Source organism: Sorex fumeus, unplaced genomic scaffold (genome assembly GCF_029834395.1).
Source record: "Sorex fumeus unplaced genomic scaffold, SorFum_2.1 ptg000092l, whole genome shotgun sequence".
NCBI classification, from domain to species: domain Eukaryota; kingdom Metazoa; phylum Chordata; class Mammalia; order Eulipotyphla; family Soricidae; genus Sorex; species Sorex fumeus.
The window spans coordinates 9,323,096-9,392,656 of NW_026606149.1; the positions used below are offsets into that span (position 1 = coordinate 9,323,096).

Sequence of the window (69,561 nt, forward strand, 5' to 3'; positions counted from 1 at the left end):
CTCCAGCTGCTACAGGCTGGCAGGCCGGGGCACGCCTTAGTGCCCGAACTGGAGTGCCTTGGATGGGGGATTCGCTGAGTGGGCCTGGCCCCTCCCTCCGGCGGATCAAGCCTGCGAAGCGGGACGACCTGCTGGATGGGGTTTCAGGGTAAACAGGGGCGGCCCTGCTGGCGCCTTTGGCCGGGGCTGAATGGGCATTTGTCTTGCCCGCGTTCAGGGTCTCTGCCTCCATGCCGATGCCAACCCACCGGAGACTGCCCTTTTGCCCCCTGCTGGGACTGGATTCCGCCCCCCCCCCCCGCCCCCGCCCCAGGTCACATCTCCCTGCTCTGCTTCACTGCATGCTCGTTGCACACCTCCACATGTGAGGCAGCAGAACCCCTTGGGCCCCCAGACAAGCTGGGTGTGTGTGTGTGTGTGTGTGTGTGGGAGGTGCGCCCCAGGGGGCTGCCAGGGTCACAGGCGGGGCTTCAGGTGAGTGTTGTCCGAGGGGCCGCCCACCTGCTCGAGGGATCACAGACCAACTGCGTCCCTGTGGGGAAGTCCCCGCCCCACTGGGTGTGGTCATCGGCCTCCTCCTGCTTCAGTCACTGGCCCCTGGACAAACTCCTCAGGACGGTCACCACTTCCTGGAGCCATCTGCCCCCTGGTCACTTCCTGGAGTCCTCTGGCCGTTGGGCGGGGCGTGCTGGGCAGGGCTGCCTTTACGATCCCCGCTGCCGCCCGGGCCCTTCACTCAGTGCTCGGCCTCCCCTGACTCTGCCTCCTTCCAGGAATCAGTCTCCTGCTGCACCAACTCCGCTCCTCCTGCGGGAAAGATGTCAGCCCTCACCGCCCTCTTCAAGTATGTGGATGACAACCAGGACCGCTACATTAAGGTAGGGGGCACCGGGCCTGTAACTGTGACGCAGGAGAGTGCAGGGCCTGCCGTCGGGCGCCAAGCTCTGGGGAAGGGGTCGGGGGCCCCGGGGGCTGGGCTCTGTGTGTGGGGGGTGAGGGGGGGAGTTGCTGAGGTACTGTGTTGAGATGGTGGTTAGCAGTTCTGTGCTGCGGGTTGGAAGTCGCCCCGCGTGGGGCTGAAGGGCCCTTCGGGGAGAAGGAACAGTCGTTTTACAGAGAGGGAGCGCAGAGGAGGTGCTGGGCGGCCGCTGAGCTCTGTCTGGGCTCTGGGCAGGAAGTGTGGGGATCGAGCATGCTCCACCTCACTCTAGAGTGCAGTTCTCTGTGTGCAGTTCCTGCGGTGCTGGGGAAGCACTGGTGTCAGGCTCAGCACCGCTCGTGCCCCCTAGACAGGTTTCGGGTGGAACCGTCGGAGTTTCTGATTCTGAAAATGATGATCTGGGAGGCCCGGTTGTTGTGGTGGTGACCACCAGGCCCCCTGAGCTCAGCTCAGAGGCTGAGTGTGTCCTGGTCTTCCTGCCGTGATCCGTGGCTCCAGACACACTCCTTGCGGGCGTCGTCTCGTGCTGGCGTCTGCTTGGATCTTCCCGCGCAGCTGTGGCTGGCAGTGGGCTCCCTCAGGCAGCGCCTTTTCAGACCCGGCCCTGCTCACTGTCCACAGAAACTGGCCGACTGGGTGGCCATCCAGAGCGTGTCTGCATGGCCCGAGAAGAGGGGTGAGATCAAGAAGATGATGGAGGTGGCGGCGGCCGACATCCAGCAGCTGGGCGGCTCCGTGGAACTGGTGGATATTGGAAGGCAGACGGTAGGGGCTGCCACGTGTCTGCCCTGGCCCCTGGGGCCCTGGGCGCTGACCCCTGCGGGCCCTGGGCGCTGATCCCTGTGGGCCCTGGATGCTGACCCCTGCGGGCCCTGGGCGCTGACCCCTGCGGGTGTTGGACCCTGACCCTTGCTCATTCTCTGGTTGGGTGGGCGGGTCATGACACTCCATCTTTCCCCCACCTCCCCACCAAGGGCTGAGTGCTGCCCAAGAAGCCCCCGTGACAGCTGACCCCAGTCATCCAGACCAGGAAGTCCCCCTGTCCCCTGGCAGAATTATGACAGGTGCCCGCAGAATTATGACTGGCGTCAGGCTCAGCACCGCTCGTGCCCCCTAGACAGGTTTCGGGTGGAACCGTTCGGTCTCGGGGTGCTCTGGGCTGAGGAGCGCAGCGGGCCTCCCTCGGGCAGGAGCCTGGTTCCCCCCAGGCCTGCGCTGTCGCCCTTCTCCGCACTGAGGGGGTCGGGCCGGGCCGGGTGGGTTCAAAGCTGCCCCCTTTCAGTCTCGTCCTGGTCTCTTCCCAGCCCCGGGACAGTGACTCTCCCCAGCCCCAGTGACCTCGCGGGTCCCCATGAGAGGGCAGCCCTGTCCGTGGGGAGCCCGGCACGCCGACGGTGTTAGTGCCGTGGGTGGACGTGGCTTGAGCGCTGAGGGCCTGTGCCCCGATGCGGGCACATCTGGTCTTACGCAACGCCCGCTGCAGGGAGTGGTCGCTGGCCTGGAGTCCTGCCGAGCCCTCACGGGACTTCCCACTGTGGATTTGCTGACCGTGGCGGGCAGTGACGGCCGGGCGGGGTGTCACATGCACTCTGCTGGCTGTCCCTAGGCGTGTCTCGAGGGAAGATGACCTTAGGGTCCTGGGCCTCCTCTGGCCACAGGTGCAGGCAACCTGGTCACGCATGGCTTCTGGGCCCCATAGGTGACCTTAGGGAGCAGTGGGCCCGGGGGCTAGTTGCTGGAGAGCGGAGAGAGGCGGCTGAGGACGCAGCGACTGTGGCCCGTGTCTTCTTAGAGAGCAGCTCTGGGGCTCTGAGGGCCCAGGGGTTGAAGGGCCCTCGCAGCAGGACCCACGGACGCCCAATCAGCAGAGTACAGCCAGGCCCTCCTGGGCAGCTCTCGGCCTCTGCCACGGCCATCCTGCAAGGGGTTGCGGGGACAGAGGCACACGGGCCATGCAGAGTCTTCATGGCCTCCGTTGTGACCTTCGACCCACCTGGTCCCTGCAGATCCTGTGGCCCTGGAAGCTGCCCACCCCCAGCCCCCAGCTGCATCCCGGCCTGCCCGTGGCTCTATGCAGAGCTGGGGTGGGGGTTCTCTCCCCCCTCCCCCCGAGAAAGATGCCAGGACAGGGACCCAGGGGAGGCTGCAATGAGGATTCCCCCCCCCAGCTCAGGGGACCTTCTCCCCAGGTCAGAGGACCCTCCCCTCCCCCCAGCTCAGGGGACCCTGCCCTTGGGGAGAAGTGCAGTTCGGGGAACCTTAGCATTCATTCACACAGGAAACCGTTTTGGGTATTCCCAGAGCCCCGACGAAACCAAGTCCAGGCAGGTTTCTATGGGGCGGGGGGGGGGCCGAGTGCGGAGCTCATGGGGCCCCAGATGGGCCCAAGGCCCCCGCGCCTTTGCCCCTTCGCAGGCTGTCTCTGTGGGAGCTGCCCAGTGGGCACTGTGGAGTCCGGGGCCGTCTCACCGTGCCGGTGGTCCCGGCCCGGCGAGGCTGTCTGGACACGGGGTCAGCGCGGGGGTCCCCTCTCCCTGCAGCTCCCCGACGGCTCCGAGATCCCCCTGCCCCCCATCCTGCTGGGCAAGCTGGGCTCAGACCCGAAGAAGAAGACCGTCTGCATCTATGGGCACCTGGACGTGCAGCCGGCCGCGCTGGAGGACGGCTGGGACAGCGAGCCCTTCACGCTGGTGGAACGCGACGGTAGGCCCGGCGGTCCTGGGAAAAGGGTGTGGCCCCGGCCCGCGGCAGCCCTGCTGTCACGGAGCCCTGCTGTCACGGGGCGTGGTGGCATCCTGCAGTGGCGGCCCGAGGGCCTGTGGGTCCAAAGGCTCCGCTTCATTCGCTCCCCGTGCATGGCTGGTGCCAACCTGCCTGCGGGACCTTGTCCCCGGGCCGGGTCCACGCCCTGAGGAGCTGCTGTGCTCAGGCCTGTCCAAGTCCTGTCTCCTGGCCCCGGAGTCCCCCCCTTGCCCAGCGGGCCCCGCCTGGCCCCCGCCCTTGTAGCGCTGTCACCTCTGTGTGTGGCCTCTCCTGTGCCCCCAACACAGCGATGCCCCCCGGGGCCGTGGGGGAGCTGCAGTGACCGTCCCCTCGCCCTGCCACTGCGTCCTGTCACGGTTGTGGGGGGCAGCTCTGGTCATCACGTCTCCTCCCAGCAGCCCTGGTCGCCCCCGGCCTGTGTGGGAACAGGGTGGGAACAGGCCATCGGAGGGGCTTGGGCAGGGCAGGAAGTGGGTGCCCTTCCGCCAAGGAGACCACAGCCCTGGATGGGCGGGCTGGACCCCCTGATGGGAAGCTGCCCAGAGCAGGGTGTAAAGAGGGACGGGGCGGGCGTGGCCCCCAGGACAGGGCAGGGAGGGGGTGGACTGGCCTGAGAGAGGTGGCACCCCCAGGAGTTCAGTGCCCGCCTGGAGGACACCCTGAGGGTCTGCTTCCTGCTCTCTCGCCCTGGGCGGGGGGCTCGGTGGCCCTCGGGGACAGCCCGTCATGGCCCCTGCCCACTGGGTGGGAGTCAGCCTGAGCACCTGCACTCTGGGGGGGCCCCGTGGGATGCAGAGTGTTGGGGGTTCCGGAGCCCGGGGCCACGGTGTCAGAGAGACAGCCCCCTCCCGCGCACCAGGCCACTTGGCGCTTGGCTCTTGCAGGCAAGCTGTACGGCAGGGGGTCCACGGACGACAAGGGCCCGGTGGCCGGCTGGCTGAACGCCCTGGAAGCCTTCCAGAAGACAAACCAGGTACGCACCCTGCGGAACCTCCCCGGGGTCCATCGGGAGAGCTGGCAAGGACAGAGGCCACGGGCGTGGCGGGCGCTGCCCCGTACCTGTCTCAGCACATTGCGGCTGCCAGCGCTGCGGGAACGTGTGGGTGTGACCGATCGAGGGCTTCAAAGTCCCGTCCCGGCGGCTCTCGTGCCTGGCTGCGTTAGCGGCTGGAAGTGAAAGTGATTTGAAAAATTTCTCTCCTGGGGCTGACCCGGGTTTGACCCTGGTGAGCTGAGAACCCCACATTTCCTGAGCACTGCTTGGGAGAAGTTAAGACTTACTTTCTGATGTTGCCGGAGGTTTGTGAGAGGCCAAGAGCAGGCAGGTGCCTGAGGCCTCCTCACCCCCCCCCCCCCCAGCACACACACGTGCACACACATGCACACAAGCACACACATGCACGTGTGCATTTGACTCTTACTCATTTCTCCGTGATCCCAGCCGGTGGCCATCCGGGCGTCGGCAGTTGTGTGTCTTCTGTCCTGTGCCGTGCTTTTGTCTCTGGTCTGGGTCAAGCCCTGGGTCCGCCCCATGCGGGTCCCCGAGAGGCCCCCTGGGAGGGGGAGGCTGAGGTCGGGCTCCCTGCAGGCCTGCGTCCATCCTTGGTGTCTGGGGACAGGGAGCGCGGGTCAGGGCGATGGAGAGGGAGGGACAGCTGCTCTCAGACGCAGCTCCCGGGGCCTCATGGCTTCTGGAGTGTGTGGATCGTGGGGCCTGGGGGACAGTGGGGTCCTCACGCGGCGGCACTGCCCTCACACAGGAGATCCCCGTCAACATCCGCTTCTGCCTGGAGGGCATGGAGGAGTCGGGCTCCGAGGGCCTGGACGAGCTCATCTTTGCGCAGAAGGACACGTTCTTCAAAGACGTGGACTACGTGTGCATCTCCGACAACTACTGGCTGGGGAAGAAGAAGCCGTGCATCACCTACGGCCTGCGGGGCATCTGCTACTTCTTCATCGAGGTAGCGTGCCTGCGTGTCTGTGCGTGTGAGTGCACGTACGTGTGCGTGCGTGTGTGCCTGAGTACAGGCAAGTGCGTCGTGTGTGCATGCGTGCAGGTCACGCCTGGCAGAGGCCTGGAAAGGCCTACTCACTGCCTGCCCCAGGAGCACGGAGCTCCTCATGCCCGAGAGCACCAGGGCTTGTGTTTGGTCCTTCTGCTCATCCCCTGACCTGTGTCCCTGGAGAGACTGAGTTGGCTCCTGTCCAGGAAGGGCAGAAGGTGCCGGAATCTGGCTGTGGCCCCAGCCCTGCCTGCCCCACCCTGCTCACAGCTGTGCCCAGGGGTCAGCCCAGGCTGCTGACTGCAGGCCTTGCCGATGACAGGTCCCCATGGTAGGGGTTCCCTACAACTTCCTCCGGGATGGGGTTGGCGGCCCTCCTGCGTGTGCGTTCTGCATTCGCCTGTATTGGGGTATTTAGTTCAACTCCAGCAGCATGTCCTCTCCGTGTGGCCGTCCGGTTCAGTTCAGTTCAGTTCAGTTCACCGGCTTCTAACAGACTCAGCTCACCTATGCTCAGATGCTCAGTTAATCGGGGTTAGCATGTCCACATCCCCTCGGTCAGCATGTCCGGTTCCCCTGGGTTAGCGTGTGCAAATCCTCCGGGGTCAGCATGTCCAGTGGCCTTGCGGTCAGCATGTCGGGTCCCCTGCAGTCTGCATGTGTTGCCCTGCAGTTTTCATGTCCGGCTGCCCCGCGGTCAGCACATCTGGCCCCGTCCCGAGTGTGTCCTCCATGCACTGAGGAGATCAGGTTTTCTGGCCTTTCGTAGTTCTAGTGTTGGGAGAACTACGTTAGGAGAACATCTGGTTAGGATGGGGTTACATCCTAACCCCAGGGGATTTGCACATGCTAACCCGGGGGAACTGGACATGCTAACCCCCGGGGATTTGCACGGCCAGAGTCCTGTCGCCCGCAGATGCCTGGCTCACTCTGCAGCGCGTTTCCGAGACGTCTGTGCAACTGCCTTGTTGAATCGTCACCTGAGACGGTTCAGCAGCGGTGCACGTGGCTCTGTCCCCCCAGGTGGAGTGCAGCGACAAAGACCTCCACTCCGGGGTGTACGGTGGCTCGGTGCACGAGGCCATGACTGACCTCATCGCTCTCATGGGTGAGTGGGGGCCGGGGCGGGGGGTTGGGGACTCCCGGGGCACCGTCGGCTCAGGAACCCGCCCCTCGCCCCGTTCCCAGAACAGCCCCCTCGTCTCTTTGCTTCTGCCTCGCCCATACCCCATTCCCCCGTGTCCCCACCCTGCGTCCAAGGCTCGCCCGTCTCTCCTGGACCGTGGCCATCCTGCCTGGGGACGCTGGCCCCGGCAGGTCCCTGCTGGCTGGGCTCTCACGGTCCCTGTTCCTGCTCTGCCCCTGCGGGGACTCGGCCATCACTGGGGCTCCAGGGGCTGCTCTGCCCACCTGCTGCTGCTCCTCATGGTGCCGTGCAGAAGGAGGGGCGAGGGTGAGGGGGACAGAGGTGGGAAGGGCAGGTGAGAGGGGCGCAGGTGCACGGTGCTCCCAGCAGAGGCCTCTGCACCCCACTTTTCTGTCGGATCCCCTGTCTCAGAGGACCCCAGTGGGGTCGGGGCTTCTTGGGCTACATGCGGAAAGCTCGGGAGCCCGGCCAGCTCAGGGCCAGAGCCCAGACTCGCCCTGCAGTGCTCACCGGGCCGTGTGCTCTCAGGCTGCCTGGTGGACAAGAAGGGGAAGGTGCTCATCCCCGGCATCAACGAGGCGGTGGCCCCGGTGACGGACGAGGAGCTGCAGCTGTACGAGCAGATCGACTTCGACCTGCAGGAGTACGCCCAGGATGTGGGCGCCGACACCCTCCTGCACGGCTCCAAGGTGGGCGCCCGGGACTTCCGGGGGTCGGGCTCCCGGGCCCTACTGACCAGTCAGCCACGGGAGGACGCCAGGCTCCCTAGATTCCTCCTGCCCTCCCATGCTGGGCAGGGCTGCCGGCCCCACACGGTCCCTGCACAGGGGGCCGCTGTGGCCTATCAGCCCCCAGGCCATGCCCCTGAGCTCACTCCACCCCCCCCCCACACACACACACACACCTGTCCTCTGCTGGGCCGTCCCAGGACACTGGTATGCTGGGGAGGGACGGGGGCTTCTCTGTCCTTTGGGAGCGGTTGCAGGCGGCCTGTGTCCCACCTGTGTCCTCCTGGCAGCCCTGGCCTGGGTCTCGGGCCCTTCTCTGTGTGACCCAGAGCTGTAGGGAACCCCCCCAACACACACACACACACATACAGATGCATACACACACACACACGCACGCATGCGCGCAAAGACACATACATACACATGCGTGCGCATACACTCACGCACACACAGACACACGCACACACGCACAAATGTACACACAGGCACACACACATGCACGCAGGCACAGACACACACACACATGCACGCACACTCCGGTTTCCTGGTGGCGGGCGCGGAGGGTGGGACTCGCCTGCTGCCTGGCCGGGGCCCCCAGCGATGGCCGGGTCGCGCCTGACCTGGCTCACCCGGCTCTCCACAGACGGACATCCTGATGCACCGCTGGCGCTACCCGTCCCTGTCTCTACACGGCATCGAGGGCGCCTTCTCGGGCTCAGGCGCCAAGACTGTGATCCCGCGCAAGGTGGTCGGCAAGTTCTCCATCAGGCTGGTGCCCAACATGACCCCCGAGGTGGTCAGCGAGCAGGCAAGTGAACGGGGCGCAGGGGCGGGCGGGGCGGGGCTGCCCTGACGGGCGCTGAGCCCTGGCACAGTCATGAGGGGGGAAACGAGGCCTAGTCCTAACCACAGTTCTGAGGCAGAGAGAAAGGATGCCTTGGAACCCGCCCTCTCGGCGCGCTGACAGGCTGGAATCTGACCCTGGCCTGGCCTGAGGCGGCTGAGACAGTGCCTTGGACCACATGGGCTGAGTCCAGAGGGCAAATTCCAGAAGATCCAGAGGGGCAAATTCCAGGAGCAGAGAGTCAGCCGTGCCTGCAGAGCACAGGGCGGGGGGTGGCATCGGGACCCCCAGTGGGGAGGACCCACCTGCTGGGTGTGAAGTAACTTACGGTGCAGGAAAAGCTTCAGAAAGGAGGAATTCTTTCCCGTTTCCAAGTCTCCCTGCACGTGGCGTAACCGGGTTGTGTTAGCCACTGGTCTTGTCTGTCACCCCCTCCACAGTCGTGGCTTTGGAGCTGTGGGCAGTCAGTCCCCGCAGGGAACCGTCGGCCCCTGTGGCCCTTGGCACAGTCCTGATCCCGGGAGCCACTGCAGAGCCATGTGACTGGGCCCAGGGTCCTGGGACTCCGTGTCCACTGGGCACTGGGTGGGCGCTGAGGGGCGAGCACCTCCCTGCTCACGGGCATGCACCCCCTTGCTCAGGTCACGAGCTACCTGACTAAGAAGTTTGCCGAGCTGGGCAGCCCCAACAAGTTCAAGGTGTACATGGGCCACGGCGGGAAGCCCTGGGTGTCCGACTTCAACCACCCCCACTACATGGCCGGGAGGAGGGCCCTGAAGACAGGTCAGCCGGGGTCAGCCCCTGGGGGCCGTGGGGGTGGGCGGTCAGCCCCGAGGGGAGCCCTGGGGGTGGGTGGTCAGCTGACCAACATCTCTCAGGGTGGGGGGCGTGGGCGGTCAGCCTGCTGGGCACCTGTGGGGATGGTGGGCACACGGGCCGGGTGCCCTGCCCCAGCTCAGCTCTGCCCCGCTTCCAGTGTTCGGTGTGGAGCCTGACCTGACCCGGGAGGGCGGCAGCATCCCCGTGACGCTGACCTTCCAGGAGGCCACGGGCAAGAACGTCATGCTGCTGCCCGTGGGCTCGGCCGACGACGGTGCCCACTCCCAGAACGAGAAGCTCAACAGGTGAGGCGGCGGGCAGCTCGCTGGGAGCTCCCTTACGCCAGGGCCGGGCCGGCGGGCAGGGGAGCAGGACCTGGGGGTCCCCGGTCGCCTCACCGCGCCCCACCCCCGCGACTCTCTCCCCCAGGCACAACTACATCGAGGGCACCAAGATGCTGGCCGCCTACCTGCACGAGGTGTCCCTGCTGAAGAACTGAGGCCGGCTGGGGCCGGAAGCTTCTGGCTGTCGCCGCGGGCTTGTCCACCCGCCCTCTCGGCCTGTCTGACCCCGCAGTGGGGGGTCAGCCCGCAGCAGGTGCCCGTGGCCCCGCGGCCCTCCCTGCCCCCTCGCCCCCCAACACTGAGCCCACCCGGAAGGACCTTGTCTCTGTCACTGCTCAATAAAACAGGACCGACAGTGCGGGCTGGCTGGCTGTGGCTCTGGGCCCTCCGTCCCCAGCCCCGGCCCCAACCGCATGTCCCCGAGTCCCACGGTCCAGGTGGGCAGTGAGGATGTGCAGGCGCGGCCGGGCACACCTGCCTGAGCTGGGTCTTCCTCCGCCCCACGGTCACCCCGCTCCCCAGAGACTGGCTTGGCGTGCCCCATCCTGCCCTCCTCTCTGGGCCAGGCTGGACCCGAGACACTCTTGCCCCTCGGTGCTCAGGCCGCTGTCCGAGGCATCCCTGTGTCCTGTGAATGACCCACTGTCCCACCGGGTGGGGCTGCCCCTCCCTTGGGAGCCGGCTGGGGGTGACGCCGCTGATCTGCCGGGGTCTTGGGCCTCACCGGGTCCTGGGCGGGGAGCACAGCAACGGGGGCCGGCGGCAGCCTTGGGGCCAAACCCTGGATCTTCTATCTCAGCTGGTTGCGATCTCGGGAACACGGGCTGTGTCCGCATGGCCCTGTTGGCCATGTGCTGGTGCCCACCATCCAGCTGGGGCCAGGAGCCAGGTCCCCACGAGAGCACCCTGCAGCCCCCCATGCTGCTGAGACCTGCAAGCTCTGGGCAGCCCCAAAGGGCCTGTTCCTGGGGTCCACTAGGCGGGAGTGGGAGGGGGCGTCCAGGTGGTGTGAGTCAGTGTCCTGGTGCTGGGCTCTGGGGGGCTGAGGGGGACACACAGGGAGGCCCCAGCCCCTGCAGGGCCCAACACTCTGGGTTCCTGCCCTAGAGACGTGTTCAGAGGTTCCGAGGCCACTTCCAGGCCTGTGCCTCAGGGCCAGGGCCTGGGGAGTGTTTGTTCTCAGAAACAGTTCAAGAAAAATCTCCTACAACAACCTAAGGAATTTCTGTCCGTCCAACAGAAAAACTCTTACGTTCTGGCTGGCATATGAAACTCTTAAAAGAATGTGCCCAGTTCCAACCCACTTTGCCATAAAGCAGAGACGTTCTCTCTCTCTCCCCTTCTCACCAGCTTTTCTTTGGAACTTCTTTAAACAACCGTTGTCATCTCTAAACTGTCAAAACTTCCTTCCTGGGTGAGCTGTGTCCTCGTAGCCCCTGGCTTCCTCCCAGAGGCCTCTCTTGTCCCCTGCTTGTTCAGAGATTCTTCTGCCCTGTGGGATGGATCCTTCCTGGCAGTCGCACCCGTTTGGGATGAGGACCCCAGCCCCTAGCCCGCTCTCGGGCTGCACCGTGGGAGAGGGAAGCAGCGCCATCATGACCCGCAAGGTCCTGCCCACAACCCCACTGCCCCTGAACGCAGCAAAGACGGACCGTGGGCCGGGCAAACACTTGCATCTCTTCAGAGAAAGCAAAGCAGAAGGGCCCGTGGAGCAGTGTGGGTCGGGCCACGTCTCCGAGCAGAGCCCGGTAACACACTGCACTGTCTGCCGCAGGCTCCACGCCACCACGCGGGTTCTGGACGCCGTTTCCAGGCAGATGGTTTTTGCTCTGTCATTGCGGGGTGCTGTGGCAGCCCGGTGGGTGCCCGTCTGCAGAGGGGCTCGGTGTGACCTAGACGGCCGGAGTCCCGCCGGCAGGGACACGGTGCAGGGTTGGCGCCAGGAGAAAAGCTGCGGCAGGGGACTGGACGGGGACAGTGGCGGTGGGATGTGGGTGTCTGTCCCCAAGCCCTTCCTGTGGCCACCGCCCCACGGCTCTCTCCGGAACACAGGACCCCATTCGGACGCGCTCTGACTGGGACAGACGCACATCCCAGGCCATGGCAACACTGAACAGGTGTCCGGCCGCCAGAAGTTGGGCATGCTGGTCACTAGCAGTCCCTGACCTCGCAGGGCCAGGACTCAGTAACCTGGAGGGACAGGGATGTTGTGAAGGAGCGAGGGTCTGTGGGGAGATGCACATAGCCCCCTCTCCCCCCACCTGGGGAGCAAGGGGGTGCTGCCGAGAGAGGACCTGAGGGGTGGGGGAGGGGTGTGGCCAGGCTGCAGCCTTTCTCTGCCATGCACCTGGGACCCACCCGCACTTGGTACTAACCATGCACCTGTAACCTACCCACACTCCTGGTACCTACCTGCGCACCTGGAACTAACGACACACCTAGAACCTACCCGCACACCTGGTACTATCTGCACACCTGGTACCTACCTGCACACCTGGAACTAACGACACACCTAGAACCTACCCGCACACCTGGTACTATCTGCACACCTGGTACCTACCCACACACCTGTACCTACCTGCGCACCTGGAACTAACGACACACCTGGGACCTACCCACACCTAGAACCTACCCGCACACCTGGTACTATCTGCACACCTGGAACTAACGACACATCTGGGACCTACCCGCACACCTGGTACTAACCACGCACCTGGAACCTACCACACACCTGTACCTACCTGCACGCCTGGAACTAACGACACACCTGGTACCTACCCGCACACCTGTACCTACCTGCACACCTGGAACTAACGACACACCTGGTACCTACCCGCACACCTGGTACTATCTGCACACCTGGTACCTACCCACACACCTGTTCCCTCTCTGCGTCCTGCTCCTTGGGCCAGTGGTCTGGCCGCGCTGGCCCAGAGGTCGTGGAGCCGTGGCCCTGCCACGAGCGGCCTCTCCTGGGCATGGACCCTGAGCTCAGCTCCCCAGTTCTGGCCCTGGGCTTCAGGCCTCTGAACATTCACCTCTGGTGCCCTCCGCTCGCCTCGGCTGGTCCTGTCCCCGCCGCACCCTCACCTGCCCTGGGCTGCCAAGTTTGCTCAGAGGGGTCCGAGCGGAGGCCGGCGTGGGCTGGTGGACTTTGGCTTCCAGGGTGGCGGTGGGGACTGGGAACTACATTCCCGCTCCTCAGCTTCAGATGAGCCTCAGCCGACCTGAGCACTCAGGCAGAGACACAGCCGCTGCGGGCTGAGATCCAGGGAGCGGACCTGGCAGGGGTGAGGCCACAGCCGACCCCAGCACTGTCCCTGTGGCCGGGGGCGGGGCTCCCTCCTGCCCCTCGGGAGCCAGAGCAGCCCCCGGGGTCTCCCTCAAGCGGCCAGACCACTGCCTCCCGCACCCTGGGGTCCGCGTCCAGCGCCAACGGGCCTGTCTGCTGTGAGGCCCCCAGGAGCAGGAAGGGCAGCGAGGGACAAGCCCCTCAGCCCCGGGCTCCTTGCCATGCTCCAGGAGGTCCGCCCTGTCCCCCACCGTCCTCAGTCCAGCGTCCCCTGTCCTGGCTCTTACAGTTCTCCCCAACCCCTGTCACTCCTGTGGGAGTGGTTGGCACTGGAGGGGCTGAGCAGACCCCCGACAGGGCTGGGCTCTGGGCTGAGGGAGCACCTTGTGAGTGCAGCGGTCATGCTCAGGTCACGCCCTGAGAGGGGCTGTGCTGTGGATAGGCCGCTGTGTGGGACCCTCTCTTTCGGGCTCTGTCCTGACGGGGGCTGCCCAAAGGTTCCAGGTCATGGAAGGTTCTGGAAGGGTGCGACGCTGGGCTGTCCATTTCTCCCGAGACGCCTGCAGAGGCCAGACTCGTCAGACCGGAGGGACGGGAGGGTCATGAGAGTCTCAGGGACACCCAGGCAGACAATCCAGCTTTCTTTTGCCCAAGCCCGAGTGGGCGGCCCCTCTGCTGTGGGCGCCGAGCCTCTGGCCAGGCGTCAGATGAGACGTCTGCTCCTGGGGGGGTCAGCTTCGCCTGCAGCCCACCCTTACCCCCTGTGAGGGCCCCAGGGACACCCAGAGGGCACACACTCACACAGGTCCATTCACACACACACAGTCACACAAAATCACACACATAGACTCTCCACAGTACACTCACACACACACTCACACAGTAAACACAAACACATTTACTCACACTCACACAACCATACAATCATACATGCATCCACCTGCACTCACCGTCACACACATTCACATATATACACGCGTACACAATCACACACTCATTTACAGCACATTCACACATACATAGAATCACACACATCCACACACATTCAGAGATGCACATTCACCATTCACACAATGCAGTCATACACTCACACAAGCACACATACATACACAATGACACATTCACACACACGGTTACACACCGACGCCCACACAGAATGCATACTCACCCTTGCACACATTCACACACACACTTGCGCACACACACGCACATGCAAACACACACACACACACACACACACACACACAGACACTCACAGCTCCTGGTTCCCCACAGCTCTGCAGGGGCCCCTTTGGTCTGCCAGGGCTCTGCTGTGGGTGGGAGCTGGTGGGCGAGGCCAGCAGTCCAGACCTGACTAGAAGATTCTGGAGAAAAAGCAGTTCTGGAATTGACCCTGGCCTGTGCCCTGCGGACCGCCACACCCGCCGGCCCGCCCCGTCCACCCGAGCGCGCAGGAAGTCCAGTCCGGGCTCGGGGAGTGTGTGCAGCCGTCAGGGCAGGGAGCTGTCAGCGGGACCCGGCGAGCTCAGCTCAGCAGACTCACCGCTGTCTTCCCTCCTGCAGCCAGTAAGTGGGCTTCTCCGCAGGGGCAGGGGGACGGGCACTCTCCCGTGTGCGAGCGCGGAGCCGCAGAGGGCGCCCCATCCCAGCCCACAGAGGCTCCCCGCAGGACGGGGCGCCGGGCTGAGTGCAGCACACAGGCGCTCTGAGGCGTTGGCCCTGGCCCAGGGCCGCATGCTCTGGGAGGACAGCCTGGAGGAAGAGGAGGGAGCGCAGGGGGCCAGGCCCTGGGAGGGGTTTGACTCACAGACCCCCGCAGAGCTCAGGCGTCAAATAGCAAAGCCTGAGCACCTGGAACTTCTCCAAATCTCAGCGTGGGAGCAACTGGGGGCGGGGCCTCCCCCAAGAGCCACCGTGTGGGTGCCCTGCCGGGACAGGACCCCCAGCCCTGCCTGCCCCTCGGGTGTGTGGGTGCATGGGTGCCCTGTCACAACCCACAGCCCCGCCCACCCCATGCTCGGCTTGCTCCAGCATGAACGGCAGTGCCTCTCCTCTCCTCCACAGAGACAGGGCCGGGACGTTGGACCCTGGGGAGAAGGGCCCAAGGTCCGGCTTGACCCAACACAAGGAAGCGACAGAGAAGGAAGGGATGTGGGCATGGGGGGGCAGGGGCGCAGGAGCACAGCGCCCCTCTCGGGGGCCAAGGGTGGGCGGCAGCGACCTGTACCCGCCCGAGTGGACGCGAAGCTGGTCTCGCCACTCTCCAGGCCAGTTGCCCCAGGGCATGCTTAGGAAGGCAGGGAAAGCCCACTGGCAACCAGCGGCTTCCAGGGGGCTCCGGCGCGGGCCCTGCCCTCTGGGACGCCCACTAGGGCCGGGGGACTCGGTGCCCTGCGGACAGGCTTCTGTCCTGGGCTCTGCAGGGCGGGAAGTCGGGAGCGCAGTGACCATGATGAACCCACCACACAGTCTCGCCCCTTGGGGTCTCCTCCCAGGCCCCGCTGGACTCGCCCCCAACCACCGCCCGGGGGGGCTCTGCACCCTCGTCCAGCCAGATTTTCATGTCTTAAACCATTTGCATTGAAATAACCTTGTGCTACATTGTATTTCACGTGTGTCCTTATAGCTCAACCAGGGGACTTTTCGGTGATTTTCGGTGTCTCTGGCCGGAGAGCTCAGCGGGGGAGGGAAAGGCGGGTGTCCTGGACCACAGCTGCTCAGAGCCAGATGCTGCCGACACTAGCGCCCCCTGGTGTCCAGTTCCCCTGTGGGTGGCAGGTGGGGGCAGCTCTTCCCAGCTCCTGGGTGGGGGCCTTAGGGAGAGGTGGGGTGGGGAGAGACAGGCCGGCGTGGAAAGGAAGAGGTGGAGATGGAGATGATGAGGGAGAGAGGGGAGGTGATGAAGGAGAGGGAGGAGGTGGGGGAGAGGGGACGGGAGAGATGGTCGGTGGGGAAAAGGGGAGGGATGGGGAGGGGAGGGTGGGGGAGGGGGTGGGAGGTGGGGGGGTGGGGGAGGAAACTGGAAATGGGTTTCGGGATGGGCAGGTCAGGGCTGGAGGCCCCACGTGTGGGGGGGGGGAACAGCAGCGTCCGGGAGACCGTGGACCTCTGGAAGGCTTTATCCCAGCTCCATTGACTGTCTTCTTTCCTCTGTTTAAAGTGCTCGGACCCCTGGGGCCAAGGGAAAGACATCCCAGAGGGGGAATCAGACGGTGCCCCCCGTCCCAGTCAGGGGTCCGTCCTGTGGATATCTGTTCTTTATAAACGTGGCCACCCTGGGGGCAGGGCACCTCACCTGCGGAGAACGAGCCAGAGGAGTCGCTCCCACGGGCCAAGCCGGCTAAGCTGGAGGGGACCCCGACCGTTCTCTGGCTCTAGATGCCACACGAGGAGCCAGAGATGGCTCGGGACTGGCCCTGCATGGCCCCCCAGCACCTCCAGACGGACCCCCAAGCTCGGACAGTCCAGGCACCCAAACTGAAACAAAACCCAAATGCCTAAAACGCAGAGTTTGTGGGAGAAAGACTGGATGTGCGACTTCCCCTCAGAGGGGAGCTCACATCCCCAGGCCCCGCCCCAGGCTCAGGGGCCTCTCGCTGTCACCCCCATAGGCATCCCCCCTCCCCCAGGGCTCTTGGAGAATGGACGGTCACACGCTGCCCCCAACCGCGGGGCTATTGGAGCAGGTCACCCAGTACCTCGACCGGCAGCAGGAGGAGCTCGTGCAGGTAGGCAGGGCTGCCGCCTCTCGCTGTGCAGGCGCGGGTCCCCTCTAGCACCGTCGGGTCCCCCACCCCAGCACGGCCGGCCACGTGGCCCTGATGAGCGATGAGCAGAGAGCCGGGGCTCCCGTGGGCGCACGCGTGGCCTCAGCCTGCCGCCCTGGCTCTCGCGCAGACCCTGAGGGAGTGGGTGGCCGTGGAGAGCGACTCGGTGCAACCAGTGCCCCGGCTGCGGCGGGAGGTGACTCGGATGATGGAGCTGGCAGCGGAGCACCTGCGGCGCCTGGGGGCCAGCGTGGAACTGGTGGACATGGGCACTCAGCAGGTGTGGTCACCCAGGCCGCGGGAGGGGCACCCGCGGGACCCCCACTGCCACCCCTGGCCCAGCAGTGGATTGAGTCCCTGGGGCTGCATCCTGCTGGGGGATCTGCAGGACAGTGGGGGGATGGGGCGTGCAGACAGGACCCCCCCCCGCCCCCCGCCACTCAGCGTCTGGGCTTCCTGCAAGGACTCAGCCCTCTTGTACACGTGACTGCAGCTGCCCGGTGGCCAGAGCCTCCCGCTGCCCCCCATCATCCTGGCAGGGCTGGGGACAGACCCCGGGAAGGCCACCGTCTGCTTCTACGGACACCTGGATGTGCAGCCAGCCAGCCTGGAGGACGGGTGGCTCACAGCCCCCTACGTGCTCACCGAGGTGGATGGTGAGTGATGCGGCTCGGCCTGTTGTGCCCGAGGGCCTCAGACATAGAGCCCGGGTGGGAGGGGGTTGATTCTCATCTCCCTCCCCCCCCCAAGCCGGGACCCTGCACGCCCCCCACGAATCTCATTCCCAGCTCAGGAGGAAAGATGATGATTAGCTGAGTGACCGGTTTCCTCCTTCAATACCGAGTAGAACCGTGTCTCATGGGGGAAGAGGGAGGCTCGTGCAGATACACCCGGACAGTGAAACCTCGGACCTGGGGCTCACTCCGTGGCGTGGAGCCTCCGGCCCTGGGGAGAGCCTGGGTGGTGAGCGACACACGCGCAGGCCAGTGGGGGTCTGGCAGCTGTCAGGGGGCGTCTCCACGGCCAGCTGGCTCTGTGTCCCCCAGGAGGCACTGGCAGAGGTTCCCTCTCTCTGAGCCCCCTGTCTCTAAAGGCAAGCTGTACGGGCGCGGGACGACCGATAACAAAGGCCCGGTGCTGGCGTGGCTGAACGCGGTGGGTGCCTTCGGAGCCCTGGGGCAGGTGAGTGAGCTGCCACGGGAGAGGTGATACTGACCGCTGACGGGGCATTGATGGGGAGACGGCTGACCGGGCATCAATGGGGTAACGGCGGCACCTGTGATGGTGACCATGACTGTGTTTTGGAGACGGGGTGCCCGGCCGTAAGCTGCCTGTGCCTGTGCCCTCTCGTCTTCGAGACCTGGAGACGGGCATCACAGCTGTTTACTGAAGAGGACGGTGAGGCTCGGGAAGGTTCAGGAATTTACCAAAGATGCCCACCCACTCCCCACCCCCAGTCTGTTGACTGTGGTAAGAAAGGAATTGCAGGGCAGGCGTGGGGCAGAGCGGCAGGGTGCTTGCAGGGGGCTGTGCGCCAGGCCAGGCCGCTGCCCCCTGGAATATCTCTTCATCCTTGGACTCTTTTTTTTTTTAAATGTTATTTATTTGTTTTAATTGAATCACCATGAGACACACAGTTACAAAGTTGTTCATGATTGGGTTTCAGTCATACAATGTTCCAGTTCCCTTCAGAAGTGTGCAGTTCCCCCCAGAACCAATGGCCCGAGTTTCCCTCCCTAACCCCTGCCTCTGTAGCAGGTGCTTCTCTCTCTCTCCCTCTCTCTCCTCTCTCTCTCCCCCTCTGTCTCTCCCTTTCTCTCCCCTCTCTCTCCCTCTCTCTCTCTATCTCTCTCTTCCTTTCTCCTTTCTCTATATCTCCTTCCCTCCCTCCCTATCTCTCTCTCCGCCTCTCCATCTCTCTCTCCATCTCTCTCTCTCTCTCTCTCTCTCTCTCTCTCTCTCTCTCTCTCTCTCTTCCTACTCTCAACATTCAGTTCTTGTCCAAAGTGATGGTTTCCAACCATTAATGTCCTACCGGTCCCTTCTCCCTCCGAACTTCTGCCTTGCCTCCCCCCCCGCCATATCTTGTGACAAGCTTCCAACCAGTCATCTTTTTTTTTATCTCTATTTTTTACCTTGTATTCTTCATCATCCTATCACAAAGGATACAGACACTTTACAACAACACTTTAAAAATTACTTGCTACTGTTTGCAAGCTACCGAGAGTATCGCGCCCGCACGGCAGAGCCTGGCAAGCTCCCCGTGATGTGACGTATTCGATATGCCAAACACAGTAACAACAAGTCTCACAATTTGTTGTGAGATGTTACTGGTGCCCACTTGAGCAAATCAATGAACAATGGGAGGACAGTGCTACTGTTTGCAAGTCACCAAGTGTGGCACGGCGGGTACTTGATGGTCTGTGTGAGTCTCCCGGCCCCTTTCTGCCTGTGGAAAGTGGTCTTTATCACGGTCCATGTTAGGGTTTTTGGAGCAGTGAGGGTGTAGCTTCTGCCCGCCTTACTCACTACTGGCTTATCTGTTTCTAATCACAGTTTTGTTTTTTTTTTTATAAATCCTCAGTTTACAGCCTCATGTGAGCCAGGTCAGTGTTTAGAAAGTTTCCCAGTATGAAGCTCTCAGAACTTGAGTTCAGCTTCCGGAGACTTCTGGGGCATCCGACGGGCCCCTCGCCCACCCGTCTCAGCCCTGGCCCATGCAGCCTCTGTCTGTGTGACTCCCTCCGTTTGGAGGAGCGTGTCACAGCTCCTGGATGTTCCTGCTGTCCCTTGTCACCTGCCTCTTACAGACCCCAACTTACAAATTACAAAGACCCAGAAATCAAAACCAAATGCGGGGAACAGGCAGATTGCAAAGAGTTTAAAGGGGCTGTTCTGTGCCCTGACATGAGAGAGAAACTCCAGTCCCACCGGCTGTGAGATCAAAGCCGTTCGCTGAGTGAAAAGACAGACTCGACTCATAGCTGAGGAATAACAGACGCAGGAAATAGGAACCATCCCGGGGTCGGCACGAGCTGGCCTCGCAGAGGAGAGCGTCTCCTCCTCATACTGTGCTCAGTGACCTCACTGGGGAACTCCTTTGTGGGAGGAGGAAGGTGCCACCCTCTGGGCGGATGTTTTCTCCGGTTTGTCCCCAGCCTCGCGTGGGTGGGGAGGCGCAGACACGGCTGGGGATGCCCGTGGCCCCTGGTCCCAGGGGACTTCCGGGCTGGATCGGGGCCAGGGGAAGCGGCCGGGAGCTGGTCCTGACAGCTGGCTCTGCCGCTGACTTGCTCTTCCAGGACCTCCCGGTGAACATCAGGGTCATCCTGGAAGGGATGGAGGAGGCGGGTTCCGTGGGGCTGGAGGACGTGGTGCGGCGGGAGCGGTGCGGCTTCTTCTCCGGCGTGGACCACATCGTGATCTCCGACAACCTCTGGCTCAGCCGCACCAAGCCGGCACTCACCTACGGGACGCGGGGGAACAGCTACTTCACCGTGGAGGTGCCGTGTGCAGTGCAAGGCGTTCTCCACCCCACCCTGAGCCTGGCATCCTTGGAGGGAGGGTCGGGCAGGGGGTGCCCCGTGGGCAGGAAAGGGGGGAAGGCCCAGAGGTGATGTGACGCCTCGGAGAGATGGGAAGCTGAGTTCCCCTGAAGGAGCAGCTCTCTGGGTGGGGGGCAGGCGGGACTTGCGGGGGGTGCTCTGGGCTCTGCTGCCCAGTGGGCGAATTTCAACAATGAGAGGGCAGTGGTGTCTGGAGACACCAGGGCCGGCGTCTGGAGGCCGCAGGGTAAGAGGGACTCTGGACAGAGGAGGAAATGTCCAGGGAGATACGGGGTCAGTGTCCAGGGAGGCTTGAGGTCGTGTCCAAGGACAGGAGAAGGACAGACAATGAGACCGGATAGTTCAGCTCAGCCAAGCCCAGTTGAAGTCCTGGTATCACAGTTCCCAGCATCGCCAGGTGCGGCCCAAACCCTTGGCCTGCAAACCCTTGAGAACATGTGCCAGAAAGCCAGGGAGGAGACTTTGGGGTGGGGGGCTGGGCAGAGACCCCAAAGCCCAGGAAGGCCGCACCTCACTGGATGAGAGGCCTGAGAGCCAGACCCAAGTGTCTTGAGGGACAGTTGGGTTGAGTCCATCTTGGGGCGTGAGGGGGAAGGCAGGGGTAACCTTGGGCGGGGGGCTGGCAGCACACGGGGTGGCCAGGCTGAAGCAGCCCCGGGGAACCGCCGACTGCCCTCCAGGTGAAGTGCCGAGAGCAGGACTTCCACTCGGGAACCTTCGGCGGCATCCTGCATGAGCCCATGGCCGACCTGGTGGCCCTCCTGGGTAAGGCCTTCCCTCGGAGCCTCTCGACGCCAGCTCTGGCTTGGGGGTCTGCCCTGGGGCCGCCCACCTGGCATCGATAGGGAGGGAGCAGGAGAGGGTCCCCTTCCCACCTGCCTGCCCCTCGCAGGCTGCACGCTGAGCCCGCCCAGTTCCTCATTCTTCCTCCTGTCACCCATGGTTCAGTACACACGCACACATGTGCATGCTCGCGCACATACACGCACACGCACACACTCGCACATATACACACATGCACACATGCACATACACACATACTCACGCATATGCATGCACACATATATACACACATACACACACATGCACACACATACACACATGTACGTACACATACACACATGTACATATACACACATACACAGGCACACACATACACACTCACACACACGCAGACACACACACAGACACATATACACACATACATACATGCGCATACACACATACTAATGCACATGCATGCACACATGCACACACACTTATACACACATGCATATACACACATACACAGGTACACACATACACAGACACATACACATACACACACTCTCACAGGCACACACACGCACATACACACATGCACACGTGCACATATGCACATACACAGGCACACACATACACACACGCACACACCCATACTATTCAGAAAGGCGGTTCCTCCTCTTGTGGGCAGCTCCCCACGGGAGTGCAGGCTGCAGAGACCCTCACACCTCCCGGACCCCACATCCCGGGCGCAAGAGAAGGGGCGGACCCAGACGCCTGTGTTCCCACTCACTCAGCACAGGATGGACAGACTCGGGAGGCGTCTGACAGCCTCAGCCCAACACTGTGTCTGTGGGTACCGGGGGGTCGCGGCCAGCATGTCCCTGTGCTGCCCCTTCCCAGCTGCGCCCCCAAAGTCCCTTCCCGGCTGCCCCCGCACACACCACACTGGTGCCGCCTGGCGCCAGGCTGCAGTGGCCAGAGAGGTGTCACAGGCGCAAGTATGACTTTGGAGGGACTGGGCGGGAGGTCACAGAGCCCACCGACTGGCCTGTGTCCGCTCATGACTGCGGGGGGCGCTGGCCTGGGGCCCACATTCTGTGCGACCCGCCTCCTAGGGAGCCTGACGGACCCCTCGGGCCGCATCCTCGTCCCCGGGATCTACAGCCACGTGGCGACGCCTACGGAGGAGGAGAAGCGACTGGACGCAGCCGTGGAGCTGGACATAGCCGAGTACTGCCACAGCTGTGGGGTGCCACGCTTCCGGTTCGAAGCCAAGGTGCCCACGCTCACCTTCCAGCGGGGCGGAGTCAGGGACACTCTAGGTTTCGGGGTCCTCGCCCCCGAGGGCAGGACACAGGCTGATGGCCGGGCGCTGGGCTTGTCCCATCCCCAGGGGAGGGCTCGTGCCTCTCCAGAGGACCAGGCGCCAGCGTTGCTTCAGGGCCAGGCCAGGGCGGGCACAGCTGCGTCCCATCGGGAGCCTGTCCCTCAGTGGGGAGCGGGCACCAGCGCCCTGGGGAGTGGCTGAGATCCGCCTCGCCGCATGGCTGTTGCTCCCGGATGCAGAGGGGCGCCCTGTCGCCCTGTCAGCTCAGAGCAGGGCCCCGGGGCCACAAAGGGGCCGGTGGGCAGCTGGGGGAGCCGGGAGCCAGTTGAGGAGGCCGAGGGCTCAGGAACCTGCCCATCCAGGAGGACATCCTGTTGCACCTGTGGAGGCGCCCTGCCCTCTCCATCCACGGCATCCTGGGCGCCTTCCACGAGCCGGGCGCCAAGACCGTCATCCCCGGCCGGGTCACCGGCAAGTTCTCCATCCGGCTCGTCCCCAACATGGACGCGGCCGTGGTGGAGAAGCAGGTACGTTCCCGTGCCGCCCCCAGCCTGGGTCCCCTGTCCCGCATCAAGTGCCTCTCGCTCCACTCCCAAAGATGCGTCCCAGGGCCTGGGGGCTAGGCCCAGGGGACCCCCACGCAACCCCTGGCTGGGACCCCCTGGGGACCATCCCAGTGTCTCTGTTCCCAGCACAGCTGCAGAGGGGGCAGCTGAGGAAGCACCTGGTCACCCCAATCCTGTCTCGCGGTTCAGTCCAGGGACAGCAGGGGGCACCGTCCCCACTGTGCCACATCTGAGACCACCCCAGTGAGCTGCTGGGGGTCACATGGGGGAGCCGTTCCGCAGGGCCTGGACCCCCAGGCGCCTCACTCAGCCTGCAGAGGCTCCCACTTTCCAGAACTTTCCAAACGCTGGGCGTTCCCAAATACTCATGAAGGGCCTGATTCCAGAGGGCGTGACGCTGGCAGAGGGGACCGTGCTGGGTTTTCAAAAGTGACCCTCACGCACCCGGTCAGCCAACACTCAGGCCATGGGGCCAGTTAACTAGTGTGGAAACGCAAACGGTTGCAGCCAGGGAAGAAGGAAGGCAGGACGTCTGTCCTCTGCTCACTGCCCCATCCCCTCTGCTCACTGTCCGTCCTCCCTCCCTGTCCTCCCTGTCCTCTCTGTCCCTGTCCTCGGCTCTCTGTCCTCCCTGCTCTGAGCACGCACCCCCTGCGAGGTGGCCGTGCGCCGTGGCCTCTGTCCTCACCGCCATGCCCTGCCCAGGTGAAGCAGTACCTGGAGTTCGTCTTCTCCCAAAGGAACAGCCCCAACCAGCTGACCGTCTCCATGGTGCTGGGCCTGCAGCCGTGGGTCGCTGACGTCCAGGACGGCCAGTACCTCGCAGCGAGAAGAGCCATTCGCAAAGGTGGGTTTGCGGTGTGGGTGGGGTGGGGCGGCCGTCTGGGTTTGAGCGTTCGGGAATGCCCGGGGCTGGGCCGACTGGGGCTGGGCTGACTCTGGTTCGGGGCTGGCCCCGGGGCTGGCTGCCTAGTAGCCCCGTGCTCTGGGGACACCCCTCCATCCCCAGCTGCCCCAACTCTGGGCATGGGCTGGCCCTTTGGCTTCTGCGTCTCCCCCTGCCCCCACCACACACACACACACACACACATGTGCATGCATACACACATGCACACATACATGCACACACACGCATACACAATGCACATACACAAGCACACATACACACACATACGCACATGCACACTCACACACACACAGCTACTGTCCTTTGGCTAAGGGGGCGTTGGGCACATCTCTTTCTAGACCCCAGGGTAACCATCCAAATAAAAATCCTGAATGAAAAGCAACGAATCTTGTCTTGGGGGCAAAGGAAGTGTAATTTGGGGTCCCCAGCCTCAGGTGAGAGCCCAGGTGTGCCCTGAGAAAGGGGGTTCATGAGGAAAGAGGGGGTGTGAGGTGAGAGAAAGCAGGAGCGGCCTTTCCGTCAGCGCCGCCTCGGCCCTGCCTGGCTCCTGGGGGTGCTGTCTGTGGGGTCTCAGATGCGCTTCTGTGGGCCCCTGAGGACCCTCAGTTTCTCCTCGCCAGGACGCTGGCGTCCCTGTTACTGAGAGGAGCAGACCAAATTCTGGGTCTGGCGTCAAATCCAGGCGCTCACCCCAGCTCCTGTGGCCTTGGGTGTGCTCGGGTGGCTGCAAGGGCTTCACAGGGTGCCAGCCTGGGGAGAGAGCCCTGTGTCCAACCCGCTGTGCCTTCTGGGGATGGGAACAGCAACTCTGGAGCAAACACCGCTCACTTCAGGCCACAACACGGTGATGGGTTTGCAAGCAACCACCAAGAACCCGAAGGTGGCCCCCTGGTTCTCGCCACTCACGGGCATCCAGAAAGAGGGGCCTCTTCCCCAGGACCCTGCCAGGTGCTGGGAACAGCAGAAGGACCCCAGAGGGCGGGGACTCCCTCCAAGAGGATCAAGGACACAGAAGACAAGCGATGACCCCAGGGCGCCCCCTCCCCCCACACCCCTTCTCCTACGGGATTTCGCATGAGATGGGGTGGGGGAGCGGACGTGGGCCCAGCATCTCCTTGGCGTTGCAGCGTCAGCTCAGGGTTCGATGTTACCGTGGTGAGAATAGAGAAGGGAATACTTGGGAACTCCCATTTCTGTGACTTTCTGGAAGCTGAAGGTTTGTTCTCAGGACATGTGCTTTTCTTCGTGCTTTTTTTCTCTGTTTCTGCTCGTGGGTGGTGCTGGGACTTCGAGCTGCTCGGAGCGCGGCGCCGTGTCTGGGGTCACTCTCCTATCTGGGTGTGCTCAGTTGGTTTGGGCCTGGACTTGCTTGGCAGTCTGAGAGTACGGCTTGCAGGTTACCAAGAAGCCTGTGACCCCTGGCACCGACTGTCACATTCGAGAAGGGGAAGGAAAGGGAAAGCTGAGGTCAGCAGTGCTGGCTCAGCTGGACGCCTGCTCCCCCACCCGCAGTGTTCGGGACGGAGCCAGACATGACCCGGGACGGCTCCACCATTCCCATCGCCAAGATCTTCCAGGACCTCTTGCAGAAGAGCGTGATGATGCTTCCCCTGGGGGCTGTCGATGATGGGGAGCACTCCCAGACCGAGAAGATCAACCGGTGAGTTGAGATTGGGGTGCGCCTCCCTTGTCCCGGGGTGCCCCCACCGGGGATCAAGCCTTCCGGCCGGTCGCTGCCTCGGTCTTGCCCCGGACACTGCAGCTGCCCGTCACTGGAGCAGGAATGACGTTTCTCTTATCTCCTTCCCTCAGGTGGAACTACATAGAGGGCTCCAAGCTCTTCGCTGCCTTTTTCCTGGAGTTGGCTAAGCTGCATTCCGAACGGGGACAGCCCCTGTCCCCTGCCCAGGACAGAGCCCCGACGGGTAGCTCTCAGCCAGGCAAGTAATGGTTCCACCTGTTGGACTGTCTCAGCTAGTCAGTCCAGGTGGGGGGAGACAGTTCCAGGAAGGAGCCTGGCTGGGGAAAGCATCCTGCCTGCTGAGCTCACGCCCTGTGTCCCGGCATCCTGCCTGCCTCGCCGACTGCTCTCGGCCACTGGTGATGAATGAGGCACTACCCACCCACCCCGCCCGGCATCCCAGTGCTCAGAGCCCCCTGGGCCAGGCGCACCCACTCCACCTGGTTACCCAGTGCCCCCAGGGCCAGGGGAAGCCTGCTCGTGCCTTCCCCATCAGAGCATGGGGCCTCCTCAGCCCATGCCTTGTTCCCCCGGGGTCCCCCGTGAACAGCAGCTACTAAAGCCGGAGCCCATATGAACCCATGTCTCCACACTTTGCTCATCCTTCCTGCTTCTTGGGAAGTTTGGAAATAAATGACGGATGTTCTTCTGCTCTTTGGGGACCCGACTCTGTCCCTGAAGATGAGCACTCTTTGGCAATTCCGAGACTCTCCCCTTTGCCGTGTTGACGCTAACCAACACCTCGACCCCGCATCCACTTCTTGGGCCTCACCCACCCACCCAGCCTGCTGTGGGTGTTGGTGCCAACTGAGCACCCCCGTGGCTGTATGGAATTTCACTCAGTGACTCTCTCTAAATTGCTCAAAAGCTTTTAATAGCATCCGTTTGAGATAAGAAACTAATCAGCCCTGACACCTGTGACATTCTAAATCTGACGCCGTCAGCCAGTGCTGCATTCATTAATCCTTCCGGTTGAACCCTCACGTCTGGCCCGATTGGATTCGATGCTAGAGTTTGTTTACACTGTAAACACACAAACTCGTTTCCCCCAGTCAAGAGTGTGTAAACAAATCAACCCACCTTATTAATTCATTAGTTGAATTCCAGTAATGGAAATGAATTTAAAGGTGCACTTAAGAGTGTTTCTCTTATGATTCCAAACATAATCATAAGGGGGCTGGAGGAACAGCACAGTGGCTGGGGCTCACAGAATAACACGTTTTATATTTTGGGGCACTTCAACTCTCAGGGTCATGTGGGGGGCCAGAGCCTCGCTCTCCCCGAGTCATCGAGTCATCGCTGGGACAAGGCGTTGCCTCTTCCCTGCTGAAGCGCAGCTCGTCCATGGGGAACCGCTGGAGCCAGCGAGGTTGCCTTCACTGAAGCATGTCCCGGGCTCTCGCAGGGCAGTTCCTGCCTCGAGTGATACCAACCAGGCCGCGTCGGTGTGCGAGTACGTCTGTGCCACCGCACTCGGGGCCCCCAGCTTGCTCCGAAACAAGAGGGAGACCCTGCTGAGTCCGTGCTGTTGATCTGTCTGCTGAGGGTTCTCTCGGCCCAGACACGCCTCCTTGAACCCCCCAGCCCCACCCCAGCCTGCATCTCAGTCGCTGCCCTCTGGGGATACCAAGGCAGTCTCCCCCTTCTCTCCTTCTGGAGACTAGAGTCCACAGTTGGGGGGCAGAGGGAGGTGTGGCCTGAGTCTGTCCCCATTCCAAGGCCGGCAGAAACCCACCACTGACACCCACGAGCTGCTCAGGACATGCAGGGCGGGCGGGAGAGAGAAAGGTGGCTCCCGTGCTTTTTCCTTCTGACTTCAAAGGAATCCATGCACTCAGCGGGCACGATCCCGGGGACACTTAGGGGCATGTGTGGGATGTGGGCCAAGGGGGCTAGGACGGATTCTGGGTGGGTCAGCAGTAGCCACTAGGTACTACAGTAGCTAGTAGCCAGTAGCAGTAGCTGCCAGGAGCTCTGGTGGCCAATGAGCGGGGCAGGAAAGGGGCGTCCGGCAGCCTGCTCGGGTGCTTGGTGCCCCGGCCCTCTGCCCGGGGCCAACACGGGACTCTGCTGGCCTCTGTGCTCACCTGCACCTCTGTGTCAGTTGGCTGCTGGGACCTCCCAGAACCAGAACCCCCCCACCCATGCCAGGAGTGGACTGTGCCCGAGTGGATCGTGTGCTTTTCCGCAGGGTCCCCCCCGAGTTCCCGAGGAGTGGGCCGCTCTTGCAGCACCAGGCTGGGAGTACCCCCAGTCCCTGCGGGGAGCCCCATCCTCTGCACCTCCCCCCTGCAGCTGAACAGCAGGAACAGCCTCCTCCCAGTCATCACTCCTGCTGTGGTCTGTACAGCCGGGGCACCCTCAGGAGCCCCACCGGCCCAACCTGGCCACACCCTTCTCAAGCTCCTTCCTGCCGCCCTCTGGCCAGGTCTGGGATCCCTGAGGATGTCGCCTGGGTCCCCCTGGCCCTCCTCTCTCCTCCTGCCTCATCCCCGGCCATGTGTCCTGGGGTGTCACAGGCAGCCCTGCCTCCCCTCCAGACGTCACCTGTCCCTGGGTCTGGCCTTGGCCGTGGATTATCCTCCTGAGTGCGGTTGGAAGCCCATCCCAGTGGACAGTCTGTGACTTCACTGTGCTGCAGTGCGTATTTGCACGGGTCAGAAACTGTGTCCCCCGGGCTGGCTGCCCCTGAGGGTGGCCCCAGTGTGTGCAGACACAGTTCTCCCAGAGACCAGCCAAGGCAAACACGACGGAGCACATGGGGGTGCAGAGGGGAGGAGGGAGGATAAAGGTTGGAGTGGGGCAACCAGTCTCAGGGTAGGGTCTCAGATAGCGACAACAGAGGCCTGGCTATCACGTCTGCAGCTGGAACTCACTGTGTTAGAAATCCGTTTCTCTCAAGTAACAGAAAAAGCAGCAAACCAACCCACAAACACCATTTCTGGATGGAAGTTATTTTCTGTTGTTTTTTGTTTTGGGGCCACACCTGGTGACACTCAAGGCTATTCCTGACTCTGCACTCAGGAATCACTCCTAGTGGTGCTCCGAGGACCACATGGGATGCCAGGGAGACCATATGGGACGCCAGGGGTCGAACCAGCGTTGGTCGCAGGTGAGGCAAATGCCCTTCCTGCTAGACTATCTCTCTGGCCCCCTCCTTTTTCCCCCAGACCCAGTTGATGGCCTGGAAGCTTATCCCCATGCCTAATAACCGGTCACCTTGGCTGGGGTTCAATGCGAGGCACCAGGGATTACTGGGGGCCTCCAGGGCTTCGCCTCAAGATGCTCAGGGGAACACGTGACGCTGTGTGTGGCATGCGAGGGATGTGTCCTAGCCCTGCAGTCTCTCAAGCGGGGGGCTTTGAGATCGGACGTGAGTTTCCTGCTTGTTTGGAGGCTATACGTGATGGTCTTGCCTCCAGGGGTGCTTAGGGCACCATGCAGCATGAGGGACTAACCCACAAAGTGTGCCCTCCAGCCTGGGAGCCATCTCCTCAGCTCCCTGCCCCTTCTCCGTGTGCACGTGTGTGTATGTACATGCGTATGCATGTGCTCACGTATGTATGTGTACGCGTATATATGCGCACGTCTGCACGTCTGAGTGTGTGTGTGTGTGTGTGTAGCAGTGCTGGGTATCAAACCCTGGATCTCACTTGTGATGCATATACTGAGCTGAGTCATATGCCAGCCCAGAATCTGATAGCATTTTAAATATCCAGCTGTTTGTTTTGGCGTTACATCTGGTAGTGCTAGAGGACTACTCCCAACTCAGTGCTTGTGAGTTACTCGTGCTGGTGCTCAGAGATCCTTGCAGTGCTGGGGATCAAACCAGGGCCTCCTGCCTGCAAAGATGCGCACAGCCTGTTGGAACATCTCTCTGGCCCCTCAATACCTATATCTTAAATGCGTTCAATGTCAGAAAGCAATTACTTCTAAAGTTAGGTCACTGTCACTGTTCTCCCGTTGTTCATTGATTTTGCTCGAGCGGGCCCAGTAACATTGTGAGACTTGCTACTGTGTTTGGCATACCGAATATGTCACGGGGAGCTTGCCAGGCTCTGCAGTGTGGGTGAGATACTCTCGGTAGCTTGCCGGGCTCTCAGAGAGGGGCAGAGGAATTGAACTTGGGCCGGCCACGTTGGCTGTGTGCAAGGCAAACGCCCTACCAGCTGGGTTATCACTCCAGCCCACTTCTAAAGTTATTTTTTCAAAATTGACTATCAATTGAACATGTAATAGTTAAGAATCAGGCAATTTGAGTACTTGGTTAGATCTAGAATAGCTAATATCCTCTACCTGCAGTTCAACTACTTTTTATGACAACTGACAGAACTTAAACCATGGCTGCACGCTTGCACATAGAATTCGCATCTGGAGGAAGCAAACTTGAGAGGCAGAGGCCGAGGTGGTATTTTTCATACTTTGCTCTGCTGTCTGAAGGTTCAATCAACTGATGAAATACAAACCTCCAGGAGGTTTTCTGAAGCAAAGTGCAGTTCCTTTTCTCCAGGAAGACAATGGCTGGAAGGTGTAATGACTATAATTTCTTAACAGTTATGATAAGTAAATAAATGCCTCTGAGCTTTTCTAGCTGAGATAGATTGAAGTGAAAAAAAATGTCATTATGTGGAAGAATTTTATTTAAAAACATTATTCCACTGTAATTTCTTGTTCAGAATGAAAAGATGTCAAGGAAATTATGCCTTTGACGATAATAGAAAATATGAAGTTTTAAATCATCTCACCTCCCACACTGAAATTCACCAAAACAGCATTCAAAAAGAACTTTGATTTGCAAGTCGGCCGTGGGTGGTGCGGTGCTCACGGCTCATTCTCAGTTCTCGTAGGTCGGCTTTGGAGTGGAATGACAGAAGATGTTAATTTGAAAGAAATCAGAACTTCAAATGACACTGTTACAGGCAATTAGTCATCAAAAATGGCATGTCACCCAAAATGACCAATGCTGCCTTTCTAACTCTAAATAAACACGATGCAAAAAGCAGGCTCTTCCAAGTCCTCAGCCCCGCATGGGGCCGAGGGAAGGGTGCTCCGAGGAGAGCAGCAAAGCTGCAGCAGCATGTCCAGCCTGCTCAGATCTGACCCCACGTGAGTCGGGTTCTGGCTCCCGGTCATGGCTCACGGGACCTGGGATTCCACAGACTATCACCACTGGAGAGCCAAAGTGAGGAAGAATACGGCCACGGCAGCTGCCGACAAATGGCGACAGGGCCTGGGGAGAGGACAGACACGGCGGAGCACATGTCCAGCATGCATGAGGTTCTGACGGGATCCCAGCACCACACGGCCCCCAAGCTCTGCCGGGGCGGGGTCGGGGGAGAGGACCTGGTGGTGTTGAAGCATGAACCTATCAGCAGTTCAGGGGGTCCTATAAGGCATCGCTGGGTGTAGCCCTTCTTTGAAAAACACAGTGACAACCTCTTCATGGGAATGCAAGTGAATGCACCTCTGATTGTAGTACTCAGAGATTAGGAGGCACTCACCATAGCATTTAGGAAAGAGGAAACCGTTACCATAATCAAGAGAAAATTAGTAACTATTAACCCCAAGGTGATTCAAATGTTGCAAATGATAGACACCATGTTAAAAGTAGCCACTATACTTTTGCTAAAAGATATAAAGGAAAATGGTTTTAATAATGAATCCACAGGGACAACCATCAGGGAAATAGGTGTTACTGGGTAAGAGTATAGAGAAACAGAGACACTCCAGGACGGTAAAGCGCTGGAGGGGCTGGGGGCGTGGTCTGAGAACACAGAGCCAGCCTTGAGGGGAGGGGGGTGAGTCTGTGCTCCATCCTTGGCACTGCATACCAACTCCCAGCACTGCTGACCTGAGTACATACCTCTTTCTCTCCAGGAGAAAAACTGAAAGCTGCCACCGGAAATTAGAACAAATTCCTGACAGAAAACACAAGAGGGAGAGATGAGTTTTCAAGACCAAAGGGGAGGCAGAGACTCGCAGAGACCTGCGGGCGGTGGCTAGGACCAGCCTTCTGTAATTCCCATCCTCTTAAATGGGATCACAGATACTAAATGGAACTATTAATAATGAGGGATTAAGGTTTCCTCATGTTACTTGCTTCCTGACTGTCAGCTGTGACATTCATCTGTAACGACTTTTGGAAATTCTTTAAAAGACATAAGGAAATAAAGAACAAGATAAAAATGAGCACAAAAGGTATGTAAGGACTGAGAAGAGCATGGGGTAAGTGCATCTAATAGGTCAGAGCACTGGCTCATGTTAATTTCAGATATTGGTAGTTCTACTGGACTGAGAGCTGAGTTTGTCCATTTTCTTTAGAGGAACACAACTAAGTGTTGATGACAAACAGACATCATATTGGCAATGTATTTTCAAATGATTCCGAGAAAATATGCTTGAGGGACAGAAATAGTAAATTGGGTAGGGTGCTTACTTTACATGTGACCCATCCCAGTTTGATCCCTGACACCACATAGGGTCCCCTGAACCTACCAGGAGTAATCCATGAGTACAGAGCCACAAGTGAGCCCTGAGTACCACCAGGACTCACAACAAAAATAGAAAAGAAAAAAAATTAAAAATGTGTGAAACAATATAGCAGATCTGGGTAGAAGACGCCTGAGAGTTCTTTGTAGTTTTTATTGTAAAGCTGAAATTCTATCTAATAAATGACAGAGGAAAACGAGATCAGAGACTTAACCTTCTCTGAAGTTTTAGTGTGAACGATTAGCTTACTTAGGAAAACATGCCATTACAGACCCAAGCTTTCTTTGAGAAGACTTTCACTGGTGTACTGAAAAGGCCTCCCGTCAACTTTTAACCTGGGTAGGTGTGAGAAGTGAAAAGGAAGCTGTTAGCTAGCTGAGGCACACACCTCGAGTCCTGGGGGTATTGTGGGAATGAGGCCACACTGGAAGGACGAGAGGTATTACTCATGATTCCTGTCTGTGCAAGAGAAGATTCTGGTTTAAATTTCTGCCTGAAGAGGCAACCCAGTTCAGTGCAGGACTCCCCCTGCCCCTTTTCACTTGTGAATCATCTGGGATCGTTATGAAGCACTGATGTGTGGTCAGGGAGAGGTGCAAAGAGCAGGAATGCATGTTTTGTGTGACAGAGCCCTGGGCTGGCACCCCACCACATCACCACACAGTACCAGGAATTCCTCACCCACCCCTCCCCCCACCAAAAAACAAAAAGTATTATGTCTGTGAACTACAACCCTTGGTCTAGAATCAGGAAAGGGTAGGGAAGGGAGGATACTGATACCTAGGTTTGTCCTCAACTTACTAATTACGATGGAGCATGACCTTGGCACCGAAGTCCCTGAGGGGGGCCCAGCGTTCAGCACAAGCACGGTGCACGGGCTCCAGTTCAGATCCAGGCTGCGAGGTTGACAGGTGAGTAACCTTGGGCAAGATAAGTTACCCTAAGCCCTGGCTGGCTTCTCTAACTGTGAAGCAGAAAAAGAAATGTGTTCATAGCAGTAAACTTAAGCTCTGTACTTAGCATGGTGCTTAACACACGTTAGACACACGATGTGTCTTATTTTTGCTCAGAATTTTCATTTATAAACTAGAGGAATATAATCTTGCAGATCATTGAAGTAGAAATAATAAGGGTTCAACTTATTCACATGGCTGGGGTGCAGAGAGCCGTTTCCAACTAAGATCATTCTAGTCTTTTGCTGTCACTGTCCACACTGTCCTCCCGTCGTTCATCGATTTTTTGCTCGAGCGGGCCCAGTAACGTCTCCATTTTGAGACTTCTTGTTACTGTGTTTGGCATATCGAATACTTAAAGGGTACCTTGCCAGGCTTTGCAGTGCAGGCGAGACACTCTTGGTAGCTTGCCGGGCTCTCCAAGAGGGGCAGAGGAATTGAACCCGGCTTGGCTGGGCTGGCTGCACGCAAGGCAAACGCCCTACTGCTGTGCTATCGCTCCAGCCCAGTCTTGGGGGTGAAGGGTACACTTGGTGATGCTGAGGGGTTTAAGAAACGTTGTTATAGGAAGTTAGGAGCTCCTGGCAGCGAGCACAGAGGCCCCTGTGCATCCTCACTTATTCTTCCACGGACAACGCCGAATGTCAAGGTGCAGCGGGCCTGAGCATGCAGGTCTTCATGGGCCTGGAACTGATTCTGGCTGCGAGTCCCCAGAGGGTCTTTTACTGGTGGTTTTGGGGAAAGCTCTCTGTCAGAGAAAACCAGAGAAAAACGAGCTCCTTTCTTTGTGACTCCTTTGTTCTGTTCAGATATGCTTGGAATCCCTTTAACCTGCAGTTGAACCTGACGCTTAGAATTCAAGACCAGAGACATGAAAGCAGTATTGATAGCAATATCCAGTTGCTGAACACACCGATTCTGAAAGCTTCTCCAGCTTTTGGAGACAATAAACCTCTTGATTGGTGAAGCTAGTAGTGGTGTTTTATTTTCAATCTTTGTAGCTAATACTTCCTGATACAAAGGCTTCGTGCAGCGAGTTGTATTACTGTTAGTTTTCAGTTCCAAAATATTGGCTCATTTTCAATTTATACGCCTATACACCCCTCCCCCCCACTAGTCTTCGAGGTATTAGTACCATTATTACCATTCACAGTGTACTGAGAGAATTCAAGTTTAGAAAATGTAGGTCACACCATGGTAAATGATGTGTCTTCTAAGAGGAGTCACTAATGCCCTTCAGCAGAGGAATTCACCAGTAAGTGCACTAAGCAGGCTGACTTCAACAGGCAGTGAGCTGCTGTCCATGGCAAAACCTGAAATCAGAAAATCAGTCAGCCCCTTACTAGGCGGCGCAACCTCTCCCCCTTAGAGGGAATTTGGGTGTCAGCAGACAGTGCTATCCTAAGCTTCGGTTCTATTTACTTTTGAAGACCAGCAATTTGAAATTGAATGGTCACAACTGAAAGGCCACATTGAAACAAACTGAAAGGCAGCAATGGTTACAAATGTATCAGCTTGTGTTTGCGGAGGAAATCCGAGTGTAGTTTCTTAATGGCCCCATTTGCAATCCCTTTCCCTCAAACTTTCCAACACCTGTGAAGTATCCCTAGAAACACCTGATTCATTATTTTTGGCTGCTCCGAGGAGTTCATAAACCGCTTACGGTTGCCAATAGTTTTGTTGCCCCCACGTTCTATTCAGTTCCCCAAAGGTCAAGAAGCGAGGCTCTAAAATGCATTGGATTTTTGGAGAGGATTGATAAAATGGAATTAAGAAAACTTCAGATTCAGTTTTGGTGTTTCCCAAACATCTCACGCCTGCAGACCAGCACCTTTAAAAAAAACAATACTGGTTTTGGAGCCAGGCCTGCCAGGTCTCAGGGCTTCCTCCTGGCCCCCAGTGCTCAGGGATCGCTCCTGGCAGGCTCGGGGGGCCCCAGGAGGGGCCCGCGCTCACACCTGGCTGGGCCACACGCGAGGCCAGCCCCTTCCTGGCCACTCTCCAGGGGCGTTTTCGCCGGGCTGACCGCGGCGGCAGCTCCAGGCTTCGTCAAGGCCTCCTGGCGCGACGGCGCTGCCGCCCTTCCCTCGGGTCTCCGGGCGTCGGCTTGAGCTCCTCGTGGGGGCCCGACTCCACATCGGGCCACCAGCCCTGGTTTTTCCGTGCATTTCCTTTTTCCCCTTCCTCTCCCGCCTCCTCTGCTCGGCGGCGGCGCTCACGCACTGCAGGGTGCTCGCGTCCCGAGTCCTGCATCTGGGTCCCGGCCACGGTGCTCCGGGCTCGCTCCTGGCCCCAGGGGTCCCTCCGGGGGCGTCCGGGGCCGAGCCCGGGTCGGCCGCGCCGCTTGCGGGAGCCCCGAGGGACCAGCCAGGCGCTCGGCCGCGGCGTGACGGGGGGCGCTGGGCCTTCCCGGGGGACGCGGGTCCCCACGGGCGCCGGCCCACGCGCTCCGGGGCGCGGCGCGGGATGAGCCCGGGAGCGGCCCCGCCGCCCGCTTCGGCCGCGCGGCCCCAGCGGCCCCCGGCACTTCCGCTTCCCGCTCGGGCTCCGGCCACTTCCGGCGCCGGCGCCGCCGACTTCCGGCCGGCGCGGAGGGGCCGCGGGGAGCCGCCGCCCGGGGCCCCCGCGGCAGCCCGGGGCCGGGGGCGGGGAGCGGCCGGGGGCCGGGGCGCGGGAGGCGATGCGCGGCCGGCCGGGCCCGCCCCGCGGCCCCGCGGCCCCGCGTCCCGCGGCGGAACCCGGCCCGGCGGCGCGAGCGCCCGTTCCGGGAGCGGCCGGAAGCGGCGGCGCGGCGCGGCCGGAAGTCCCGCCCGCGCCGCCCCGAGGGAAGACGGTGAGCCGGAGGAGCCAGTCGGCGCGGCCAGCAGCAGCGTCCCGCCGGCGACCAGGTGAGCGCGGCCGCGGCCGGGGCGGGGGCGCGGGGGCGGGGGGCGGCCGGCGGCGGCGCGGGCCCGGGGGGCGGCGGCCCGGGGCCGGCGGGCGGGCGCGGCGGGGCGCCGGGGGCCCCGTCCGGGCGCCGCGCTCGGCCCCCCGCCCCCTCCCCCTCCCCCCGCCTCCGCCCCGCCCGCCCGGCCGCGCCCGCCGCCCGCCCCGCGCCGCCGCCGCCGCCGCCCCCCTGCGCCGCCTGCCGTTGGGGACGCGCGGGGCGGGCCCGGCCCCCGGGGGGCGTCGCGCCGCCCGCGCCCGCCGCCCGCCGCCCGCCGCCCGCCGCCCTGCGCGCGGGAGCCTCGGCCGGGGGGGGACGCGCCCGTCGCCAGCCCCGCGCCCGCCCGAGGAAGAAAGGCCGGCGCGGCCGGAGCGACGCCCCTCCAGGCCCCGGGGTGCCGGCGGCAGGGGCGGCGCCGCCCTCGGCGTCCCCCCGCGGTGTGTCCCCCTCCAGGAGGACGCGGGGGCCGCGCGGGTTCTGCTTGGGCCGCGCCCCCGGCTCCCTCCCGGGTCGCGGTCCCCGCCCGGGGGTCGGGGTGGCCGGACGCAGCGGCCCAGTTCGCGGGAGCGGGAGCCAGTCCGGCCGACCCGGGCCAGCGTGGCCGGCCACTCGGGGGGCGCTGTTGCCCTGCTCCCCCCCCGGCGCCCCGCACGGTCCTCCCGAGAGCAGAGCCAGGAGTCGCCCCCAGACGAGACCCGAGAAGGCCGGAACCCCGTCGGCTCACCGGCGATGCTCTCCACCTAACGGGCCCTGGGATTTTCCCAGGATGCAGCGGGCGCGGCCAGCCGCAGAGTGTCGGGCCCCTCCTGCCCCCTTCCTGGCCCCTGCTGCGGTCCCCGCCCGCGGGCGCCCGACAGCCTGTGTGTTAGGGGTCAGCTGCCGGGGCCAGCGCCTCCTCGGAGAACCGGGGGTGCGGGCGGCGCCGTTCCTGCCCCCAGTGCAGGCCGCGGTCTCTGCCTCCGAGTTGCACTTGGTTCTTGGTGGGAACCCAGATGAGCGATGCTCTGCCGATGGGGAGCGGGGAGACGGAAGAGGGTTTCTGACTCCCCTCTCCGAAACGCACTGTGCCGAGGATTTTCCTGCCAGAAAGCAGCTTGGAGCAGCAGTCGCTAGAAACGGAAATGGTCAGCCCCTTCCTTGGCCCAGCCTCGGGGGGTGAGGAGCTCCTCAAGGGACTGAGGGCGCAGACGGGAAAGGAACCGGTGGGCCAGAGAGACCTGGAGAGAATGGGGAGCTCGAGTTTCAGGCGGAGGGTCTCTGGTCGAGAGGGACCTTGGCCCATTTTAGAGTTTAAAGGAGCCTGGTGAGGTGGGAGGAAAGGTGAGGCTGGAAGAGTCCTTTGGAGAAATATTGTGGCATGGTGGCTTAGATTGGGCAGGTGGGCAGGGCCGTCACCCTTTTATTGCGGACATCACTGGCCTCTGAGTGAGGGAAAGGTGAGGTCATGTTTAGGACCTAGTGGAGCATGTAGAGATGTTGCCCAGAGGGTTTCATGTGTGGCTCATATCTGAGGCTCCTCTTGACTAGGCAGCTCTGAACCTGAAATTCAAAGCCATCAGCGCACATAGCAGTCTCTTCTTGCACACATCCTGCGCTTCTGTGTCTAGCGGAGTTCTTCTCTAGAATGTGGTAGGAGCCCTGCGTCCAAGTTAACAAATCACAAGCTTGGAAGATTACCAGTAGACATTTTGGGAATTTGATCCGCAGGGCACGGGCTAGAGCGATAGCACAGCAGGTAGGGTGTTTCCCTTGCATGCGGCCGACCTGGGGTTCGATTCCTCCGTCCCTCTTGGAGAGCCCGACAAGCTACTGAGAGTATCCCGCCCGCACGGCAGAGCCTGGCAAGCTACCCGTGATGTGTTTGATAAGCCAAAACCAGTAACAAGTCTCGCAATGGAGACGTTACTGGTGCCCGCTGGAGCAAGTCGATGAACAACGGGAGGACAGTGCAGGGTCTTGGCATTGAGAATGAGTGAGTTTGGGCAGTTTGGGGAGGAAGGAAAGGACAGTTTTGTGTCTGTAACAACTTACTGTGAGTACATATGTTTATGCAGCGATTCAGACTGATTTTTCTTGATTTCCTGGCGAGGAGTCCATATCTCCTCTACCTTTTTGTTCTGGAAAAGAAACTTCCATTCTTAGCGGCATTTTTTCTTGTATCAGAACATTTCCTTCCTGGCGATTCTAGAGGTAGATTACGATTATAATAGCTATCCACTTTGATCGATTTTCTGGTAATTCCATCTGCTTGGAATACGGCTGACAGTTGGTGCCAATGGGAGAAGAAAGGAATTGCAACCATCTTCAACGAACTGAAGCCTGGAATTTCTGTAATTTAGCTCTGGAATTTAACCACGTTGGGGTTGGTTGGTTGGTTTGTTTCTGGTGGTCTCTCAGGCGCTCAGGGGACCTGGGAATGATTTATTCCTGGAGACACTCAGGCAGCGAGGCGGGGTGCAGTGTGGGGCGAAGCTCAGGTGCTGCTTGATGGGGAAGGAAGGAGCCTCCGGCTCGCAGCTAGCGATGCTCGGAAGGCCGCGTGGTTCTGGGGGCCCCGCACGCTCCCTAATGCTGCACTGGCCTCCCAGCCCACCTGTCAGGTTCCTGAGGGCAGCCGTGGAAACGGGAGGTGTCCAAACACGGACTCCTCTCTACAAGGAGCAGCAAATGTGAGCGAGCAAGTTGAGTGGCACCCAACTCGGGCTGTTGTGTTGAGCTCTGAGTTGGAGGACACACGGTCAGTGTGCATGATCTGCTTAGAGAGAACCAAAATATACCGTTGAGGTATATTCTGTCTACTCAGAAGGAGCTCTGGCACGCTCCCCGTGGCGTGTTCGATATGCCAAACACAGTGACAACAAGGCTCACAATGGAGAGGTTACTGGTGCTCGCTCGAGCAAATGGATGAACAACGGGAGGACAGTGCCACAGTGCTACAGAAGAAACGCAGATTTCGGATAATAGCCAGCAAGGTCACACAGCTGTTGTAGAGCATTTAACCCGGGGATTTCAACCACGGCAGTCTGACTTTAGAGCCCCTTTTTAGCCCGAGACCATCCTCCATTCCACAACGTTCATTTCTTCATTGAACAGTTAAGCTTAAAAACATTCCTCTCACACCCCTGTAAGTTATTTGAGTGCAGTTAAGGGTGACTTAAACCAGTGTTTCCCAAGGTGTGTGATGCTGCCTTCCTGGGAGGGGTGCGGTTCGCTGAAAGCATCCAGGGGATGGTAGTAGCTTTTTTTTTTTTTAACCTAAAAATGGTAGGTTTCTAGGGGGCACTGAGTGTTTCTCTATTCCTCTCAGAGAAGGGGGAGGTAGGCCAAATAAGTTTGGGCACGTTTGATGTAAACATACCTAAACATACCCGTCTCGCCAACACCTTGTGTCTGCTGTGTCTGGGTGGCAGGCAGGGGGGCCTGTCCCAGGAAGGAGGCTGGGGGGGAGGGGGGGAGGACCCTTGGTGAAGTCAAGGGGGCCGCTTGGAAAGGGCTGGGAGGCCTTAGGAGACAGACCTGCTGTGGTAGGCAGGGGCTTTGGCGGGGGCAGTGATGCCCCCATGGATGCCCTCTCACATCGACTCACAGCCAGAGGGGAGTTTGCAGCCACTCACTGGGCTCACCTGGAGGGGTTCTTGAAGGCTTGCACGTGGAGATTCAACCTCATTTGGAGCCCCCTGGCGGGTTCAGATGCTTCCTGGAACGTCTCGGCTTTTGCCTACCAGGGGGTTATAGGTTTTGCGCAGACCTTGTCGCCAGGACCCTCGCTTGGCAAGGTCTGCTGAGAAGGGGGTGGGGCCGGAACCCTAACTCAGCGACCCTATAACTGACGTCCTTTGCAGCCGCCGCGGGCTTGAAGCTGTCTTCTGGGCCCTCGGGTTAGGGGTGCGGGCACTGCCTTATCCCTCTGAAGCTGCCTCCCAAGGAGCATTCTCGCCCAGGTCCCGGGGAGGCGAGCAGCTCGGGAGCTCGGGGCGCGGGGCTGCGCTGAGGCTCCAGTTCTCGCTCAGCCTGCCAGGCCCAGACGCATCACCGCGGGGCCATTTGGTGAATCAGTGGCACCTTGACCCTTGCTAGGTTACCAGGGGACAGGAGCCCCTCCGCTTACAGGGGTATTCTCCTGTGCCAGGCCAAAGTCACGTTACCCTGTCCCCAGCTGACTCTGGTGAGGAAGAGCGGGGTGGCGTCTAGCGAGGGCCGTGGGGCCTCCGGTCAGCCTTTCTGACTTGGCTGGTATTCGGTGAGGCCAGGACCTGAGTTTGGGTGCAGTCTCTGGCCATAGCTGTGTGACCGCAGCTGGCGCTCAACCTCCTGGCCACAGAGGCTTCATCTGAGCATCTGTGGGAATGTTTCCTGATGGAATGTGGGCAGAGCAGATAATGACGGGGTGGACACCCAGCCGGCCCTCAGCCAGACAGCAGTGCTGCATTCCGGTTTTGTCCCTCAGAGGTAGCAATCCTAGGACACCGAGAAAGGTCAAACTCCAGGGTCTCTCTGTGTACATGTTGCTACCATCCAAGTTACAAGATAACGTTGAAAAAAATTCTGTGAAAACAAATCTCAGCTGTGTACCTTTGGAAGGAACACGCTTCATTCTGTTCTATGCAGTGGGACACTTAGAGCCTCCTCTGTGTACACCGTTGCTCTGCCAGCCCCACGCCGCCCTTGTCTGAGCCGGAGCCAGTGCCCTGAGGAGAGACTGCCGGGAAGGGGCAGGCGGGCAGGGGCGGGCCTTGGACTTCTGGGTGCTTCCTCAGCTCAGCGTGTGCCTGGAAATCACAAATCACGCGGAATAGGTGGCACGCACTTTGAAGCTGGAGTGGGCCCTGTTTGCTGCTGGCACGTGGCCGCCCCTGGCGTGGTCACACGCTGGGGAGGCGGGGAGAGAACGCTGTTGTTCGTCCTCTTGTCACCAGACTTGGTCCCCACATGGAGACCTACCTGTCCTTCACGACCTCTTCTAACTTCACCATCTTCCAAAGACTCTCACCTCTAGGGAAGTGGAACCAGAGCTTCAGCATGTGAATTTTCGGGGACTACAGTCGGTCTGCAGTGGATGGGTCTCTCGGAGTCTCTGCTAGGTAGAACTCCTTCAGAATCAACCTGATCAAGAGCCAAGTCGGAAACTAAAATTAGAATTTAGATGGCTTTTGTTAAAGTCACCCAACACAATTTCTTTTTGAAAAATGACATTATTTTAGATGTGTTATATGATTCAGAGATCAGTTGATGAGGAAATTTCAGTCGTTTCATTTTGATGGGAGAGAAATGCAGCGAAAAGCCGTGATGCTCTTTTCACCTGTAGGCCTTACTCCTTCACAGGGTTATCAACTTTTATTTAGTTTTTTGGTTTTATTTATTTTATTTTATTTTTTAAAATTTATTAATTTATTGAATCACTGTGGGAAAAGTTACAAAGCTTTCAGGTTTAAGTCTCGGTCATGCAATCATCACACACATTTCCCTTCACCAGTACTTATTTTTCACCAAGAAGAACCCCAATATACCCCCCTCCCAACCCTCCCAATGCCTGTGAGGCAGATGAATTCTAGTTAACACTCTATCTACTTTGATTAGATTCATTGTTTCGACAAAAGATGCATTATTATTATGTACAGTTTACACCCCCAAATCAGACCTGTTGAAAAGACATTCTGAAATAATTTGTTTCTATACCTGGTTACAAGAATCAAATGATGACGTGCGGCTGCTGCGGCCGCGCGATTTTGGATTTCTGGTATTTTCCTTATTAAGCCTGGAAGTATTTCTGCCGAGAGTCAGATAATTGAGACTGGTTTCTGTGGCTCTAGAGCCATGGCTGTGCCGGAGAGCTGCTCGTGGGGGGCAACTCGTGACCTCGGTAGGGCGTGAAGGACGAGCCCGGAATGCCCCCCTTCCCATGAGTTTCAGTCGCCCCTGTCACGACCGGCTCATACCTGGCTTTCCAAAAAGCTCCGAGGCTTGGTTTTATTTTTGGGTTGCAACCAGTGATGCTCAGGACTCACTCCTGGCTCTGCACTCAGGGATCAGTCCTGCTGGTGCTGGGGGGATCGCATGGGGTGCCGGGGATCGAACCTGATTGTCCACGTGTAAGGCCGGCGCCCTACCTGCTGTACTGTCACTCTGGCCACGGGTCGTCACTTTTTAGAGCGTATGGGCACCTGTGTGGATTGTGTCCGTGATCTGTTCCAGTTCCCTCACTGTCAGGTGAGGAGGCTGAACCCCACAGGAAGGAAGCGGCTCCTGCAGGCCAAGGCTTCTGTCAGGGAAGGGGTGGGGGCCGGGCCCTGCTTGCTAGCTGCTGCATTGCCGTCCGCGGGCTGCCAGTTGACCTTTCTCCTCAGTTCCTGGGTGATGTGGAGGCAGCCAGCTCTGAGCTGGCGGGAGCGCCCTGGGCTTCCGAATGCGCCCAGGAGGAGCTCAGGCCACCCGTCCGGTCCCCGTGAAGCCAGTCTCACCGTCCCTGGTACTCGAGGGTCAGGCCCCTCCGTTCTGTGTCACACAGCCATGCCCAGCGACATGCGATTATGACTAGGAAAGGAGTACTACTCAGAGTTATTCTGGTACTTCTAAGGATAGTTTTGGGAGCTGGTCGTAGAAATCATAATTGTTGGCCCGTGAAGGGGAGACTCTTCGAGACCTCTCAGTCATTTCGACATTCGCATTGAAAAGGGTGTCAAGTTTAATTGCAGTGAGTATAAAAGTGAAAAACCATCCTTTTGTGTCTCTGTTTTTCTGTTACTTTGCATCCTAAAAGATTTCGAAATCCATCAGGTTGCACAGTTGCACTCTCAGTGAGTTTAATGAGAGAATAAAGGTCAGTTAGGTCAGTTGTGGAAGATTGTATATCTGGAGAGACTCTAGTACCCTGGGGAGGGTTATTCCAGCCTCTGGATCCTGTGACCCCCTTAGCTCCTTCCTTCCTTTGACCCCCTTGGAATGCCCTGGGAACCCAGAGGGGACCAGATTGTGCCTGGCTGAGAAATCCTGCTTAGATGACCTCAATTACACACTCATTTTTTTTTTCATCATCCTGTTATTCGTCGATTGCCTCGAGCAGGCCCCAGTAACGTCTCTTTCATCCTAGCCCTGAGATTATATTCAAGGCTCTTTAGGAGAATGAGACCCATCATTGTTACTGGTATTTGGCATTTAATGCCAAATTACACACTATTATTGAAAAATTAAATTTTATTTCAGTTTATTTTTTAACTCTTTTTGGGCTTGGGCTACACCCGGCAGTTCTTCGGGGTTATTCTTGGCTCTGCACTTAGGAATTACTCCAGGCAGTGCTCAGGGGACCATATGAAATATGGGTGATCAAACCTGGGTCAGTTGGGTACAAGGCAGGTGCAAGACAAGGCAGATGACCCACACTGTTATTGCTCTGACCCCAGAATTTATTTCAGTTTAAACCTTTTTTTTTTTTTTTTTTTTTTTGCTTTCTGGGTCACATCCGGCGATGCACAGGTGTTATTCCTGGCTCTGCACTCAGGAATTACTCCTGACGGTGCCCAGGGGACCATATGGGATTCTGGGAATTGAACCTGGGTCAGCCGTGTGCAAGGCAAACGTCCTACCCTCTGTGCTATCACTCCAGCTCCAGTTTAAATGTTTTTTGTAATTACTGGAATTTTTGTTTTTAGTACCATTGTGCTATCGCTCCAGCCCCTGGAGCTGGAGCGATAGCACAGTGGGTAGGGTGTTTGCCTTGAAAGGCTGACCCGACCCGAGTTCGATTCCTCCACCCCTCTCGGAGAGCCCGGCAAGCTACCGAGCGTATCTCACCCGCACGGCAGAGCCTGGCAAGCTCCCCGTGATGTATTCGATATGCCAGACACAGTCACAACAAGTCTCCAATGGAGACGTTACTGGGCCTGCTCGAGAAAATCGATGAACAACTGGAGGACAGTACCATTGTAGGAGGGACTTGCATACTTTTACATTAGAATAATTGGGTGATACCTTCCTGTCTTTGAATCTTACTGACATGTGTTAAAAAAAAAACTTGTTACTTCTAAATAAGTTTTTAATTATTTAGAAAATAAGTTTATAATTTTTAGAAAAAAATTGTAAAAATACCTTTGTTGACATCTTATGTAGTCATAGTAATATTATTGAAAACAGTCAATTGATGAAATTATTTTGAAGACTTTGAGTTTCCTCTTTGATGTCTTTTCTGCTCTGGAATTCGTCTAATTTGTGCTACATTTCTTACCATTTTCCTTAGAGCATTTTTGGGAGAAGATGGATCTGCTTGAGTTCATCACAAGCATTTGCTCTTGAGTCCTTGCTGCATGTCCACTTCTGGTCCCTAGAGCTTGGTAGACCATGCAGATGAACTTATTGGACATGGACTGTATACACGCACTCATTATTTTAATTTGGAAAGTGTGTATGCCTTTAGCCTCCCAGTCAGAGGAACTTGTAAAATACGTACCTGATCTGCTTCTCCCCAGGGTCCTCGCTCCCTGGAGGGAGGGCGCAGCACTCTCTCTTTGCTTAGCGGTGACGACTTGGTACTTGGCACAGAGGAGGCACGTGATAAATTCTAAGGGATATTACATTTTGTTAACTGTTTTATACACTATCGGACTGCTGTGAATGTATTTCCACATTAGCACAGCTATACACTTCTCAGCATTTTAGAAGTGGATATGCCACTTGGACCTCTTTCTTTCTTTCTTTCTTTCTTTCTTTCTTTCTTTCTTCCCCTCCTCCCTCCTTCCCTCCCTCTCTTCCTTCCTTTGTTTCTTTCATCACTGTGAGATACACAGTCACAAGGTTGTTGTTCGTGACTGGGTTTCAGTCGTGTTCCAGTTCATGAGCATGACTGAGAGGATGGGTACAGTGTTCCAGTACCCATCTTTTCACCAGTCTACATTTCCCACCACCACACCCTTCCCACCTGCTCCCCTCCCTGCCCCAGCCTGCCTCTACTTCCCCCCACCCCTTCCTCTTCCCTTCTGAGAAGTTATCCTGTATATCCTTCATCTACTATCAGCACTCAGTTCTGGTCCAGAGTGGTCACCTCACCTTTTTTCTTAACCCATTCTACATTGGTGGATAGTATCTTATTTCAAGTTTAGCCTCTTACAAGGATTTTCATGGTGAATAACCCTTCACACATTGTTCTAGTTTTTTCCTTTATATAAGTTCTGTAAAGAGTCATTGATAGCTAAAAGAAGGAACATTGGAAAGCTTTTATTGCGTATTGTAAAGGTACTCTAGAACGGTTACAGAGTTACCCCAGTCACTACTGCTGAGAATGGCGGTTTCCCCACACGTCCCCCAGTGCTCAGCATTTTTTTTTTCTTTTTGGGTCACACCTGGTGATGCACAGGAGTTACTCTTGGTTCATGCACTCAGGAATTACTCCTGGAGGTGCTTGGTGGACCATATGGGATGCTGGGAATCGAACCTGGGTTGGCCACGTGTAAGGCGAATGCCCTACCCGCTGTGCTATTGTTCCAGCCCCTCAGCATTCTTTTTAAGAATAAGACTCAATTGAGATGTGGAGATGGCTGCTGTATTTTAAAGGACTCTTCCTAAAGGGTCACGATCACGATCATCCTGTTGTTCGTCGATTGCCTTGAGCAGGCCCCAGTAATATCTCCTTCGTCCTAGCCCTGAGATTTTTTTTTTCCCTTTATTGTATTTTATTTTTTTTTAAAGTTGTAGATTTACAATTTTTTGTGCTTTGGCTTCAATTATACAATGATCGGATACCCATCCCTCCACCAGTGCCCCTTTTCCACCACCATGGATAATATCCCTCCCACCCCCATCCCCCCATCCCCCCTGTCTCTGTGGCAGGGCAATCCCCTGTGTTCTCTCTCTCCTTTTGGGTGTTGTGGTCTGCAAAAGAGGCATTGAGTGGCAAACATGTTCAGTCCATAGTCTACTTTCGACATGCATCTCCCCTCCTGGGAGGATCCTCCAAACACCCTTTATTTGGTGCTCCCTTCTCTATCTGAACTGCCCTTTCCTCTAGGATACCCGGCTGGCCTCTAAGTTATGGAGTAATCCTCCTGGTGCTGATCTCAGCTATTCTTGGGTATTAATCTCATATTTTGTTACTTTATATCCCCCAGATGAATGCAATCTTTCTATGTCTATCCCTCTCTTTCTGACTCATTTCGCTTAGCATGATACTTTCCATATTGTACCACTTGTATGTAAATTTCATGACTTCATCTTTTCTAAGAGCTACATAGTACTCCATTGTGTAGATGTACCAAAGTTTCTTTAACCAGTCATCTGTTCTTGGGCATTCAGGTTTCTTCCAGTTTCTGGCTATTGTAAAGAGTGCTGCAATGAACAAACAAGTGCAGATGTCACTTCGACTACACATTTTTGCCTCTCTGGGATATATTCCCAGGAGTGGTATTGCTGGGTCAAATGGGAGCTCAATTTCTAATTTTTTGAGAATCGTCCATACTGTTTTCCAGAAAGCCCTGAGATTTTTTAAAAAGTGCCATATTCAAGGCTCTTTCAGGGTTAGGAGAATGAGACCCATTCTTGTTACTGATATTTGGCATATTGGGTACGCCACGGGGAGTTTGCCAGACTCTGCCCTGTGGGCAGGTTACATTGGTAGCCTGCCAGGTTATCCAAAGCAAGAACGAGATAGTAAGATGTCGCATGGCCATTTGTGGCCGTGCACTTCCGGGAACTGGCTTTTATAGTCTCTGGGTCTTGGCCATTGATGGGAGTACCTGGTGCGGGGTGTGGGGGGGCAGTTGGTGGGTGTGACCCCCGCCTACTGGAATTTGGAGGATCTGGGTGGAGGATGCTCAGCCCCGATTTGAGCAGGCTTGGAGATCTCAGCCCCGGGACCCACGTGCCTTTGTTCCTCTGCTGGTACCTTCATGTGTGCGGAGAGTGGTCTCAGCATGGTGGTGGCTGGTTCTGGAGGTCTTCAGCTGCCGGAGCCCTGGTCGGGGAGGGGAGGGAAACTCAACCCGCTCCCCTCCAAGGGGCCCCGGCGAGGACAGCCAGGCGCGGGGTCAGGAGACTCTGCCTAAAGGGTGTTGGGATTTATTAGTTTGCTGTCACTGTCACGGTCCTCTCATTGTTCTCGATTTGCTCGAGCGGGCCCAGTAACGTCTCCATTGTGACAGTTGTTACTACTGTGTTTGGCATATCGAATACGTCACGGGGAGCTTGCCAGGCTTTGCCGTGCGGGTGAGATACTCTCGGTAGCTTGCCGGGCTCTCCGAGAGGGGCGGAGGACTCGAACTCGGGTCAGCCATGTTGGCTGCATGCAAGGCAAACGCCCTGCACACTGTGCTCTAGCTCCAGCCCATTAGTTTGCTAATTATTAAAATTTTATAATTTATTATTTATAATTGAATTATTGGGCTGGAGCAATAGCACAGTGGTAGGGCATTTGCCTTGCACACGGCCGACCTGGTCGGCCCAGGTTTGATTCCTCCGCCCCTCTAGGAGAGCCCGGCAAGCTACCCAGAGTATCTCGCCCGCACGGCAGAGCCTGGCAAGCTCCCCGTGATGTATTCGATATGCCAAACACAGTAACAAGTGTCACAATGGAGAGACGTTACTGGGCCCGCTCGAGCAAATCGATAAACAATGGGAGGACAGTGGCAGTGGCAACTGAATTATTAATTAAATCTCCACTTTTTTTTTTTTTGTTGTTGTTGTTGGGTCGCACCTGGTGATGCTCAGGAGTTACTCCTGGCTTTGCACTCAGGAATCACTTCTGGCAGTGCTCGGGGGACCTTATGGGATGCTGGGAATCGAACACGGGTCAGTTGTGTGCAAGGCAAACGACCTACCCGCTGTGCTATTGCTGCAGCCCCTTGAATCTCCACTGTTTCATGTTAAAATTTCATATTTTTTGTTTGTTTCAGTGAGAGAACAGAATTAAACCGAGCGAAGTTGTGTGTAACAACTAGTCAGTATTTTATTTGGGGTGATTTATGTGTTTCCCTTAGTGTTCAAGAACCCTCCAGATGTGCCCCTCACCAAACAGAACACTTCTTGAGAGTGGGAAATGTTTCGCGTATCAGTCATGAAAACCAACTAGAGGCTAAAATAAAGGATGCAAAACTAGTAACATCCTAAGAGACAATGTAGGAAATAGTTACGACTGATATAGAGAGGTTTTTGAAGCTATTAAACATCCCAGAACGTGATTAAGCCTTGAAAGAAATGGTTAATATTTTGACAACGTTAATATCAATGACTTGTGTTTGTTATAGGAAATCTTTAGGAAAAGGGCAGACAAGCCATAGTGAAGATAGATATTTTCAGCCTGTTGCTGATAAAAGATTTGGTATCTGGAAATGTAAGCTAGAGAAAATAACTGGTTTTAGTTATTTTACTAAGAAAACAGGCAAGTGATATGAATGGGCATCTCACCAAAGAGGGAGTCCGAATGCACAGGTGTTCAGCTTCTTTGGTGATCATAGTCTAAGTGAGGTTGGCAGCAAGGTAAAGGTCTCACTCTTCTTTGGCGCATTCATGTAGGGGAATTAGAGTCTGCCATCCCAGCCTAGTCAGTAAACCGTGACTCTCAGGGGAAGGGTGGAGAAGGCCTTTGCTGAAGCGGGGGATTGCCTTTGCTGGAGATTGACGCGTAAGTGTTTTCCAGAGAGGCAGCTCTTGCTTTGGCTAGTGTTCCTCTCCTGGGAACCTTCTAGCAGGCCCTCTCCAGGTTCTTCCCCACGCCCCAACTTTAGCCAAGGGTCGTAAGCTGAAGTCGGAGAGCACTAGGGTGAACTCAGTTTGTGAGGCCCTCCCTCGATGGAAGGTACGGATGCTATGACACATTTCTCTGTACTTTCCTTTTGTCAGCCTGTTTGTGTAGCCCTGAAGAACCCAGAGAGGTGCAGTTTGATTTCTTTGGTGCCTGAAAATAAGGAACAACTGGAACACTTGCCAACAGCTGGTTGGAATATCAGTGGCTCCGGTGTCTTTGGAACCATCTAATAACGTGGAAAGTGCACGTGCCTTTGGACCCAGCGAGTCTCCCCTGAGGTTCTTACCCTAGAGCAGCCCCTCCAAACTGTGCTGCCAGCCTTGCCAAGGAACTAGTTTAGGTGATGACCTTTGGGCCACACCCCAAAGCTGTTGAATTAGGAGCTTTGGGGTTGGGGTCATCATTTTCTCTCTCTTTTTTTTTAATGTAGGAGTACTGCTATTTATTCAGCCACGGATTAGCTGATTGAATTGGGCATGAACTCCACCTTACTTTTTTTTTTCCATTTTGTGTAATTTTATTTATTGAATCACTGTGAGATCAGTTACAAAGCTTTCGGGTTTTAAGTCTCGGTCATACAACGAAACACCCATACCTTCTCCAGTGCCCATTCTCCACCCCCTACAACCCCAGTGTACCCTCACCCACACCCTCCCCCTACCTCTCGCTCTACTTTGATTACATTCAATATTTTGACACCAGACCCACCATTATTATTTGGGATTTTACCCCAACACTCAGATCTGCTGAAAAGGCAACCATAGACAATTTGTTTTCTGTCGCTGGTTATGAATAACATGATGTCGCATGGCTGCAGTAGTGGCTGCGTGATTTTGAAATTCCAAAATTTTAACACTTAAATCTGAAGGGATTTCTGCCAAAACCTGCTGGGTTCCAAGATTTGTTCCTGAGTCTCTGAGATCATGGTCGTTAAGCAGCTTGGTCAGGAGCCAGAAAGGCCCTTAGTGGGTGACAACTCTGGGTCTCGTTGGGACGGGGAGGAAAAGGCCGGCTCCATCCCCATCCCGTGAGGCCCCACGTGTCTCATGACTGAGGGCCCAAACCTGACTGTCCAATGGCCTCTGGAGGATGGCGGCCACTGGGCTGCCAGGGGAAACAGGCCAAATCATGAAACCTATTCCCACCTGGGGTGGCCCAGCGCCAGTAACCTACTGCAGGGACTGGACGCATTTCTGCCAAAAGCCGCTGGGTTCCGCCATTTGCTTCTGAGTCTCTGGGATCATGGTCATTAAGCAGCTTGATCAGGAGCCAGAGAGACCTTTGTTGGGTGGTGACTCAGGGTCTCATTGGGGTGGGAGGGAAAGGGCCAGCTCCACACCCATCCCGTGAGGCCCCTCATGTCTCGTCACTGCGGGCCCAAACCTGACTGTCCAATGGCCTCTGGTGGATGGTGTCCACCGAGCTGCCAAGGGGGAGCAGGTGGAGGGACAGCACCCTTTCCCCCCTGGGGTGGCCCGGCGACAGTAAGCTACTGTGCAGTCCAGATGCATTTCTGCGAAAAGCCGCTGGGTTTCGAGATTTGTTTCTGAGCCTCTGGGATCATGGCCATTAAGCAGTTCGATCAGGAACCAGAGAGGCCTTGCCTCCAATTATATCGCTGAGCCAGAGGTGGTTTGTGGGTTTCTCTCCCACATATCTAACTTTTGGCTGTTTACTTTCTTGCTAAACTTTTCCCCAAGTTATTGGGGTCTGGCCAAAGGCACAGCAGCAATTTTGGGGTGTCTGGACGTCTGAAGGCGCCATCAGGCTGCTGATGCACTCGCCTCACAGGTACAGATTGACCTGCTGGCGGCACCATACCCCCATCGTCATTTTCTCTTAAGTCATCCATATGAGTTGATGCATGCTAAGATTGGCAAATCTGCCCCAGAGAAGCCCTTGGACCTTGTGGAAGGACATGTACAGCAGCACAGCCCACAAAAGGGTCAGAGGAAGCAGTGCTCCCTTCAGGAGACTGGATCAATTGTGTTCCAGGGTAGTGAGGTACCGTAGAGTGAAACAATCAAAATGAATTTCAGCTACACGCTCTGCAGGGGAAGTACCAGGACTGGCATACGGGAGGAAGAAAGCTGCTTACAGAAGAATGCAACTAATACTTTTTCCTTTGAAAATGAAGTGTGGAATCATGCAAAACAAAATGGCATGATTAGGACTACAGATCCGTTAAAAGAATGGTAAAATCAGGCAAGCGAATAAAAAAATTTGTATGCCTTTATAAGATGTGGAAGGGTATAGCAACACAGAAAAGTCACAGACAAGAGTTTGGCCTGGCACATATACAAAATGAGCTTTTTTTTTTTTGTTACTTACCAGATATTTAGAGAATAATTTATTTTCTAATTGAGCACTGTGAATTATGTTCATCAGGTATATCAATCTGTAATTCCCTATTTTGTGCTGTCTCTGCTTTTCACTAATGTTTGCCTCATAGACACTGGGAGTGTTTGTTTCTTCAGTTTCATGAAAGAGCCTGAAAAGAATAGGTTTTGATGCTTCTTTTTTTTTTTTTTAATTATTTTTGGGTCTGCTGGTGCCTGCTCGAGCAAATCGGTGAACAACGGGAGGACAGTGCTACAGTGCTTTTTGGGTTATACCTGGTGTTGCACAGGGGTTACTCCTGGCTCATGAATTCACGAATTACTCCTGGCGGTGCTCAGGGGACCAAATGGGATGCTGGGAATCGAACCCTGGTCGGCCACGTGCAAGGCAAATACCCTACCCACTGTGCTATTGGTCCAGCCCCAAATGATGCTTCTTTAAAGTTTTAAAAGGACTCACTAGTGAACCCATGTGGGCTTAGGATTTTGTTTTTGGAGGGACTTTTGGTTACTTTTTTTTTTTTTTTTTTTGCTTTCTGGGTCACACCTGGCGTTGCACAGGGGTTACTGGTTACTCCTGGTTCATGCACTCAGAAATTACGGAAGTACTCCTGGAGGTGCTCGGGGGACCATGTGGGATGCTGGGGATCGAACCCGGTTCGGCCTTGTGCAAGGCAAACTCCTTACCCGCTGTGCTATCGCTCCAGCCCCTTGCTTACCAATTTGATCTTCTTGCCAGTAATTGGTCTGTTCAGGTTTTTCATGTCTTCTTTGTTTAGCCGTGGGACTCTGGTTTTGTGGCGTAAAGATTTTCAAAGTAGTACCTGATGATCCTTTGAATATCTATCTGTTGTGATCTTAGCCCTCTCGTTTCTAATTCAGTTCATTAGGGGCGTCTCTTATTTTTTGTGAGTCTTGCTAGTGGTTTGTAGATCTTGTTAATTTTTTCAAAGAACCAGCTCTTAGTTTCATTGATCTTCTGGATTTCTAAAATTCCATGTATTAGTTTCTGCTCTAAGTTTTATTATTTCCTTCCTCCTACCTGCTTTGGGCTCCCTTTTTCTGGTTCTTTTCCAGTTTCTTAAGTTGTGCAGCTACGTTATATATGTGGGCCCTTTTTTTCTTCTTTATGACTGCTAGCATAGCGATGAACTTTTCTCTCTTAACACCGCTTTTGCTGTGTCTCACAAATTCTGGTAGCTATATCCTCATTCTTGTTTGTTTCCAGGAATCTTTTGATTTCCTCTCTGATTTCCTCTTTGACCCATGGGTTGTTCAGTGAACTGTTTAATCCCAGGTGTTTGAATTATGTCCTAGTGTCTTTTTGTGTTTAACTCCTGTTTTCAGTGCATCATGGTCTAATAAGATAGTTGATTTGATTTCTATCCTCTTGAGATTTGGGGGTATAGTTTGTGGACTAGAATGTCGTTTGTCTTGGAGAATGTATATGCATAAGAAAAGAAGGTATATTCATCTTTCGAGGATGTACAGCACTGTATATATCTACTAAATCCCTCTCTTCTATTTCTTCCTTCAAAGCTAGTATTTTTTTGCTGAGTTTTAGTCTAGTTAATCTAGATATCAGAAGGTTGGATTCGATGATCTAATCCGTCCTGCCACCTCTGTGTCTCTTAATTGGTGCATTAAGATGCTTGTGATCTCTCCTTGTCTAGCAGCCAGGGACACCAAGAACCATTGGTTCGTGTGACCTCACAGGAAGCTCAGGAAATGGGGCGAAGGGGAGCAGGAACAGTGAACACACCCAGCACTCAGACCTCGGCCTCTGGAGGGGCTCCTTGAGAAATGGCAGATTCCAGGGCTGAGATGAGCCTGAAGTCCATCAGAAAGAGGAAGAATGTTTTAGTTAATTATTTTTTTATCGAAAGATGCAACAAAGACACAGGAGTCAGCTTAAAGGAGACCTTACAGGCCAAATTGGACAATCTGAAAAGCACTAACTCAGCATTTCCCCAAGTGGGCGGTAGCACCCCTGATTGGCACTGGACTGATCCTCTAGGACAATGGTAGCCTTGGATACAACTGGATGTGCCGTCTGTCTGTACACTAAGAGAAGGTAGTTTTCTAGGGCTACTGAGAAAACTTTTCTGAATAAGGTGATTTCCTGGCACATAACCAACCCTGTTTCAGTCCTTAGACATGCATATGGTCCCCCAAGCACTGCGGTTAGTTATCCCCGAGCTCAGGAGTAACCCTGAGCACTGCTGGGTGTGACCCAGAGACTGAAGGAAAAAAAAAGGGAGAAGTGGCAGGCCAGGTGTCATCACTGCAAAGGGGCGTCCTTGCTGTTTATAGCAGAGTGATCAAATGATACCCTGCAAGCCCGAAGACAATGGTGGCATAAAAGACACAAAACAAAACAAACAACAAAAACTCCTGAATGAAATGGGCACCTCACCAAGAATACTTTACTCAGTCAGACTTTTATTTAGATTTGAAGGACCCATACAGAACTTCACTTAGAAATAACCACTCAGGAACTGGAAACCAACTTTGCAAGTGTCCTAGAGGGCTTCTTCAAGGCAAGACAAGACAAACCTCACCAGTACACCAAACCTCTGAGAGGGATGGCACAAAACCCCACGACAGTGATCTCATTGTCAGTGGTCTGAACGCACCCCGCGCCTTCTCCCTGCATTGAGTCCCTAGGACTTGACTTCTCTTCTGGAGAGTTGTCACCATTTCCCTTTCCTGAAGTTGCATGTAGACTTTTCTTTAAAGCTTCCTTTTCAATCTTCTCCCTGAAGTAAATATTTTGGAAAATATAGAAAAGTTTCAGGAAGAAGCATAAATCACAATTTCATTATGTGAGGTGGGGGACTATTATTATCTGAATGGATTTAGATCTATATCCAGTTTGAAAATTTGGTACTGAATTTTTATACATATATATATGATATGTATATCACATATATGTAAATATCACGGTCAGGGTCCTCCCGTTGATCGTCGATTTGCTCGAGCGGGCCCAGTAACGTCTCCATTGGAGACTTTGTTGTTACTGTGTCTGGCATATCAATACTCTCGGTAGCTTGCCGGGCTCTCCGAGAGGGACGGAGGAATCGAACTCGGGTCGGCCATGTTGGCTGCGTGCAAGGCAGATGCCCTACCCGCTGTGCTATCGCTCCAGCCCATATGTAAATATATATACTTTTAGTCATTCAGATATTTGATGCCTAGTAATTTATATTCCAGATGTCTTGTCGCTTGAGTTTTATAGTGTGTGTTAGCTTATTGACTTTTGAAATCCAGTGTTTTCCAGAATACTTCAAAAATTAGTAGTCTTGGGCTTTTCCCCTTCTTTTTTTTTTTTTTTTAGCCATTATATTTCTTCTTTTCTCTGTGGACCTGACAAATTTGTCTAAGCAGGAACAGTGTGGAACTTGTCTTTACTGTCTTTTCAGTTATTTTCCCCAGATTCACATGTGGGAAATGATCCCATCTTCCAGTTTTTCCTGTTGGAATGAAAAATAAATCCATTTTAATTGTACCCTTTTTTTCCCTCTAGATTTAGTTACCGACAGTTGCAGAATAGCAGGGATTTTTTCCATTCAATTCACAGTCTGTGCGTCTCATTTCCAAATGAGGAATCTGAGGCTCAGCGAAGTGAAGTGATTCCCCTTCTTTTCAATATCCTCAGTCTTCCTGTCTTAAAATCTTTCTCATCTGTCTTTCAGTTTTCAGTACAATTGTATTATGTCCCTTCTGCCTTTTATTCTTCTTTCCTCAGCATCCAGATTTGACTTGTTTCATTTTCTTTGCCTTTTGAAAAAGATGAAAGGAAAATTTAAGGAAATTATGCTAATTTTATCATGGAATCGTCTTTTTTAATGGCTGTATTATAAATTCTTAAAAATAAAGGGTCTAATGGAAATACTTAATGAGAAAGTAGGGGCTCTGTCACACTTAACCCCTGGCCCGCTTTTTTAGAGAATAGACCGTTTAAACTAAATTAAGTAAAGGATATAAATTTTGTTGTTTCAGTTTTAATATTTCATGACTGATTTTATAGATGAAATTATATTTTACAATAAATAGGAAGAAGCGTTTATACAGCCTGTTGTATTTGATGTGAGACCGTACACCCCATTTCTCTGTAGCTGTAAAGAAAATTCATTACAGTGTCTTTAGTTGGAAGAGATGGTTTCACTCTGATTAGTTAGGTTGATAATAAAATAACCTTTTCAGATGGCATCAGATACAGATGATCCTGTGTGCCTGCTTGTAATGGTTTGAGGTTTTGTCGTGCTTTGTTTTTCTCACAGAATCTTCATCCTTTTCTCCCATTTTTGTATTCTGATAAGAATTTTTTCTTTTAAATAAAGTTCAAACAATCAGATGGGAATAATTAATCAGAAATACTTTTGGAAAGAAGATATATTAAATTTTAATTTTTGTATACAAGTCTGATTACAGAAAAAATTGGTTGATATAAAATTGTCATGGAATTAATTTCATCCTTGAATCAATTTAATATGTTTGGGAAATAGTACTTGATACAGCCCGGTAATAAGGTTGAGCTGACTTAACAGTGTATTTTGTGCTGTGATTCTTTCTTGTCTGCCGCTGTTACCCCTGCTCGAGTGGTCTCGGGAGGGGGGGGCTGGCTCCCGTGTGGTCAGCGTGGCCTCCCCGTTGGGACTTGGAAGTCAGTGTCCGCTCTCAGTCCAGCACTGACCAGATGAAAATGGCCCTTTCTGCCTCGCCGTGCAGGAGGCTGGGCTTTGCTCTAGAGGACGGGTCTCCTTGGGCTAGAAGCCTATTCTGGCAGACTCGAGGCAGGAATGCCTGGCTTTCTGCACCCCGAGGCCTACTCTACTGTGCCCACGTGGGGTGGCAGCCACACGTGCTCCGTGTGTGCATGGGGTTCTTCTCAGGGTGAAGCCACATGTGGCCCATGCGATAGTGGAGGTGGAGCTTCAGCCTCTGGCCCTGGGTCAGGGCAGCTCGGCCCAGGGGACTCAGGAGCCCTGTGCCCACCAGAGGCTGTGGGTTCTGCGGTTAGAGCAGCCCACCAGTGCCCGTGCACCGTCCCCTTACTCAGCTCTCACACCCCTGTGTGGCTCTTCGAGGTGTGTCGGCATCTCAGCTGTCCTCCTTCACCCTTCGGGAGGGGCTGCCACAGCGTCTCGGTACCAAAGGATAAAGGCCCTCCCGTTGATCGTCGATTTGCTCGAGCGGGCCCAGTAACGTCTCCATTGGAGACTTTGTTGTTACTGTGTCTGGCATATCGAATACTCTCGGTAGCTTGCCGGGCTCTCCGAGAGGGGCGGAGGAATCGAACTCGGGTCGGCCATGTTGGCCGCTTGTAAGGCGAACGCCCTACCGCTGTGCTATCACTCCAGCCCGGCTGGCCTCCAAAGACAGGGACCAGAGCGCGGGGTCTGCGCCTCTCGCCACGCCCGCCTGCCGCACACTCACGCCCCGCCCTTCTGTGGCCTCCACCCCACCGCTCTCACCCGGGAGCTGGAACTGGCCATCCCAGAGATAATGGGTGCGAGATGATGGATGCTTGGCCTCATCAGACCAGAGCATGTCTGAGGGGGGAGGGGGGAAGGGCGAGGGAGAGGAGGGGGACAGGATCAAGGGTGTGTGTGTGTGTGTGTGTGTGTGTGTGTGTGTGTGTGATTGGAGAGAAGGAGGAGATGGGGGGGGGGGAGAGCGAGAGCGCGCACGCATGAGCTGGAGACCAAGAGGCTACCTATATATATATATATTTATTGGAAAAAACCCCAGGAATGGAGAGAAGCGAAGAGGAGATTGGAATGTGGGATGTGTGACAGGCACGTGCTAAGTGAGGAGAATGATGGCGAACAGCTCCTGTTGCCCGTAGCACAGGGCGTGTGGAAGGCTGAATGATTTCTACATTTCTGTAGTTCCTCGGAATACTTGCAGATGTGCAGAGAAACTTCCTGTGAGAAGTGGCCACCAGGTGTCATCAGAAGGCTGCTATTGATTTGTTTCATTCGTCTTGGAAAATCTGAATGTTTAATTTCTTGAAACTTTTTTCCTGCTTAAATCATAGAGGCAATGTCTCAGAGCAGGGACATTTTGGGGAACTGTATCTTGGTGAATTTTTTAAAATGATTTTTTTTAAATTGAATCACCGTGAATTATAACATTAAAAAGTCTTTCATGGTTAAGTTTGTGGCAATACAACGTTCTAAGTAACACCAGTCCACCTTCCTCCACCAACGTCCCGGTTTCCCTTGAAGCTCTTTATAAGTTAAATTCAAGACAGTTGCATGTAGTTAAATTTTGGGGGTGCTTAGGGGGCTCAGGCATACTCAGTGTGGCCGCCTGCAGGGGCAGTTGTGCCTTGAGCCTGGACTTGCCCTCTGACCTCAGTTCGCTTTTAATCGAAAAGGCTTTGCTTTTATTTATTTGCCTTATCTCCCCTTCTTATTGGTTTAGCTCTGGTCTGCTGTACTGTGGAAGATCAGGGGTACACCGTCACACCGCCGCATGTGTGTGGACCTCACTGTCCCCCCGTTTCTCCCACCCCTCCCCTTCCCGTGAGTCCAGAAGTTAATTTTGTTGTTTTGGCCAGTTTACTTGCTTTATTTCTGCCACGTATGAGTGAAACCACCCAATTGTCATCCCTTGTTGTATTTAGCATAATCACTTCAAGGTCCATCTTGTTCGGTCCCAGAATCGCAAGCTTATGTCTTTCAGTGGCAGAGTAATCATTGTTCAGTCAGTCGGTCCATACCACAGTCCCTTTTCAGTCACCTGTCAATGGGCATTAAGGCTCCTCACGTGTTTGATGAGTGTGAACCATGATGCTGGGGACACGGGGCTGGGAACCTCCTTTTAAATCAGGGTTTCATATCCTTTGGATAAATGCCTACAAGTGATATCAGTGAATCATATGGTATTTCTGCTTTTGTTTTTTTAATAGACTCTTCGTACCATTTTTTAGAACTGATAAAATATGTTTTCCAAAAGGAAATGCCATATGATCCATTAGTAAGGGAAATAGGAGATAAAGAGATCACTTGATCACTTGACATCCCGTTACTCATCGGTTTGCTTGAGTGGGCATCAGTAACATCTCCATTCATTCCTGTGGCATGCTAGTTAAGCCCAATGGCGTGTGCTCGTTTGAGGAACACGAAGAGCTTCAAACCAATCGTTCAGGGTCTTGCGAAGACTGACCATCTCTCGTAGGTGGGCGGCCATGCAATCTTTTGACGTCCCGTGGAATCCTGTCGGTAGTGACTCTAGTCCAGTGGTTGTCTCCAAATCTCATTACGTGTCCAGCCCATCTGATTTTTGACGCCTTGGCAAACAAGACAGCATCCCTGATTCTTGATCGTTGACAGAGATCGGAACTCCGGATTCTTTCTCTTACTTGAGTGAAGAGTGATACTCCAAGCATAGCTCTTTCGATTCCTCTTTGGGAGACCCGAATAGCGTTCTCATCCTATTTTTGTAGGACCCAGGTCTCTGAGGTGTAGGTTAGTGCAGGAAGAACAGTAGAATCGAAGAGATGTGCCTGGAGCTGGAGGTTCTTTGTCCTCTTAGCTATTTTTTTAAAAATTTATTTATTGAATCACTGTGGGAAAAGTTACAAAGCTTTCAGGTTTAGGTCTCGGTCATGCAAATATCAAACACATTTCCCTTTACCAATACTTATTTTTCACCACGAAGAACCCCAATAAACCCCCACTCCCCCACCCCTCCCAATGCAAATGAGGTAGATGAATGCTAGTTAACACTCTATCTGCTTTGACTAAATTCATTGTTTCGATAAAAGATGCACCATTATTATATAGAGTTGACCCCCCAAAATCAGACATGCTGAAAAAGCATTGTGAAATGATTTGCTTTCTACAGCTGGGTTCAAGAATTAAATGATGTCGCGCGGCTGCTATTGTGGCCGCATGGTTTTGGATTTCTGCTATTTTACTTATTATCCCTGGAAGTATTTCTGCTGAGTGTCAGATAATTAAGAGATTGGTTTCTGTGCTCTGGAGCCATGGCCATGCTGGAGAGCCGCTCGTGGGGGGCAACTGGTGACCTCGATAGGGCGTGAAGGACGAGTTGGGAACGCCCCCCTTCCCACGAGGTTTTAGTCACCCCATCACCACTGGCTCATACCTGGCTGTCCACAAAGCTCCCAAGCAGCTGCCATCTTTCTTTCCAGAGGGAAGAAGGCGGAAGGGACCAACACCCTTTCCCCTCTGGGCAGACATGGTGGCGTGGATTAAAGCATAGTCCGTTCACTTTTCTGCTGCAAGCTGCTGGGCTCTGCATTAAGTCCTTGTGCTTCTGGAGCCAGGGCCGTGCCGGAGCCTCTTAGCTATTTCTTCGACGTTCTTGAAGGCGTTCCAAGCCGCTCTCTTCCTCCTGCGCAGCTCGGGTGCCAGGTCATTTGTCATGTTGACTTCTCGACCTAGGTACACATAGCTGTTGCATTCGGAGATGGTCGTTCCGTTGAGAGCGAATGGAGCATCAGGGACTAGGCTGTTTCTCATAAACATTGTCTTCGTGAGATTCAGCTGGGGTCCGACCTTTCCACACTCACGGTCAAAGTCGGCCAGCATTTGTGCCACTTGGCTAATGTTTGGTGTTATTAGAATGATGTCATCAGCAAAGCGGAGGTGGTGTAGTTGCCAACTGTCTATCTTATCTCACTATCATGAGATAAAGAGAAATGATGTAATAATCAGGGTTGTCCCATCTAGAGGACAGAGTGGCCGTCGATCTTTGTGCCCTGGCACAGGGTATCCAGTGTGGCAGCAGGCATGGCTGGGGCCTGGGGCACATGGTGGTCTGCTGACCATCTCCTGGGGGGGACAGAGCTTTCCTGCTGGACACTGGAGACAAGGCCTAGAGCTGGCCTTGAGCACCTTCTTGCGTCTCTGGTCTTGCTCCTGCTCCTGAGAGAATTAAGGCTGCTTGGGCTTCAGACGGACCTTCATTTACGAGATTCACCTTTCTTTCTGCCCCCACTCGGGTCAGACCCTTAGAAACTTCTGGATAAGAATGGCCCTTTGCCAGGTTTTCCCTGGCCCTGCCCGTCTACTGAGACAGGAATCTTCCAAGGTCGTGCTGTGTTTCACTCCCCGTTGGCACTGCAGGGTTGACTCCAGCCTTTGCTTTGGGACCCTGTGTGGTCTGGCCTGGCTGGCGAGCAGCCTTTGGAACGGTCCTAGGCGGGGGAAGGTGGAAGGCCGGGCTGCGGCTTGGGGCTGGTGTGGGGGCTGGTGGTGACTCAGCCCTGACTCATCCGAACGAAGCTGCACCTGAAGGATAAAACGGTTTCACAAATTTTAGCTGAAAGGATGTTTTTCTTACCTGGCTCTGTGTTCTCAGAAGGATGACCCCTTGCTTGTCTCAGTGACTGTGGATCTTGATGTCTGTTGTGCATGATCAGGGCTGGCTGCGACTGGAGTCCCTTTGCCACGGATCTGAGCTGGTAAAGGCAGCCCATGTGTTTCATGATAGTTCCCTTCATGTGGTGGACACGGAAAATGTATTTGTTGAGTGTTTGTTTCTTGATTTTCCGAGATGTAAAATTACTCCATTAATTAAATAAATATAGAAACTTTGTGTCCTTTTGTTTTAGACTTTTTGAACCATTCTGTAGATGTTAATAAAGTGTCTTACTACTTACCTGCGTTGATGTAGTTGTCGTTCTTTCTGCCTCCAAAGATACGAGTCACTGCATCGCAGAACATTTATCCAACAGTTGTGCTGCGTGTGGCTCCTCAGAAAGCATTTGTGAGTCATGTGCACATGCTGCTGAAGTCACACACTTCACTGTCTCAGGTGCCTGAGTGTTGTGTGGGAAGAGGACCGCGGGCTTTCCTGACAGAATGGGCATCTCTAGCGTTGGCGCTGAGCTGCCTCAGACAGACACGCCTGCTGCAACAGGTAGCGGAAAGACACGACCAATCCCGGGGTCTGCTGTGCACTTTTCATCGTCAGCAGCAAACAGCCCGCAGAAGCAGACCCCTCTTCTGGGCTACTTTGTAGCTCCTATCAGATATTTTCATTTCATGTTTGAATAGTTCCCTGTCTTGCATCATAACGAGGTAGTCGTGCATTGCAGTACTGTGTATGTGCCTGATGTTCTTCTAGGCACTTGGGATATATGGCCTGATAAAATAATCCAGGCCCTTATATTTTAGCGGGGGGGGGGGGGGGGCAGAAAATAAACCAGACGCATAAATAACTGCACAGAAAAAAAAGTGATTTCATCAAAATTTAAAACATAATGCTTATCAAACGAAAACATTAATGGAATGCAAAGGGAGAAAATATTTGTAGAACATAGATCCAAAAAAGGATTTATATCCACAATACATAAGCAATTTCTGTAACTCAGTAAGAAAGTAGACAAACAACTGATTTAAGATATGGACAAGCCTAACTTTGTAAAGCACATAAAAACAGTATTTCAGTACTGTCACCAGCCAGCAGAGAAATGCAGCCAAAGGCCTATACACCCCGGAATGAATACAGTTAGAAGGCATCAGATGATGCGGAGGAGATGGATTAATCACGTTGCTGATGGCTGTGGATCATTGAATACCCTTTAGAAGTATGCACAAAGTTACATAGGACTGGGGAGACGGGTTGAAGGGGTTGGACCGAATGCTTTGCATGTAGGAACCCCAACTTTGATCCTCAGCATACATGATCTCCTGGGTGTGACCTCCCTCAACAATTAAACAAACCACTTACCAAAAACAAAGTAACATATACGTTTGCATTATGAGCACTATCAGGTTTTTTTTTTTCTTTTTGGGTCACACCCGGCGATGCACAGGGGTTATTGCTGATTCTGCACTCAGGAATTAGTCCTGGCGGTGCTGGGGGGACTGTATGGGAAGCTGGGAGTTGAACCCAGGTTGGCCGAATGCAAGGCAAACGCCTTCCCCACTGTATTATCGCTCCAGCCCCACTATCAGGTATTTCACGGTCCTCCCGTTGTTCATCAATTTGCTCGAGTGGGCCCAGTAACGTCTCCATTGGAGACTTTGTTGTTAGTGTATTTGGCATATCAAATACATCACGGGTAGCTTGCCAGGCTCTGCCGTGCGGGCGAGATACTCTCGGGAGCTTGCCAGGCTCTCCAAGAGGGGCAGAGGAATTGAACCTGGCTCAGCCGCGCGCGCAAGGCAAACGCCCTACCACTGTGCTATTTATACAAATGAAAATACGTACTTAATGAAAGACTTATATGACTATTTCAGAAGCCAAAAAGGTGGACACGGCTCAGATGCCCACGATTGGAATGGTGGAATATCCTTGGAAGGCAGCGTGGCTCAGCAGTGCGACAGAGCTTTGCCAATACAGTGCATGTCGCTGTACTGCGCGCAGGAAGCCAGACTCCTCCCTGGGGAAAAACATGTTGAGCTTCCAGATGACCTCGTGAGTCCCACTTCTTGGCACTTACCCCGAGGGCCCAAGAACTTCTTCAGAAAAATGCATCTGTGCGCCTCCGTTTTTTGCAGCACAGTTCACAGTAGCCGGAATCTGGAAGCAGCCTCAGTGTGCTTGGCCCGAGACAGTTTTCTGGAAGGTGGCCGTGTTCCCTCTCTTGACAGCTCCGCGTGCCTCCCCGCAACACTCTCTGGGTTTGTCTTCCTCCCTGGCCTCTGGTGGTCCTTTGGGTGGGGACAGGAGGCAAAGCTCAGACTCATTTCTCGGGGATCATTGTCCTGGGTTCAGCGTATTGTATTTTTGTTCCTTTGTCCCCCCCACTCCCTTCTCCCCAAGTTTCTTTTCAGTTTTTTTTTTTTTTTAATGCACAGCAGTATGTCTGATCCTTGTAACTTTTCTTGCCTGGGGTGGTTATTCTGCATTGGACAGTGGATCTATCTAAAACAGTTGCACAGTGCTTGGGCACACGGGGTGAGGGGCTAGGTTCTGTGTCTTTGGCAACACACACACACACACACACACACACACACACACACACAAGAAAGGCATTGTTTTACCTCTGACTGTGCAAGCACACGTGGCAGCGTTCTGTGGGGGTAATTCCATGTCTGCGACCAGGACTACTTGGCATATTGCTGGCACTGAGTTTGAGTTCTAGAACAGATGCCAGGTTCATGCTTTCTTACAGCTCTTCCTTTCCTCCTCCTATCACAAATGTAGAAGAGCAAAACCAATGCTTTATCTAAAGATAAAGAGCACTTTCTAAAGGGTTTTTTTGGAACACAGCTTATTTTTATAAAGGGTTCTGTAAGCAGTTTAGTTTGGGAAATGCTTATGCCTTGAGACCTCTTGTCATATAGAAAGTTGCTCAAACTAGAATTTTCTAAACTGATTGACCAGGGATATATTTTCTCCTCCAAAATTTATTAAGCTCTATGATTTAGATTTTCGGGAGTATGTTCTCGATAAGTGATTTATGCACCATATGTGTATTTAAAGTGCATACTAATTTTTTTACTCTCAGATATTTGTGCATTATAGATTACATTTGTGTTAAAGCAGCTTTTTTGTTAGTCACATGTACACAGTTTATTCATTTAAGTACATTGTAATTGAAGTATATTTGCAGCTAAAGATAGGCATCAGCACATTCAATTTTAGGGAATTTTCATCCCTTCCCTCCCTGCCCCCCCCCCAGACTCTTTGGTAGTCATCTGTCAGCCCATCCCTGCATCCCCTGTCCCCGTCCCTCCCCCCGTCCCCTGTTCCCTGTCTCCGGTCCCCGTCCCCATCCCTCTCCTCCATCCCAGTCCCCCATCCCCCGTCCCTATCCCTCTCCCCTCTCCCCAGTCCCCATCCCCATCCCTGATCTTGCCCCTCGTCCCTCGTCCCCATCCCTGTGTCCCTGACCCAGCCCTTAGGAACTCCCAGTCTGCTTTCTGTCTCTGAATGGACTCGTGCAGATGTTTCCTTCTCCGTGTCTCTATTCATCACTTGATTGCTTGCACGCTTGGTCCCTGAAGAGCACTGTCAGTGTTTTTTTTTTTTTTTTAATTTTTATTTTTCTGCTTTTTGGGTCACACCGGGCAATGCACAGGGGTTACTCCTGGCTCTGCACTCAGGAATCACTCCTGGCGGTGCTCAGGGGACACTATGGGATGCTGGGAATCGAACCCGGGATGGCCGCGTGCAAGGCAAACGCCCTCCCTGCTGTGCTATCGCTCCAGCCCCAAGCACTGTCAGTGTTCCGGCCTTTGCACGGACGCGGCCTCCTTCCTGCCGGGGTGGGCCTGCTGTGGAGTTGCTGGCTCTCCGCAGCTTCTGTCTTGCCACTCAAGGAGCCACTCGGCTGTCGTCTCATTGATTTCTCGCTGCTCTCACCAACAGTGTAATTATCCGACTTCTTCAGTGGGTCTCCCTGTGTGCCGCATGCCTGGTGATACTGTGCTTCTGAGTCCATTGTCATGGTTAATGGCCTAGAGTCTGCTGTTTATTTCATTTTCTTTCATTTTATTGGTGTATCTTGGAGAAATGCATATCAGATCCTTTGCTTACTGAAATTGGCTTATCTTTTTAAGTTATGAGATCTTCAATTACACCAGAGTAATTCTTGCATCGGGTATCTGATTTATAAGCCTATCCCATTCTGTGAATTTTTACCTCTGTGCAGTAACCTTTGAAGCATAGTGTTCTTATTTAATATGAAATTTTGTTGTTTAGCAAGTTTTCTATTCTTGTTTATACTTTTGGCACCTTCGTATTAATAGCCATATATATCTATAGTTCCTTTTCTCATATGTGTATTATTCCTATATAACTAATAAAAATCAAGCAGTAGTCTTATTTGATTTACCTTTGTTACTAAAAAATAATGTCATGAGCTTTGAGGCCATAATACTTGATAGATTTTATTAATATTAAATGGCATTTGGCTGAAAATTCCAATTGTGGTTAGAAGGAAATGGGAAACGATAGGTTTTAATTCAATTAAATAGCACGGCGGAAAATGAAATCCATCAGTGTTATTGATTTTAAAACATTTTGTTCAATAATTTACCCTCCCCCCCAAAAAAAAACAAAACCCAAAACCCTCACTTTAACGCTTCTCCAAGAACCATGGACATTCGTCTTTGCCATTAACCTTCAGACAACACAAAGTGACTGTAAAAAAGAAATTGGCGACGGATAGCCGGAACGGGAGTGGCACTTCATTGGCAGAGAAGTTCAGACTGGAAAGGGGTATGTGAGGAGAACAACCGTGCCGCTCGGCTGTGTCATCCGGGGGCTCAGTGTGAGGCTCTTGGCTCCTGGGAAAGGAGGAAGCTTTGGGTTTAGATGCTGGTCTCCTTCCTGCTGTCGGGGCGGGTGAGGAAGCGAAGACCTGCATTTCGGACGAGTAACCCACCAGTTTCCGTCTCTTCGTGAACAGACGAGGCGTTCGCGGAAATGTAGTTTGAATCAAGTGCTGCTGTTTATTGGGGTGTACTGGGAAGAGCACTGAACATGGGAGTAGTTTTGCCAGGTGACTGCGAGATCAGTCCCTTTTCTATCCGGAAAGTTGTCGCTTTGCTTCGTGTAGTCTCAGCGCTATGGTCAGGTGATTTGCCCCCAAATCTGATACTGTGCTTTTTACACACGTGTCGTAAGTTTCTTGAAATATGTAGAAAGTCTCATTGAAGTGAGTTTCGTGGTAGTTCTTCGTTCAGTGTTTGGAGGTTTTGTTGACTTGGGTTACTGTGTCCCTCTCTTCTGTTCAAACACTTAATGGCCTTTGTTTCCGCCGCAGGTGATGAGTGCCAGGTGGCCGGCCCCGACACAGAAACATCATCGGCACTTTATGGATGATGGATACTGAGAAGAAACCCGAGGTGGATGAGGATGCAGACGGGCACGGGACGGCAGAAGGCGCGAGAGGGACGCCATCCCCTGGGGACTGCGGGCCTCTGGCTGAGGGCAGAGAGCCCCCCGAGACTTGCTCAGGCAAGAGGGGCTTTTCCGAAGCGGCCGGCACGGACAGCGCTGCTGTGGAGGAAGACGGCCAGACGCACGCTGCCAAGCGAAGGCGATTAGCCCCGGGAGAGCCGCGTGGCCCCGAGGAGCAGGTCGTCGGTGGCCTGGGGGTGGCCCCGGGCACAGCTGAGAGCGAGCCCACGCCCTTCCCTGACGCCTGTTCTGGCGGGCGCCCGGGCCCTGCCGGTGCCTTGTCCCCTCCCTGCGGCCTGAGCTCCGCCGATGCTGTTCCTCCGCCAGCAGACGCCGAACCGAAGCCTGCTGAGGAGACGGGGCCCCTGGACCCAGGGGGAGAGCCCCCGGCCCCCCCGGGAGAGGCGCGTGGGGGATGTGCCACTGGGCACGGAGATCCGGCCCTCGCGTGTAGCACGTGTGGCCATTTGTTGTCGTCCTGCTGTGACGTGGCCGGGCACGCAGACTGTCCTGAGCCGCTGCCCAGGGGGCGAGCCTGCTGCCGCTGTGGCCCCCCGGACAGGCAGACCCCCGCGCCCCAGAAAGCCTTTGCTTGTGACCTGTGTGGCTTTCAGTGTGTCGAGGAGAACCTACTGAACGCACACTACCTTGGCAAGACACATCTCCGGCGCCAGAAGCTTGTTGCTCGGGGAGGATTTGTGCAGATCTTAACAAAACAGCCGTTTCCAAAAAAACCCTGTGCCATAGGGACAAAGACTCTTCGTACAAAGCCAAGAGCTCTGAAACCACTAGCAAAGAGCGGAGAGTCAGAAGCTTTGCACAGTGAAGCCCGGGGAGGAAGCCTGCAGGCACCCGGCGGAGGGGGTGGCCAGCAGCGTGTGGACACACAGCCCATGCAGAGCGCCTTGTCAGACAAGGCCGAGGTTGCTGGGGAAGCCCTAACTCCCCCCGGCGTGGCCGCAGACCCTGAAACCCACAGCACACACTCAGGTGCTTTCGCAACCGAGGGTCTTTCGGCCGATGCGGAGCCTAGAAAAAGCCCTTCGCAGGCCGTTCCCAGCCATAGCTCTACCCCGCGGCCGAGACCCGAGCGCAGCCTTCTCACCCTGGGGAGCAGACTCCGGAGGCGGAGCGGCACTTTTTCCCTCAAAGGCCAGGCGAAAAAAAGGTTCGGTCTCTTGGGAATCAGTAAAAGAGGCACCAGTGAGGCCCAGAGGATGTATCTGAAACACTTCAGGACACAGATCAAAGCAAGCGGCGCACAGCTCGTCCCCCCTCATCCCGAGGCAGGGGGCAGCGTCCGCGGTCTGTGCGTGGCCTCCGCCGAGGCCCAGGACCCAAAGCAGGACACACGAAGCTCCCATCTCCCGTGTTCCTTGGACTCTGTGACAGCACGGCCAGCTTCTGACCACCAGATGTCGTGTGCTTGTACAGACTGTGGCCAGATAACCGTGGACAGGACTGAACTGGAGGTCCATATGAAAAGGTGCCACGCAAGGGACATGGCGTTTTCCTGCCAGGCTTGTGGCTTTTCCTGCATGTCCCAGAGGGACTTGGATGAACATTTGCACAGTAGCCAGCATCAGCAAACTGCCTCTGCGTTCAGTTGTCAGTGTTGTTCATTTATCTCCTTGAATGAAACAAATCTTCGAGACCACATGAAGGAAGAGCACAGCATGGGTTTTCTCTGCATTCCTTGTAACCTGTTTTTCTTGTCGGAGAAAGACATGGACGAACACAGAACTACTGAGAAGCACCTTCAGGCGTTGGTCCCGACAAAGCCTTCTCAAGCACTTGGAAACGATTTGGCTTTGCAGACTTTGCCTTTGGGCACTTTAGAATCAGAAAGCGCTCAGGAGTCTCCGAGGGGGTCGGGAAAAACCGCTCAGGAGGAGCGTGGGAAGCCCAGGGTGAGCCAGGCCGGCGACGCGCGGCATTCGAGCAGGCCGCAGTTCCAGTGCAAGAAGTGTTTCTATAAAACAAGGTCGTCCACTGTGCTCACCAGACACATAAAGCTCCGTCATGGGCAGGACTATCACTTTCTTTGTAAAGCCTGCAACCTTTATTCACTGAGCAAAGAGGGAATGGAGAAACACATCAAGAGGAGCAAGCATCTCGAAAACGCCAAGAAGAACAACATTGGCTTAAGTTTCGAAGAATGCATCGACAGGGTATGGATTGGCGCAAATGACAAAAAGGAAGAGTCAAGTACTTCTGGCAGTGGGAGGCTGGGCTGCCCTGGAGATGCCGTTCAGTCGCAGGAGCATCCCTGTCCCGAGAAGAGCACGCGGACTAGCAGGGAACTGTCCCAGTCAGTCACGGCCGTCAGAGACGAGGAATTGGCTTTGGACACCGCTCCAAAAAGAGGCAGGCCCAAAGGCAGTATGTCCCGGACATGTTCACATTGCGGTCTTTTGGCCTCCAGCATCACAAACTTGACTGTCCACATTAGACGAAAACACAGTCACCAGTACAGTTACCTGTGCAAAGTGTGTAAGTATTACACCGTGACCAAAGGGGATATGGAGCGTCACTGCGCTACCAAGAAACACAAAGGCCGCGTCGAAGTCGAAGCAAGTGGGAAACAGAGTTCCGATATCATCGTTGGCCCTGAGGCGGGGAAGCTGGAGGCCTGGAGTAGGAACGCCAGTTCTGCAGTGTCCCTTCCAGATGAACTTGCCAACCAGGCAGCCGCATCAGACCCCGCCCTTTCAGAGAAGCCAGCAGGAGAGCAAGGGACTTCAGCTGAAGTCGAGGTTGAAAATGTGTTTCCTTCTGTTGACGGGGCTGCCAATAGTCACGCCGCTGATAAGAGGGAACAGACATCGCTAGAGCCAGATGACCTTACCCCGCACGGGGATGCGGGTGCCCAGAGAGATGTTGCGGGTACAGGTGATAATAAGTGCGTACACTGTGACTTCAACACCCACTCCTGTGCTTCTCTAGAACTGCACATCAAGCGGAAGCACACTAAGGAGTTTGCGTTTTACTGCATGGCATGTGATTACTATGCTGTGACCCGTCGAGAGATGATGAGACATGCGGCTACAGAGAAGCACAAGCTGAAGCGGCAGGCCTACCTGGACTCTTCCGGCAGCGAGGGCGGCCCCACAGAAGGGGCCAGTGGCATCCTCCTGCCCGAGTTGCAGCATCACCACCACTGTGAGGAGGTCCAAGTAATTGCAGACCCACAACCCGAGACTCTCCACTCTGGCACTGCTGCAGATCCTTCTGTTTCAGAGGAGAACGATAATTCAGACGTGCCCACTGTTCTCTGTGCGTCTCTCTCTGCAGAAGTGGCGACTCCAGGAGAGTCTCACCTTAGTGAAGACCAGCCCTTCTCTGAAACTCTCCAGCCTCCCCTGGTCAGAGATAAAATGATCAACGCTGGGGAGATGCTGTCTCTCCAGACTTCCTCCGATCTTGGCTCCTCAGGCAAACTTCAGAAGGAGAACCCAGGAGGTTCAGCTTTGAGTGAGGAGACAGCCAAGAGAAACCACCACGTGTCAGATGACACTGATGATCTTGCTGTGCACTGTGAAGCCGATGGGGCAGGTCTGGGAGACGGTGGAGACACGGCCGCTCGGAAGCATGGCTCTGCGGGGGTTTTGGAGCGGGGCCGTTCGGCCGGAAGTGCCAGCCCCACCGCCGTGAGAACTGTAGTTGAAGAGGTGTGCCTGCAGAGCGACGATCAGAACAAAGTTGGGCGTGTTCAAAGTTCAGAAGCTTCGAAGACTACACAAGAGAGCCCTGCCCCAGAAAATAAGGAGGTT

The 69,561-nt window shown here is 55.4% G+C and overlaps 3 protein-coding genes across 3 annotated transcripts in view; all 3 read left to right on the top strand.

Annotated features, from left to right (window-relative positions):
* Positions 1 to 758: 758 nt before the first annotated feature.
* CNDP2 (carnosine dipeptidase 2) lies at positions 759 to 9,889 on the top strand. Its single transcript, XM_056131505.1, has 11 exons — positions 759 to 878; positions 1,562 to 1,705; positions 3,481 to 3,643; positions 4,588 to 4,676; positions 5,464 to 5,664; positions 6,730 to 6,814; positions 7,382 to 7,542; positions 8,225 to 8,389; positions 9,067 to 9,208; positions 9,402 to 9,549; positions 9,674 to 9,889. The coding sequence occupies exons 1-11, from the start codon at positions 819 to 821 to the stop codon at positions 9,741 to 9,743; spliced, it is 1,428 nt and encodes a 475-aa protein (XP_055987480.1). The 5' UTR covers positions 759 to 818; the 3' UTR covers positions 9,744 to 9,889.
* A 1,294-nt stretch (positions 9,890 to 11,183) lies between these two features.
* Positions 11,184 to 27,051, top strand: CNDP1 (carnosine dipeptidase 1). The gene is made up of 13 exons (XM_056131527.1): positions 11,184 to 11,336; positions 16,510 to 16,608; positions 16,778 to 16,927; positions 17,141 to 17,303; positions 17,741 to 17,829; positions 19,950 to 20,150; positions 20,894 to 20,978; positions 22,094 to 22,254; positions 22,668 to 22,832; positions 23,577 to 23,718; positions 25,291 to 25,438; positions 25,591 to 25,722; positions 26,925 to 27,051. The coding sequence occupies exons 1-13, from the start codon at positions 11,184 to 11,186 to the stop codon at positions 27,049 to 27,051; spliced, it is 1,815 nt and encodes a 604-aa protein (XP_055987502.1).
* Positions 27,052 to 65,709: 38,658 nt separating this feature from the next.
* ZNF407 (zinc finger protein 407) overlaps positions 65,710 to 69,561 on the top strand; it is a 332,396-nt gene continuing 328,544 nt past the window's right edge. Inside the window, exon 1 of the mRNA XM_056131528.1 lies at positions 65,710 to 69,561. This exon is cut by the window's right edge and continues 763 nt beyond it. Within this exon, the coding sequence (XP_055987503.1) occupies positions 65,710 to 69,561 (3,852 nt within the window).

Excerpts from the sequence above, each read along its gene's own strand:
- CNDP2 (XM_056131505.1), top strand. The coding sequence starts at position 819 with ATGTCAGCCCTCACCGCCCTCTTCAAGTATGTGGATGACAACCAGGAC. Across the intron at positions 1,706-3,480 it reads TGGATATTGGAAGGCAGACG|CTCCCCGACGGCTCCGAGAT; the intron begins GTAGGGGCTGCC and ends CTCTCCCTGCAG. Across the intron at positions 8,390-9,066 it reads CCGAGGTGGTCAGCGAGCAG|GTCACGAGCTACCTGACTAA; the intron begins GCAAGTGAACGG and ends CCCCTTGCTCAG.
- CNDP1 (XM_056131527.1), top strand. The coding sequence starts at position 11,184 with ATGACCCGCAAGGTCCTGCCCACAACCCCACTGCCCCTGAACGCAGCA. Across the intron at positions 16,928-17,140 it reads TGGACATGGGCACTCAGCAG|CTGCCCGGTGGCCAGAGCCT; the intron begins GTGTGGTCACCC and ends ACGTGACTGCAG. Across the intron at positions 23,719-25,290 it reads GAGAAGAGCCATTCGCAAAG|TGTTCGGGACGGAGCCAGAC; the intron begins GTGGGTTTGCGG and ends CCCCACCCGCAG.